Raw genomic sequence first — 71,604 nt, 5'->3', positions numbered from 1 at the left:
AGATACCAGTGTGGGACACCCATCTTTATCACATCAGGAGGTTGGAGGAACCTTGGAAATTTCAGCAGGACAGTCAATTCCAAGGAACGTTTGTTGAAAGGTCTTTTATCTTTGGCTAGGGTAACTTTCCCTCTCTCTCTGGCTCTTAGGACTAATAACAGCAAAGCTAGCTAACGCTTACAAAAATACTTTGTACAGCTTCCAAGCTGGGCACTGCACTCTTTCTAGTGTGTTTACACTCCAGTTGTCCTCCTTCATGCTCTCCATGTCCTACATCATCAGGCAGCAATGTGTCACAAGATTAGACATCACAAATTAAGCCTCATAACAAGCTGTTCTGAGATGGGAATGAACAAGAAATATATTTTGGCAAATTGTATGAGAAGCAGAGGAGAACAGCAGATGTTTCCAATAGGAAAGCATTTCCAGTTTGGCCATGAGTCTGTACCCTGGACCAGTCTCCAGATAACATCCTCCAGCATCATGCCAAGGGGAACAATGGGTCTTTGGATCCCAGTGCTGCCCTGGTAGCTGCAAACTCTGGGAGAACTGACTCAAATTCCTTCCGACCTCATCTTCATCCAAAGATACCCCAGATTTTCTTTATTCTCTGTCCCTGGCTCTCCATGGCTATAATCCAACACCCGCACTTGAGCCATTGGAAGCAAAGGTCCAAAATATTCACAAGGGGAATGGAGTAGTGAGAAGGCGAAAGACAATCTGCCATGATATAAGGTGGGTAATTCCCTATCAACGCCTGAGCAAACACACAGACACCGTGGCAGGGAGCCTGGCAGATGGTTAGAGTGGAGCAATGGGCTTTTATTCACCGAGGCATGGCCGCCTTCTATTTCTGTTTGAAACGAAGATGTAACCTGCATAACGGTTCTCTGCTTGTTCACTTAACTGGGCCCGAGTCGAGGGGACAGATGTTCACACGGGGTGCACTGAAACCAGGCAGGGCCCCCACTGGTTCTTCCTCTACATCCAAAAATGTCGGTCCATGCGTCCATCCCCTGAGTGACTCTCCTTTTCCACCGTCTCTTTTGGCACTGGCACCTTGCGCCTGGGGCTCAGGCCAAGGCCCGCTCAGGTGCCAAGTCCTCAGCTGCTGTGCCTGGGCACGGCACCGCTGCCTGATTGCAGCCTGGCTGTAATGGAGCTTATGTCCCCTTCGGGGATGCCTTTGCTGTCCTTGGATGCTGTCCTGAGAGGGGGTGCCACAGCTCCTTTCCGCGGGGCAGGAGAGCACCCGCCACCAGCGCAGCCTCTGACCAGGGAGACAGCACCGAGGGTGGGGAAGAGGTCTGAATTTCTCCGCTTTTCTGGGTAAATCTCGAAAGGTCCAGCCTCGGGCAGCCCACCAGGGAAGGAGCTTGCCGTGAAGCAGGCAGCCCTGCCCCAGAGACAGGCTGGCCTGCAGCATCGCTCCGAGCTGCGCTCTGCAGCCAGAAAATACTTTAAACGCTTTCCTTTCATTCGTTTGCTCTTTTGTTTCATCAAACTATCAGCGCAGACAGCCTACCTCCGACGTCGCCTTTCAAGTGATTTCCCTCACCGCTTTCGCAAACACAAGTTTATCCCTCCTAGAGAGGTGAGCTGGGGATATGTTTAATATGAAAAGAGAGAGGCGAGGTAATCAAACACCTGCTCCCCCTAAAACAAAGCCTTTCCTCTTCACAGGTTATTGAGCACCGCTGAGGAAAGGCGACGGCGCTCACCAACCCCAACCCGGTGCAAGGTGCAGCCTTTAGAGAGGGCAAATCTGGGTCATAAAAGCAGAAACATGAACTGCACTTTGTACTCGGGTCTCTGCTGCTCTGCCCAGGTTGGAGAACATTTTGCAAACATTTCAAGTTGAAAACTACAGGCACTGTCACTGCTGCCTCTTCTCATCATCAGGCGGGGAAAGCGCAAGGTTAAGTGGATAAATTTAAGAAAAATTGCCTTTGTTGTTCTTGCTGGAGCCCCTGGGGCTGGTCTACGCAGGCGTTGTTGCCTCCATAGATCCCACCGACTTTGGCCAGACTTGGCTTTGCTTCGCCTGTTTCACTCAGGGCTTCGTGCTGTTGCTGGTCCTGGGGTCACTGGGCTGTGGCGGCCACAGGTCTGTGCTGGGAGCCAGCCTCAGCACCTCCAGCTGGGCAACACCAGGTTCTGGCATGCGAAAGCTGGATGTGACCAAAAAATGGTTGCCTCCTGGTTGCAACGCAGTGACAGATGAGCGTGATCCTCCTTGTAACGCCATCGCTCTTAGACCTCCCAGGACTACGTCTGGTTGCACAGCAGATGTACCACAACCTACAAGGGCATCTGTAGGGATGGACAGAGGGACACTGACCATATTGCCACTCTTCTCCTCCCAGAGCATTCTCTTTTTCTCTTGTTGCCCCTGTAGCATGTACCCATGGCTCCCCGGCACCGCCCCTGTCGCAGTGAGGAGACCCCAACTTCCAAACAAGTTCATGGGATGGGCATTTCTTGCTTCCCTGAAGGACTTGTCTCATGCAGGCTCTCAGACCTTCACATGCAGCCACTCTGAGGCTTCATGTGACTTGGATGCATTGGAGAATGATGTTTTACAGCACTGAGGGCAGAAAAGGACAGGGCTAAAGGATAAAAACAAGCCCAAAAGCCAGAAGGATTTCTATACCCCAACATTACCACCTTTCATGAGACAGTGACACTACGAAAGCAGCCAAATAGTGCTGGCTGATCCTTATACTTCATCAGGTGCCCTTTGCCCACCTGCTGAAAGGCAGCAGTGCCTTCACAAATGTCAGCCTGAATACCCTCAGTCAGATCGCTGGTTGCCCACGGATTTGAGATGGCTTCTCATTGCCTCTAATGGCTGATGTGCAATAACTTCAGCGAGAGCTTCACATGATGCCCATCACCAGGCAATCAGGCATCTCGTATTTCTCTTCCAATTCTCCATGCAGGAGGGTCATTTTCTCTGCCTGCGGCCGGGAGCCCCCTGGTCCTTTGGCTGTTGCCTTAGTCCACAGCTTGAAAGAAGAACTTTCTCCGCATCAAACACCGGCTAGGACAGTCTGCCAGGGAAATAAGCATATCTATCATGTGGAGCACAGTGACACCAGCCCCGGAGAGCTCTTTCCCAGATCAGATGCTGAAAAAAATCCCATCTGATGTTGACTGCTCTGAAAGGCTGGGGATGCAGAGGTATGAATTTCAGAGAAGCAGCCCCCAAAGCAAATCTGTACAAGTCTCTACAGACTGCACTAGTGCTTGAATTGTAACCAGAAGGAAATAGGCTGCCAAAATAGAGCAGGGCTCTGGGATGTTATACACATAGCGGTTTTATATACTCATCTGCGCGGTGAGCACGGTGCACCACCTATTGTACTGCTCTCCTCCTCGCCCCTATTTCATTAAAGGTTTGCCATTTCTCAGTGTGTAAAAATAGGATGTGCTGGCATGGTTTAAATGGTGCTAAGAGCGCCGTGGAGAGGCACAGCGATAGCTGCGAGGGGAAGGAGGAAACAGGGGAGTTCTCCCGAGCAAAGAGCAACATCAAGCAAACGCTGAACTGACAACCTCTGCTGCTGAAACCAAAATGCTCTGGCAAAAAGCCACCACCACATACACGTATACAGCAACCAGCGGCACCGGAGAGGAGAGCGTGTCAGAAATGCACTCGGCAAGTAAATCCTCAGCTGTGTAAGACACTGCAGACAGGATAATCCTGCTGTTTTACCCACCTGAGGAAAGTTAGGTTTGGATTCAGAGGGCAATTTTCCATGGCTTTCCACTTTGTAAATTCAGAGGCAAGCGGCAACACACCGCTGCAGGTTTCACACCACCCTAGGGTCCAGGATGGTTCAAGAGAGCTGAGAGGGAGGTCTCCAGGGCTGGTTTTCTGAATGAGCGGTGGTTTTGCTCCGCCGCAGCCTGGTGCAGTATTCAGTGCTACCCAAGACACACAATTTTCAGCATCCCTGTGTTGCGCACAAGGTGTCCTCCTGGTGGGCTCTTGTTTGACGGTGGGGCTGGTCTATCCAACCTCGTGGTGGTGGTGTTCAGGGAACCGAGACCTTCAGCTCTCTGTGGATGCCCTGATGGAATAAAGATTGTGTGTGGCCAGGGGAAAAGAAAATAAGGAGAAAATTGGTTGGAGGTGATTTTAGAGACTTGTTTGCCAGGATTTAATACGTTTTGGATAACTGACAGCTGGCGTTCCATAGTCACATTTTTCTCTCAAATCTTTTTATTTCCTCAGGCAACATTTACCTCTGCTTTTTAAACAAAACGCAGTCAGAGCCAGACTATCACAGCGCAGACTGATTGACTGCTTTCAGACAGCTCTCCAAGCCTCCTAAACGCGTTAAACCACCCTCTTCCTGGTGAGTAGCTCCCAGTGATTTCAGCATGAATAAGGATGTGGCTCTGCCAGAAAGCATTAGTGAAAACATGATCATTCACAAGAGCCACTCAGTATTTCTGGGCTGAAATTATCCACAACAATATTTTTATAATTCTGTTTTTAATTTGTAGTAGTGGGCACAAGAGTCACAGTTCCAGCTGCATAGATAGCTTTTCTCATTATCCAACATGGTAATAGGTTTTTTCCTAATATTGAGAACCAGTTAATGATTGGGATTTTTTTTTTCTCCTGAGATAAAATTCAACTTTGTATGAAAAAGCTCATATTTATGTTTCATAATAAAAAGTTGTGGGGCGTTTTGCATATAAAGCTGAATCTCATTTACAAATAGTAAGGAATAAAAAGGCAGTGTTTAGCCAAGATGTTTATACTAATGTTTGGGAGTGATGGAGTGGAGAAGTTTTTTGGGAAGTGGGGGAGGGATATGTAAAATCCCCTAAATCTAGTGAGTTGGAAATAATTTTCCTCTTGGGTAGACCCCATTCTTTGGTCCAGGGAATTCAAATCACTGCATCTGCATGGGAAAGAGCACTTTGTGAGGTCAGTTAGCAACAAAGCCAAAAATCTCTGGACCTGCTATAAATGTGATGAACTCGTAAATGAGAGATCCAGACACGCAGCCCTTTCCTGCCAGTCTGGGGAATTCAGTACGACACAGTCCAGCAAGCTCCCCCGTGGTTCCTCCGCACTCCCCAGCTCTACTCGCATCCCTTACCCAAAACACGGGAGACTGAGGCTGTAACTAAATCTCAGCATCACAAAAGCAAGTTGCCAGGGTTGGGATTCGTACGTGGTCAGTGAGTCCCTGGTATATAGAACTTTTTCTACTGCCAAAACGCCTCAGCAGCTGCACATGCTGGATTTATCAGGCTTTATGAGATATGGCACCACAGAAATTGGTCTGAGACCGCCGGACTATTTACTACCACTATACCAGAATAATTCATATGTTTATTCCCCATCCTGAATACATCCCAAACTAACCCTCCCAGGTGAAGTTGCACTGATTTAAAGCTAACCATAAATCTGTTGGCCCTTGGTAAACCATGTTTGTTTGTTTTTTGTTTTTAGGTTTTTGGTTTTTTTTGGAAAGGGGAAAACATGGATGTGTTCAGTGTTGAGAAAAAGAAAGCAATTTCCCAACTATGTGCATCAAGTAAATCTCCAGATTCTCTATACTATGGTGTCCCCTCCTTTCACTGTTTCCCATTTGTTTTTATCTCTCAAGGCTCTCTACAGTCTCTCCTGCCCTCCCCTAAATTTTCACCCTAGCCTCTTGCACAAGAAAAGGCACGGATGGAAATGCGTGCTTGGTTTACTTGTCCTTCTCTAAGCAGGGAGAGCAAACAAAATAAAGCCAAGTCCCTGCGCGTGCCGTGTATCAGAGTGTTTCATCAATGTATGTTGATTCCCTGCCTGTACCACGCACTGCCCTTGGTCTGGAGCTCTGTAGGGAGGAGGTGACCCTGCACTGGTAGCAGATAGCTGATCTTTTTATTACTGGGCTGATATTTTTCCCCTTTGGCAAATAGTGTTGATTTTAAGGGGGGGAAGAATTTTTTCCCTAACCTGCTGATGGCTGGATTTTGGAAAGACTCCCTATTTGGGACAGCCTGAGTCCGCTCCCACTGTTTTCCCATTAAGCTTTTTTGTAGTTCACGTCCATGAATAGGAGCCTGTGTCACCCAGTGCCTCACTGTTCCTTCATCAATTCCGAAGTTTCAGCCGCTTTCTGCACTTTGGACAGGAAAAAAAATCAGTCTTTGGTAATCAGAGGATGTAGAAATCTCGAAGTTCATTTTACTGGCTTGCTGCAATAGAAAAGATATTTTCATACTCTGAATGCATTAATATATTGTGATTAGCCTCGAACACTGGTAGGAGGAGATAAGATAAGCTCTCAACATCTTTCAGAAGTAAACAGGAACGTGTTAAAATGGTTTAACAGCTTTTGGATGACTTTAAACAAGGTGATGTTTTGGGTTTTTTTTTTAAATGACATATTTAGAAAAACTTAGCCCCTTGGTTCTGTAATGGCACACTTGCTTATATCACTTAATGTTGCATGCTACTTCTTTTACAGGCATCGCTGTGCAAAGTGCCAGCATTGTTGCAATCTAAAAGAAGTAACTACTTCCTTAGCCATTTTGATGATTAGCTCATTTTAAAAGCGAAGATTTTTCTTCGTGAAATTTTTGGCTGGACATGGTATCGACAGTAGTCCTTTTGTGCAGCTCCAAGCACAGTGGCCCATGACCGCAACCTCCAAGGTTAGTGATAATAATGAATTCAGATGGCCTGGACCAGAGTAGTTTCTCTCAAACTAGACCATTTTTGTACAGAAAATGGATCTGATGAAAACACTTCATCCCACCCACTGTGCGTTTCCTCCATGGCTTTGGACGTTCTCTGTGGACGGCAGATGAAAGGATGTTGTCTGTTTTGTCAACATCATCCAGTTATCAGTCTCCATTCTGCCTAAATATCCCATATATACTGAGGCTAGGCAACCAGTTCTGCACTGCGGGCGAATGGACGGAGACACCTGACAGTGCCAAAAGAGCAGGCTGGAGGCAGGACTCGGGTTTCTCTATGGCCTTTCCCTTGCAAGGGTCCCAGACCTGGTGAGAAGAAGCTGTTGGGTGGCAGCTCCAGCACTGCTGGGGCTCCACGCACGGCTGTGAGCACAGGAGCAGGCACGGGGAAGCGTCGCCCACGGGCTCCGGGTCCTGCAGTGTGCAATAAACAAAAGAACCCCCCCCCAAAACCCACAGACTAATCAGGTTAGAGATGTTGTCCCCAGTGTGAGGGAGTATTTGTTGAGTTCTGAGAACTGCCAAGGTTATGAAATCCAGATCTCCCACAGGGAGTTACATAGTCTGAACAAATTTCTCCTCCATCAGAGTTTTACCAAGAAAGTATCAGCTGATATTTTTAAGGAATAGTGAGGACAGGAGAAACTAATCCCTTTTTATTTTTTTTTTTAATTTATTTTTAGGTTATAGATTGATAAAAAAGCAATTGGATGAATTGGATGAATAACTCTACCGTCTGTATTTTTCCCTGTCTTCTTTAAAATGTTCATAAGAAGATGGGAGTGTTTTCCATGCCTTTTAGGAGACTATTTCACAGAGATTTTGTCCTGTTTCTTAGCTCAGACTTGCCCTTCTATCATTTTTATCGTGCTCCCCTTACCATCACGTTTTTCTACACACAAAATAATTCTTTTCTGTCTGCCTGAACATAGCAACTATAACCCTAGTCATTACTCAGTGAAGCTATATATATTTAGTTCATCATCTTTTCTCATAAATCAATCTTTTCAACCCCAAAATAATTTTAGCTGCTCTTAGTTGTCTCCAGTTTGTCTTTTTTTTTTTTTCCCTGGTAATGAGGTGGCCCAGAACTGAAAGTTGTATTCAAGACAGGGTGCCACAAAAGTGATGGGAACCAGGATGATTTCCATTTTCTGCTGTTTGACACAAAACTTCATGTGAATACATTGCAAGAAAAGGTCTGCTCCGGCAAATGTAATAGCACTGAGAACATACACAATCTTTATGCTCTGCATTTAACAATGGGGATCCCATCCTGGATCCAACATGGATTTCCTGGATCACCCTATTTTTCAATGCTGAAACTTTGCCCATGAAAAAACATGGAATTTGGCCTTTTGGCCCCGATTCCAGATGCCAGTGACCAGGTAGCTGAGGACTGAAATATGGGAGCTCTCAGCAAAGCTGTGTACTTCTGGCGTAGTTACAGCTGTAATTATTTTAGCAGCTTGATCCACTGTCCCCTCATTTGGAAGTATCAGGTCTACACCCTAGATGAGCCGAGGTGCTTTATTATTCATAGGAATGAATGAATGGAGCAAGTAAGAATAAAATCAGAGCTTGGTTTTCTTCAGTGTTCCCTCCAGCTCTCCTGAGCTGATCACCACCAGGCAGAGGAGACGTGGATTTCTTTTCTTTATGTCTGTGCATGATTTTTGCTACAGGGACCAGAGTAGCCAGGAGGGGTCCTGTGTCCTGCCTCTGCTGTTGCCCAATCTATAGGTCTTCCTCAAAGAAGATCCTGTTTGCACCAGAACAACTCACTGAGAATAACATCCCATCTACTTTCAAACATTTCCACTGGGAGGTCCCGTCCTCCCCCTAGTCCTTGACCAAGCAGTATGCAATTACTGACTAATTAGTTTAAAAATGAGTGTCTTTTGAGCTGGCAGGCTACAGGCACTAATAAGCAGCATCCCACAGAAGCGCATCAGGCCTTTCTTTCAGCTGTGCTTGGCCAGCAGAGAATGCACTGACCACAAATTAGTCTTCTTGGTACAAAAGTCAGCACAGATTTGTCTGTAATTCAGGTTTACATAAAAGACAGGTTCCAAAGGCCAAAATTGGACTTGTAGCAGGGGCGAACCTATCCCATGCTCTTCTCTCTCCCCTCTAACATGGTGTTGTCACTGCTTGCAAAGCAGGGAAAGGCTGGTGGATTGCAGCGAGGGGACAGGACTCGTGGTTGCAACACTTGCCTGGAAAGATCAAGGTCTGTTTTGCATTTCTGGCCTGGCTTCTTTCTAGCTACAGGTGGGACGACACCATGTGGTCCTGGATCCTCCTCCCAGTACCACCTGAAGGTGCAGTTTCACATTACAACTGCTGTGACGGTGGCTCTGGTTATGAGTGCCGGCGTCCCGGAGTTTATACTGTCTTTACTCCTTAAATCCTGCCCCGTGGCAGGTCACTGCCTCCTTGGTTGCACTGGGACAGCCAGACAAGGCAGCGAGCTGGTCCAGAGGAGAAGACAGGCTCCGACCAGCTCTGCTGCTGAAGACCCATATGGGTCTGTGTGCAGACCCCTACCTTAGGGATACTCTTTCAGGGCTAAATCTCTTCCTTGAGGCTGTAAGGCAAAGTCATGTCCTATTTTCTGCAGCGTGTTATCAGTAAGAGTGAGAACAGCAGAGGACTGAGGTTGCAACATGCAAATGAAAAGCAAGCGCAAAACCACTGCGACATTTCAAACGTACCTCGGGCCCCTTCATGGAGCAAAGCTTGGACTGAGCCTTGTTCCTGACACCTTGCGGGTCTCAGGCTTTCTTTTGCATTATCCAGAAGTCCCGTTCCTCCTTGCCCTCCTGGAAATGCATTGTTCAGCTTCTGAAATCCTTCCTCAGCTCCAGCTCGTGTCAGGTCATGGGACTCGGCTCAAGCCAAGCTCTCCGCTTGAAGCATTTACTGATCCATTTTTACGGTGCAGCCGTCACATAAATACAGCACCAAGTTCTCCTTATGGCCATCTGGGGACTTGGTAGCCAGTCTAACAGCCCTGTTATTTTGATGTTAAATAGAGCAGTAAGAGTAGAGCAAAACCAAAAATCAAACCCCAGACAAAACGAGGTCCCCCCACCGTTAACAAGATTTCTGAAAATGATTTCCTTCCATCCACGTGCCGGCGCGACAACAGTCGCTCCCCGCTCCTCACATCACTAATGGCAAAGACCAAAAATCAATAGCGGGAAAGGAGGATCAATGCAAACAGAAATGTCAAGTTTTGTTTTAAAAGATTTTGGCAGAGGGGTTTTAAAAAATGATGCCATCTGCGGTAGTCCTCTGCATCGACAGCATGCGCTGTGGATAATGCCAGTCCCACATCAATAACATCTGCTAATGTCACTTTCTGAGCAGCGCAATCAATCCCGCCCAGCAGGCCCCGGGGTAGAAAAGTAAGCTCGCAAACTGCCCTCATCCCAAACCTGGCAGCCCTCACCCCAAACGCCTGGCGAGGGTCTTGCTCGAGGTGCGGGGCAGAATGAGTCAGAGGGATCTCATCCCGCAATGGTGCCCAAAAGCACCATTGACTTTCTTTGCAGCTTGTCGGTCTTAAATATAACCAGAAGTTTCCCAGAAGCAGCTTTGGACTCCTGTCCCCAGTTGGGAAGAGGTGGCTCCTGTGCCATGGCAAACCTGCCACATGCCACCATGAGGATGGTCAGCCGGGGACCCTGGCATGTCACGGGGGCAGAGCTGGGCTGTTCCTGTGCTCTGGGAATGCAGATGGGGGTGGGCAAGCGCATTTTGGTTTGGGACATGAAATACTTGAGGATGTTTTCAACACTCCCAGGGATGACAATGAAGGGTTGTGAGAATGTTTTACCACACTGGTGAGGGCACACAGCCCTGTGGTACCTCCTAGCCCTTACCCCAAGGAGAAAGTCTGCTTGAGGTGTCTCTTGCAGAAAACTTTTGCCTGTTCTTTCTGCGTGAATCATAGTATCATAGAATGTGTTGGGTTGGAAGGGACCTTTAAAGGTCATCCAGTCCAACCCCCCCTGCAGTAAGCAGGGACATCTTTAACTAGCTCAGATTGTTTAGAGCCTCATCCAGCCTGGCCTTGAATGTCTCCAGGGATGGGGCCTCCACCACCTCTCTGGGCAACCTGGGCCAGTGTCTCACCACCCTCATTGTAAAGAACTTCTTGGACTGGCATGAAGTCTCTTGAAATCTGCTGTGATTTGAGGTACCATCCAACTGCCAGCCTCACCTACCATAAAATTCCCATTTTCCTGCTAGAACACTGTCTTTGCATGACCTGAGTCTGTGCTGGCCCCGGGCAGCTACAGGAGCGCTGGGAGTGCAGTGCCCATCGTGCCGAGCAGCAGCCCCTACATCCCCAAAGGCAGACTCTCCAAATAAACTTCGCTAACGTTGCAGTTACGGGTGATTCCTTTGCATTTGATAGCGAAGCGCACCGGGCAGTCACAGAACGGAGGTGGGACGGGAGCAGATGCATTTCTTGTGGGGCTGGGTGGGCTAGTAGCCTTCAGCATGCAGCCCCGCGAGCATCCATAAGGGCTTGCCAAAGTATGATGGAGATTAGGGTAAATCAAGGGAAATAAAAGTGGTCAAAACACACATACTTGATAGATAATCGCAATCTATGGAGGAACTGGTCTCCTGCTAGGCTTATCTGACACCCCTTTCTACAGAAACACTAGGCCGGGGGCCTGCGGGAGGGTGAAGCCATAAAGTCCTCGTGTTGAAGGGAACACTTCACCCAGATTGAAAGGAATGGCTTTTCCCCAGAGTCTGAAACGTGTTTGACAAATAGCATAATTTATATTTTTTTAGAGATTTTACTTTTTGTGGACCTGAAAATAGGGATTGCACTTTGACAGCCATTTTTAGCCAGACTGTGAGCATTTATTGCTTTTTCTCCACGTACAGATGAAGCAAATGCTCCCTTCAGAGTTGTTTGCTCTCAGCAGCGCAGAGCCGAGCAGTTGTTTTAATTAGAAGGTTTTCTATAGACAAGGGCATTTCCCTAATACCTTTCCTGCGCCAAGGCTGAACAGAATGGGAAACTGAGTGCAAAAATTGCTGAGAGTTATCCGTGACAACAAATACAGCCCAAAATAAAGGGAAACCTGGCTAGGACCTGACCCAGAGCCCAAGCCCCCGACCACTGCTGCTCACCAGTAGTGTCATAAATGGAAACCTTTGTCCATCCAGCAGGCAACTGGGCGTTCACCATCTCGCTGCGTATCTCTGGTAGCAGCACGGCAGCAGTATAGGCAATGCACGACCTTAACAGTCGTGTTACTGCACAAGGACCATTTTGGCGCTTGCAGGAATTTGGGGAAAAGGGAGCAAAAAAAGGAGAAGGAGACTGACGTGGTGAACTCGGTTAGATAAAGTTTCATTTGTCAAAGAACGGTTGAGGAAAAAAGCTGATGTATTCCAGCCTGTTGTATAGTCTATTACAGAAGCAATCTATTTTTGCTCTGCTATTATGCCGTGGAGAATTCATCTCTCTGCAACAGTAGAAGCGATAAAGGAAAAAATTGGCCCTTTTCCTGTAAATCAACTCCAGTACTTTGGGGTGGGTTGTACTTGCTTTCCTCGCAGCTGAACGCGAGCCTGTGTATTCCCAAAGGAACCCCGCAGTGGAAGCCAAGGTGCTCTTGAAGATCAAGTGCAAAACTCAATGACCCGGGACAAGAGAACAAGTCTCGAAAATAATCAGCCTGAGCTGGCATCTGAACCGCAAAGTAAATCAAACACTTGGAGCTTTGAAAAGTTCAAAAGGCCTTAAAAAAGATAAAATCACTTGCCACTGAGCTTCTATTTAGAGTCTTGATTGTTTTGGGGTTTTTTTTAAAAAAATACAAAGAAATATTTCCAGGGAGCTGCTACAAATTCAGTGTCATTGTTTGGAACAAGAGAAGGCCAAAATTCTCCATCTGAGAGGCGGACTCAACCTCTAGCTGCTGGAGGACACGCAGCCTTTGATGACAGCCAAGATGAGAGCATTCGATGCATCCCGTATCAGAGGCGCTGCCATGCACATGGCGATGTGCTTACGCTTTGGAAGAACCGTCTTGAAACAATTCAAAGCAAAAGCAAGCATTTTGCATTCAGCCCATTTGTGCAGTGATGTCAAAAGCCATCCTAGAGCCAGAAATGGAAAAAAAAAAAAAAAAAAAAAAGAGCTTTGGAAAATGTAGGCTTTTTTTCTTTTTTTTTTTTTCTTTTTCTTTTTGTATCGCTGGTGGGGGCCTCAGGGGTGGGCACGGACCCCAGAGCACCGTGCAGTGACTCAGGGTGGCTGAGATGCTTTACCCTGAAAGATACGTACAGATGCACCTTCTGCTGGCCAGCAGGTGCAAGATGCACACCCTGGACTTCAGGGAGACTTAAGGAACAGCTCGGACTTCAGGGAGACCTAAGGAATAGCTCTTTGCCCAGAAATGCAAGGACGGGGTAGGACTACGGCAGGCTCGCCGATGCTGCTGCCCCTCACCGCTGGGAATGACTCTCCCAGGGGAGGCAACAGGCTCAGACCTCCCAGGACGGCTTCCTCTCCCAATTACTGCCGGGAAACAAAAAAAACCACATCACCTCTGCCCCAGGAGAAGACAAGCGATAGCAGGTCAGCGTGGACAGACAGGCAGGGAAACCGAAAGAAATAATATGGGGCTTTGGTAAGAGTGCAAAACAGCGATATCAACACCCCGGTTCTCCAACCGTGCCAGGCTGCTGTAGGTGTGCAAGGCAGCAGCTAAACAACAGAGCCCCTGCAGCCTCCAGAAGGTCAGCCAGAACCCACACTGCCACTGCCTCCTGGGCTGCCAGCGGCAAGCGCGTGCTCGGGGCCGGCCAAGCAAAGCCCACACATGCCGGCCAGCCCGGGCTCTGGCTACCTGGAAGGCAGAGATGAGCGTTGGTCTCATGATATTTGGATTAATTTACTTCTTTTTTTTTTTTTTTTTTTTGCTAGACGGCTTCTTGGCTCACTGCAGAGCAGGGAAACTTGTTTGAGGAGGGAAAAGTGCCTTCTCCTGCTCAAGGCAGGCACTCGGCTGTTTTGGCACATCTGGCCGAAGGCTGGATGGGGAAGGGTGGAGGAGGCTGCAGGGGGCTGCTCTTGGTGAGATGCTCCGGCAGCTGCAGAGCATGAAGTGGCCCCTGGGAGGCTTTGGGAAACTTTAACAACAAAAAAAAGAAGAAGTAGGGAGAAAAAAAGAAAAGAAAGAAATCTGCAGGGAAAAGATAGAAAATAGAAAGGGCGTAGAGTATGAGACTAAAGCACAGGGTCCCCTTGTCCCTCCTCCCTCTGGGAAGGGCGGGCAGTGGGGCAGCAAGAGAGGGGACAGGGCATGAGTGGCTGGTGGGGAGGGAGCCACCGTCACCCTTCTTGCTGCGGGGACCTCACACATGCGATGGACTCTTCTTGCCACGCATGTCCCCTGGGGGCTGCCGAGCTGGCAGCACTCAGCAGCCTTGTTTCACGGAACAAAGAGGGAAAAGTGGGGAAAGCAGCCAAGGAGGGAGAAGCATGAAGGAGGGAGCGAGGCTCTGAAGCAACGAGTAAGGAGAAGACCCTCCAGTCCCTGTCTGGCCTTGGCTCTTCCCCGAGGCACCCAGAAAAGCCACCAATTCGGTCACACAGGGGTTACAGCGATGTATTGTGCAGGGAGCATCCTCTGTGGAAAAGGATGCTGCTGTTTACGTGATTTATGGCGAGATACGATGATTTATAACAATGAATAATGAATTCCTACACATCTTGACTGGACCGCAGCACAAACCTGACACCCCCAAGGAGCAAAGTGCCTGCTTCCACCCCGTCTCCCCACGTGCACCTTTCCCCAGCGAGACCTTCGTTCACGTTTAACATTTCTGCAGCACGGGGTACCAGGAGCTCGATCCAGGTGGGGTGGCCGGCTGTCCCCGCTGCGCTGCAGCAGCCCACGAGACACCATGAGCTTTCCCTCCTGCCTCAGACATCTCAGTTGTCTTCTGCATTTGTTCTGCAAACACCCCAGCAGCCTCCTTCCATCCTGCAGTTTTAATGTGCTTTTTATTTCCTGCATGTTGGCAATGTGCTCGGCGCTGCAGAGGGATCAAAATGAGTTGGACCCTGCTCCCAAGACACTCGGCTGGACAGGCTGAGGCAAGCGGGAGGTACCTGGGAACACCAAGCAGAGCAAACTGCCTCCAGACAGACCCTTCGATCCTTCCCATGGGACGCTGAGGGCCCTGGAGGTGGCACAAGCCTTGAGTGAGTCCTTGCTGGCCACCCAAGAGCCCCATGATGACGGTGGTGGGCACGGCTCAGATGCAAGTCCCACACCATGAGCCAGATGGACAGGGAGAAACCTCCCCAAGGAGCTGCAAGCCCTTGGTCCCATGTGGGGTGATTATTTATTGACTGCTGATGATTCAATTCTTGCAGGAAAGAAGGAGAAAAGCAACCAAGAAACCAAGGGGTTTTGGAAGAGACCCAGGTTCTCATGTTCCGGCCTTCCTGCAAACAGACCGGGAGATGGTTTTGGTGGCAGCTGCTGCAGGCTGAGGCTATTCCTTAAATCTCAGGAGATATTTTTGAATATTTTTCTGAGTTGACTGGGTTGTAGCATCCCAATTTGCATTGCAGACATTTAACACTTCTGCTCTGTGATTTCCATTTGTTGCTTACAAATATTTTGTGGGATGAAAACAGGCATTTTTGAGCCGCACTAATTTTAATCTAATTTCAGACAGGTTGGTAAGGTAAGGTCAGCATTCTGTCAATGACAAATTTAATGAAAATAAAGGTCCAGACACCAAAATGTTATGGAACTGGATAAGGCTTTTTGACTGCTGTCATTACAATTGATAGTTCTATTCAGTCACTTGAAATTTTATTGATTTTTTTTTTTCCAAGCACTCCACCTTAAACTTATTTTTCATTTCAAGAAATCAATACTATGGATCCTTTGACACAAGGCATGCAGCATTCTGCCACAATATGTATTTCATGATGGAAGGAGCTAGGAATTTTTTCTTTTTTTTTTTTTTTTTTTTTCCTGCTCACTACTTTCATCACGAAAATAAACCGAAAATCTCAGTTACTTATAAAAATACAAATCTGGAGAAAACTTCCTGCCCTTGATTCTCTGCACTAGATCACCTGTGCTGCTGTCTGCCGTGGAGATTTTTTTCCCGAAGCGCTGCTGCTGGGGAAAGGCAGAGCTATGAATGTGCGATGAGGTTCATCTAACGGCGCCGGTAAGTGGAAATTTTTTTCTTTTTCTTCTTCTGTCTGTTTTTCTCTCTTGGTTTTTTTTTTGTTTGTTTTGTTTGTTTTTTTTTCTTTCTCATTTCTGCTTTCCTGGGCACAGGTGGAAAATCTTATCTTGCAGTTTCATCAACAGAATGAAAAAACCACGAATGGGTTTTGCATGGGCAAAGGCTCTGGGCTGGAGCACTGGGTAACGTCGCTGCTGCGAAGGCAGATGCGCTCTGGGTCAGGGTACACGATGGGTAAAAAACCACACGGGGCGTTGAAGCCTTATCAGGGATGGGTCTCCATGGAGCTCCCTGGTGAGACAGAGGGTGGGCGAGGAGCCTGGCCCACCAAGGACACCAGTTTGTTGACTGTGGGGATCTGCACCACCTCCCTCTCCAAAACCACACTTTCAAGCCCACCTACAGCAGCCCTGGGCTGGCCTTTCAACACCCACCCGTCCACGCCGTGCCGACAGCATGGACAGATTGCACAACGTGAGCTCAGGTGACGCAGCACCGGTAAAATCTGTGGGTTTGGGCAAAACGTGAGCAGCAGCAGAAGGCGCTGCCCTTCACCACCAGCCTTGAGTGGCTCTGGCGGTCACCTTCGCTCTTCCCATTTGATGGATGAGGGACAGATATCCAGTTCCTAAGTTTTACATCACGTCTCCATGCTACATTTTTCCTAGTAAATGTATAATTTTCAAAGCCTAATCTGTGCTTGAATAATTCCCACCACTTTCCTCTGTCAGGAGAGCTCTAGGGAACAGAAAGAGCACCATCAAATCCCTTCTCAACCCAAAGGAGAAGACCCTTCTGGTCAGCTGAGGTCCTTAGAAGCACCCTGTGCTGTGGATCCAACCATCTTTCTGACTGATAAATAATTTGGTTCTGGGTGTTATGAATCCCTGGCTTTTTGTGAGTATAGAAATTTATTACAAGTACAGAAAGTCTCACCTTTATAAATAATTAAAGCTGGTTACACACAATGACTTCAGTGAATGATCTGAAATTTAAGTGAAAAAATGGAGTATTTGTCCCTCTTTTTCAGAAAAAAAGTAAAGTGAGGGAGTGATAACAATGTAAGAGCATATAGGAGGGGGGGGTGAGTGGACTACGTCTTTTTTCTAAGTATGTCTCTGACCCAATGGATTTGTGACTACGGCTCTGTAACTTCGGGGTAAATTAATTCAATTCAGAGCGACGCAGAGGAGGAGGAGGGAAGCTTGCAGTCAGCGCTCCTACAGGTGCAACAGGTGGAACAAGACAACATCCAGCATCCATATCATATTACACCCACCGCTAAACCAGAATGCTATTAGCAGTCGGGGCACAACAGAGAACGGGAGGGGAGATAAAGAAAGAAAAGAAATCAGGATTGATGTTTTCTTCCTGTATTTGTTATCTTACAGAAAGCAGCAGCAGAATACAAATCAACCCACCCCACGTACCGGAGGGTGGGATCCTTTGAGGCTCTTGTTTCATGGCTGAAATAAATTTAGTCGTTGGGGGATGAAAGGCTCTATAAATGTAAAGAAAACCTAACTTTTCGCATGCCTTTTTTTCTCCATTCAAGAGCTTTCGGAACAGAGAGTGGTGTGAAGGGAAACGCCAACAGTGGCTCTGCTAAGGACGGTCAGAATTTTCCCCTTATCAGAAGAAAAGCTCAGATAGATTTTTTTCCACTCCTTTCATGGCAACTCCTTCCTGGAGAATACAGCAAAATGGTGCATGAGGAATTGTTACTCATTTGGGGGAAAAAAAGAAAAAAAAAAAGAAGAAAAAAGTTTAAAAAAATATTGTAAAAGGGAAATGAGCTGGCTAGGGAAAGGTATGTGGGCAAAAGTGGAAAAAAATACGTTTTCAAGTTTCAGCAGAGACTGACAGTCTGCTTCTTTCCAGTCTGCAGTTCTCCACCCAAGAACACAAGTTTTTGTGCACTACAGACCAAATCAGCATCTGTTACGCTTCTGAAGGAGTCTGCATCTTCCTGAGGGCACAACAACACAGCAGGCACCAGGCTGGCCAAGCGATCCCACCGCACCACCACCATCTCCCCCTCGGCGCCGGCGGCAGTGCCAAGTGATTGCCCGCGTTACGATACACCTTGAAAAGCCAGAGAGATTTCACAGCTATCTACACACTGGACGCAGTAGCAAGAGCTGAAGCTGAACTGAAAAGCGCCCTAACATACTCCCTTTTTCATATCTCTTGCAGATTAACATACTGCGCGGACAACTTTTCAGGCTCGTGCCCTTTGCTAGAATATATCGATTTGCGAGGTGGAGTCAAGAAATGAGTCGTTATGATGATATCACGCGTAAGCACACAGCCCTTAAATTCCCATCGCAGCAAATACCCCAGAGCAACTGGGATTCTTGGGGTTTCCAATTACATCGTGCCCAGATGGTGATTTCTCTTGAAATCAAACCACGCTCCGAAGCGAAGGGCACTTTTCAGATGGGTGATGAAATTCTTAATTATGCGGCATCTACCGCAGCAGTACCAGGGAGAAGCAAATCCACTTACAAATTATGCACATACATCAAAACCACCCTCTGTTTCAGAGACAAATGCCCAATCAATCCGATCTATTTTGCCATCTACAGCAGACGCCGCATCAGGCTATTTTATAACTATAAATTTTCGTGTGTCTTTCCTCGCTGGAGTCAGTCAACTTGTGATTATCCAGACTCGGGGAGGGAGCTGAACTAACCCAAATAAAGTAAAGCGCAGTCAAACAAAACCAGTGTAAATCAGACTGTGGAAATAAATGTTTTGTTTTCTATATTAATCTTAGTGAAAACTAGAGTGACAATGTAGAAAAAGGTCAACGACGGGAATAAAAGTGTTTTATTTTTGGTGTTAACGCGGTTCGTTCGCAACCGGATAATCTGCCCACACATAATTAAAAGTTGACAGCGTCTGTATTGCGAGCTAGGCGAGAGATTCAGGGAAAAATGAAAGTTGATTTTATTTCAGTCTTTGCCAGGACTCTGCTGCCGGGTCCAGGTGATGGATTAAGACGGAGCTGGGATGCAATTCACAGCTCTGTCCCCCGGGCAGCCTTTCCGGAGAAAGGAGAGCAGCGATGGAACAAGTGTAATCCTGATTGCTTGGCAAAGTGTAACGTGCTTCTAAAACACAAGGGGCAGGGCCGCAGACAAGGGTTTAAATAAAACCAGTTTGTGAGAAAAAGATCTGTTGCTGAGTTGAAGTCGAAGCTGCGGCCAGTGCCCAGCCAGGTGGGGACCAAAGGCGACGGTTTCATCAGGAGAACTGGATCGAAGCGACCATCGCGCATCCCTTCTGGTGCTACGGCGTGCACGTACAGGAGAGGCAGATAATGGTCAGAAGAAATTCTGTACCTTCAATAATCATCCTTTTCTGTACATTCAATAATCATCCTCGCAGAGATTTGATTCCCTGTTACATCGGTCTGAATTATATTAGAGGTAGCACATAGAATAAAGATTGGGCTCCCTCATTCTTTTATGCCTCTAAACCCAGCCGGAATGCTAGAAAACAATAAAGCTCCTTTTTTCTTTTTTTTTTCCCCCCTCCCCTCTTTACTTAAAGGAAAAGGTGCTTAATAGTAGTTTTAAGATTAAGAAGGAAATGGGTATTTAAAAAAGAAACGTATTCTCTTGGGTCACTATGAAAAGCTGTTTCATTATTGCCTAGAACCAATGGAAATAAAGCCAGCATGTCATCAAATCCTTAATACAGCATTAGATCTAATTGAATCTTTTGCATCTATTTTTAATGAGCAGCTCGTTTGTTTAATGTGATGGCTACATAATTATGAGTATGAGTTTGTTCTCTACTTGGGACATATTGGTTCTAATGCGATGATATTTAATTACTAACTCTCAAGGAATTACAAGAAACAAGCTGCCAAGCTTGAAAATACAGTGATTTATTCCTTGCCCACTGGACTGACGAGCCTGTGCCCCATGTCCCTGTATCGTGTCCCTGAGGGACCAAGCCTTTCATCTCGGGTTTCTTCACCAGCATCTAGCACTGCATCCCGGTACGGAAACCAGCCTGATACCCACACATGCAAATGTATTACTGGGTAGGGCTTTCTATAAAAAGAATTAAAAAGCCTCATATTAAATGTGCAAGAGCGAGCAATAGGCAGAAGGACGCAATCCAGCTGTTGAAACAGCAGCACACGTGGGGAATACACATCTGTTTTCATAGAAACAGCATCCCCCGTTTTCCTTGCAGCCCTGCGACCCTATTTCTGTCTACTCCAGCGCCCAGAAACGGCTTTAAGAAGCCGCTGAGATTCCCATTGGGATCTGCCTGTCCCGGCTCCTGTCCCCCGCAGTTCCACAGGCTGTCCCTGCCACGTGTCACCGCTCAGCACCTTCTCCTCTGCTCCGCTCCGGCAGCTCCTCGTTGCGGAGGCAGCTGACAGGCGTGGAGGTGAGGGAATTACTGCTGGCAATAACGCCTGCAGCACACCCAGCCTCCTCGCCACGCTTTGTTTTAACCAAACTCGCTCCGTATGAAGGGATCCATCACCTGCGAATTCTCTCCCCCGCGCTCGGGTTGAAGAGCGGCTCTGAGACCTTGAAACCTGTGGGTTTCGCCTCTTCGCGCTTCAATCACAGGCGCCCACTCCCCAAGAACATTAATAAAACCCCTTAAAGATGCAAACAGCAAACCGCCACCCTCAATCCAACCCCGCCTCACAGGGAACAGCTTATGCCCCTTGATTTGTCCCTTTAAACTAATATCAGTATTTACACTTCTGATAAAAATGGCTTTTCTGGTATTTTTGCGGAAGGGCTGCGTGCTGCGCCTTACCCTCGCACCAGCCCCGAGCACGAAGGGGTTACCCGGCCATAAGCGCTCCGCGCAGCGGGGCTGAACGCAGGTAATTCCTCACCCAGCCAATTTGCCATTCTCGCTCTTTCTGCCATTACTCTTCCCTCCGGTGTAAGCCTCCCTCGCACGCGACCCCATCAATAACGCTGAGCCGAACGCAGAGCTTCGCCTCAAAAAAATAGCCGTGGTGCCTCTCTGCTAATGCTCAGCCAGCTCTTGCCTGAGCTGAACGACTATTTGGGGGCTGGTGGCCATAAGGGAACCCCTTAAAAAATGCATAGTTTTCTTTAACGACGTAGCCTACCTACTCCGTTCCTGGGCTACGGCAGTGGCGCAAGTTAATTGCAGAGTGATCAGGGAATAACATCACTCCGTTGACACGAATAACTGCAGAATTACCACGATTTCCAGCAGAGCTACGGTGCAGTCCTCAAAACTAACTACACAATCGACTTATATAAATCCTATTATTGTCCGTCAAACGTTTTCTAGGTAACAGGAGCCATCGTTACAAGGCATTTCATAGGTATGCATTATCAAAATTAAAGATTTATAGTTCAGCCAAAGCCAGAAATCTCATTGACGTTACCGAACCAGACCTTGCTACTTTATTCGCGCAAGATAACGCAACTCATTCGTAACTCAGGCAACCCTTTGCCCAAAATGAGGTGAGAAAGATTCAGCCAGTGAAACCCCACTGGACGTCCACGGCTCCGGCTTTCTTCCGGACTTGCAGAAATGGCAACCCCAGGGACATCCGGAGCGGTAGCTTCGCGTCTTTGGACAGGAGAACTAGTAGTTAGGAAAAATCTATACGGATTGAGGATGCAAATGTCTACAGGGAAACGGGGAGGACAAAAGCCGTTTTTACCATTCTCACGATTGGCTCCACCTTACAACAACACTGGAAGGGCTTATTTATTTTTAAAAAGTTGCATATTTCGGCCTTCCAGCTGCAAGACAGGCAGAGTGCAGAAGGAGGAGAAGGGACAGCACAGACCAAGCCACCAGCTGGGGCTGGCAGCGAAACGTCACACTCAAATGCCTGAATAACCCACAGCGAAGAGAAGATTAGACAAATGAACAATAAAACTGACTGTTCCATCTTGCCCTCAATGGATGGGAAAGCAATGAAAATCTCATGAAAGATAAATGGTAAAGCTAGTTCAAAATGGGTTTAATGAAAGTAAAAGAGGACGAGTGTTCATTCCGGGCTGCTGATTTATATTTTCTATATTTTAGTCCTCATAACCAAGTTCTGTCTCGTTAGCCATTAGAAGTTTAATACAGGGTTACACGTTCAGTCAAAATCCAAGCAGCTTTTAATACTTTGAAGGAGCACAATGCTGCCTTTTGAAAGATTAGCAAGGGCGTCCTTGCCTGGGTCCTTGCATATTAAAAAGTGATCTTCAAACCCAAGTTTTTCTTGTGGGATGGGGGGATGGGGAATAATTCAAACCATTGCTCCTTTTTTTTTTTCTTCCATTGAACTTGGTATGATGTAAAATTACACCAAACTTGCAACAAAAGGAAGGAAGGTTTGTAAAGAGTTAGCTACAAAATGAGTGGCTCTTGTGAAGAAGAAACAAGCTCCAAAATTAGCTGAGGGTTGTTGTGTTTTTTTTTGTTTTAATTCTATATTCTTTGTCTTTCAGCTGCTCGCAGATTCTAGAAAGAATGAGCTAATTTTTCCCCACTTCTTCCTCTCGATATCTTTCCACAGTATAAATAATACATAACAATAATAATACTGGTTTTATTTGGAAAAAGTGGAATCTGTCTCGGTGTCAGAGCCAGGCTGGAGGCAGCCACGATGCGGATGAGGGTTACGCACCGTGACGAAACCCTCGTGTTACACGGCGAGGACGGCGAACCAGCAAACCCATCCTTGGCTGGATGTGCTGGAGGCACATCAACAAAGGGGTGCCTAGGGATGCGTGACCTTTTCAACAGGCGAAAATAAGCAAAAGCCCTTTAAAAAAAGCAGGAGGTACAATACAAACACAGCCCCGGGCTGCCCACACCGCCTTGGCCAGTGACTCAGCACCGAAACCCAGCCTCTCCTAGACCCCGCCAGATAGCGCAGGCTCCTGTGACTCATCCCCAAAACAACAGTGAGGATGCCAAAAGGCGAGCGGGACGATGTGACAAAGGTACAACACGTTCAGGGTGAGACCAACCCATCCGCTTCCCACAGGAAAGGGCAGCAATTTTAGGTTGCCACTACAGACCTGGGCTGAACGCAGCCTTGGGAGCGAGCAGGTCTTCATCTCGGCATCTCTTGCTGCTGCAATGGCCAGCCAGGTGCTAATTAGCTAATAGGAATAAGCTAATAAGTAACAGCAATTGGCTAATTAGCTAATAAGTAATTTAGAGCACTGGAGCCCCTGTCAGCTCCCTGGCTACAGTGAGAGGGTATGGATCCTGATCCCTGTAGATTGATGGCAATGCCCTTGATCTTTTTAGCTGTATAAATAAGTAAACAAATAAATTACACACACACGTTTTCTTTCAGAAGTGGATGGGAATTTTCCACACCCTCTGCCGAAGGTTTCCTCCCATCCATGTCCCCAGGACTCCTACATAACGTAGGATCCTGCTCCAGCCTCCGCTCGCATCTCTGAATCTCCTCCGCCGGGCTCTGCTGCCATAAAGCAGCTGCTAGTGCTAAGTGACGTTCTGCACCAGCGGTCTTCTCATGAGCAACACTGATTTTTCTTTCCTTAGCAACTGAAGACGCAGGGCCTGACTTCAGTCAATTGATTTTGATGGGGATGGCATCCACTTGCAGAGGGAGGAATTGGATGCGCCGAGGGTGTCTCAGTCCCTGAACGAACAATTGTACGAACAGCAAGGACGCAAAGGCAACAGATTTCGGGCTGTCGCAGGTAGCGGTAACAGTCAATCACCTGCACGAAACGACTGCGTTACAGTAAATCCTCCCGCTCCGTGGAGTGAAAGCATCCTGTTTCCGGCCTCTTCAGAGTCAAAGCAGCAACTCGTTTCTTGATGAAACTCAGCTGGCCTTTAGTTTCCCCTGGGAACGCATTGCACGGTAACTTCGCAATCCGTGACCAAAATGAAGGAACGCAACCTTGGCAAAGCGCGTGCCTTTAGATGTAAATTCCCCCGGTACCCGCTCGCTCTTCTGCACGCTTATTCGGATGCATTACGATTTATAAACCACAAACTGCTTCTGCCGGGTGTATATTTCTGTAGTGGCCTGACCTCTCAGCCAAGACCTTGGTCCCGTGTCCAAGCTGCGGCAGAGGAGCTCCCAGGGAACAGCCCCACCACCGCGTCCCGTGCAGTGCAGGTGCCCCCCGTCCCGGGACAGCCACGCCAGGCCGTGAAGGGCTTGCCTGGGTGCAGCCACATCCCAGCTGATCAACAGATGTGGAGAACTTGGCCATGGGTGTCCTACTGCCCTGCGATGGGTTTTCTGGACACTTTCAACCCTAAAAACACAGTGGGTGCGACCTGCACATCACAAGTAGGGCAGCCAGTTGGGTGCCCTCTTCTCCAGCCCTGGGGGTTTTCCTCCCCGGTGCAGGAGGAGCAAATGTATTACCCACCGCGGCAAATGCCAGCCAAATAAACACAGGCGCTTTTCAGGGCCTGATGAGCAGGGCACATCTCTCCCCAGAGAATCATCTCCCAGAAATCGACACATAACATTGAAAGACAAATGGGAATGAAAAGGCCTCTCAAATTTAATAGCCTCCATGAATTACACTGCCTTTCGTCTACATGGACTGTCACTCTTTCCATTAAAGAGTCACTGTCATCGGTAATCCATTTTAAGATTTATAGACGTGGAGATTTATAGACTTAACTGTTCTTATCTACTCTTTTTTTCCCCATGCATCTCCCTGGGCCCCCAAAAGGTGGGATTCTATCCAAAACCTCCGCCCTGCATCTGAAAATATAAATTCGTGATGGGACGGCAGGTTTTTGAATTGGAAGCCAACAGTGATAGGACGAGGGGAAACGGGTTCAAGTTACGTCAGGGGAGGTTTAGATTAGATATTAGGAGACATTTTTTCACTGAAAGGGTTATTAAACATTGGAATAGGCTGCCCAGGGAGGTGGTGGATTCACCATCTCTGGAGGTGTTTAAAAAAAGGGTAGATGGGGCACTTAGGGACATGGTTTAGAAGTGGCTCTTGTCAGGGTAGGCTAAAGGTTGGACTCGATGATCTTAAAGGTCCCTTCCAACCTCAACAATTCTATGATTCTATGATTCTATGATTCTAAAAGTAATAAAGCTGATAAGGATAGCAAGGATGATAACGTAGTGGGGGGAGAGGGGGGAACGACGACAAGGATAAGAAAGGATAAAAGATGAGCAGCAGAAAATAAGAAAGGGATAATCCAGGTTTTAATTTATTTTTCACAGATTCTCACTCTATAAATTCCATAATTTCCTGAAAGAAAGAAAGAAAATAATTAGGTTACTTTTCCTCTTTGGTCATTTTTTACTTAAGAGAAGAAAAACCCAACCCTGCATGCTTGAAGTGAATATATTCAGACCCAACTTTTGCATCCAGGAAGGCCACTTCACAATGCTCACAATGCAGAATATACTCAGGTGGGAGTATACTGACATTACAAAGCCTCTTCAAACAGCTAGAGGAATTTTAGTATAAATGAGCCTCAAGCTACCTGCTTTGCATATTTTTATCTGATTCTAGTGCAATCGCACAGTTTGTTCTGATAGTAATTGAATACCCAGATGTGGATTAATACCTCCAGCACAAAAGAATTTGAATATGTTCGTGCTGCTTGAAACTAGTCTGTTTGCATGTGCAACTCAATACTGGGTAAAATTGCAAATACTTACGTGACTTAGAACTCAAAGTACTATTCTAAAGCTTCTAACTCATTCCAAGCCTGGTTTTGGGATGCGTGTGCGAGAGGCAGATCTACTTACCCTCACTCCGTTATTCCACATATTGCCCTGACAGCAGGTAGCGTTCCAGGCAACTCTAAAAAAGTAGCATTGGACAAAATTCCTTAGGTAACCTTTAAAATGTCTGTTCCCGCTAAGTATCGCTTGGTATTTTTGTACGTGCTTGTCTGCAAGGAGAACTAGGACAAATCTTTTTCTGAGTTTTGTTGCAGTGTTAAAGAAAGCTGCTATATTTGGTGAGGTACCGAAGAAAATGCTTTGGTACAAATGGCTACGCTGTAAATCAATGGAAGTCTGCCGGCAACACTACCCGTGTATATTAAAAATAAGGCTCTCTTCCCGAGTGCAAATTTGCTTAAAGAACACTGAACTGTGGGGACCGAATGCGTAATGCATTCTAATTAGCTTCCTCTTAATCATAGCTATTACCACGGGCTATCCTCATATTGGAAGCTGTGGCTGCGCTGATCCTTTACAACACGCACATGTGACGGCTGTCAAAGTAATTATCAGCACAAATTTCACCTTCTATTTGTATTTTCTAGTTCGAGACAGAGGGAAACTTTAGCGGTGGATTAATTTTGCCGTGTTCTCGGGGAAAGGCAGAACAGCGCTAGGACTCATTTTAAATCGATCCTACTCAAGCTCTTGAGCAGATAGGGTTATGACCCACGAATTCAAGAGCTGGCATCCTGCGCTCTTATGTATTACAGGGGAAGGAAACCACGAAGCCAAAGCTGTTAGAGACTCCTCCTCGAACAAATAGTTTCCTAAATAAGTGCCCTGGGCTCATTGCCTTTAATAATCCCTTGGTTGAACGTCATTAAGATGCGTGTATTTTTCTCCCAACAGCATTGTTCTCTTGCAAAGCAGTTTCTATACCAGGTCTTTTATGCACACCCCCCCCTCGCACGGCACAACAGCTATTTGGGAAATAAAACTCAACAGGACAGAACTGTAACTGATGGGAGCGTAGCGTGCTTACACCTCTCTTGTCCCACCTTTAAGGTGACACTGAACGGAGGTCGCCTCATGGAGCAACACCATCGTGGAGACCTTGCAAAGAAGCGGGGTGCTCATTTACAGCCAAATTCTTCCTCTCTGGGAAGCATATTACTGTATTTTGAGCACCAAGGGGATGTTTGTGGTGTTCCATGGGGTAAGAAAATGTGGAGTAGTAGTGTAGTAACGTAGCGTAGAGCTCGCTCGCCCTTCCAACACTACTGCGTCAGAAGGGGGGCTGTCTGTGGTGGCCTCCTCCTCCTTCTCTACCTGAAGGCAGCTGTTTGAAAGTGCAGGAACTGCACAGTTGGAGCATCTTCCCAAACCCATGGAGCTCGCAGGTCCAGGAGGGAAAGAGACACAGTACCTGGAAGCACAGAAGTTACCTGCAGTTGCTCCAAAGGCGCTTTCCAGGACAACCAGCTCCTGCATGACCTGCTGGAACACGAGGAGCTCCTCGCTGGCTGCCCCGTTGTGCAGGTGAAGCGGTCAGACACTGTCGGTGTTCTCCCATGTACAGTTCCCACTTGGATCCGCAGCAGCAGCAGAGGCTGGAGCAGTAGTTTGGCAAATGGCCTCTCTCCTTCCCCATCTCCTCACTTCAAATGCCCCGAGTCTCTGGGCAGGGCCAGTCGTGCCGGAGACCCAGGGGAGGCAGCAGCCTCCATGCCCGCCTGAGAGCTCGCAGAAAAGCGCCTGTGATCAGGTATTAAATGCATCCACAACCAAAGCCGATGACTGAAAATGCCATGTCGCAGCCGCCTGGCAGCAGTTGCCACCCTGACAGGGAGCAACGCGGCATCACACAGCGGCAGAGCCCAAACCTCATTTTTCACACACACATCCCCCCTACTTTAGGTAGTGATTTAGAGATCAGAGGAACGACTTGACAGTTTAATATTTAAACAATTTGTTTCCTGTTTAGACCATCACGTTAATGATCTGTGTGTCACAACAATAATCAAGTGGGGTGGAAACTCACTTGCAATTAGCCACTTCTCCTGTCACAGCCTATAGCGTATCCGGCCCATGGCTTCTAATTTTAGCCAAATGCTCTCTTTAAAATCTAATTTACATTCTGTTTTCCCCCCCAAAGCCACAAATACTTGTGTTCCCCATGGCTCTGTACATAAAGCCTCCCGATTGACAGGAGATGAGTCTGTGACAGCCCCTGCTGCAGAGCTGGTCCCGTCTCTCCTCCCCAGCCACCCGCCCTTGCAGCTCCCCGTTCCCCCGCCGCGACTCCCAGACGGCTGCGGTCCTCTCCCTGCTGTCCCGAGAGAAAAACATTTCATTTCTGGGTACCACGCCGAGCAAGACACTTGCCGACCCTTCACGGTTTCTGCTCATGCAGCACAGAGTATCCTAAAAATGTTGAAGGAAGACACAGCTGTTTCAAAATTTTGGGTACCCATCAGGGAAAACAGCCATAAAATTATATATCCAAGCTGCGTTTGAACTATTCAGGTGGTGAGGAAATAGCCTGAGTGGTCCTGCTGCTGCTCCACAGCCCATACTCAAAACCAGATTTAAGCCTCTTGCACTAAAATACCCTCCTCTTGCCTCTTTTATTCTCCCTCTTTAATAATCTGCATTGTGTTGGTATTAATCCCAGCCAGAGGCCTGTTGTGCTGGAGACGGTGCGTACAAAGCCAAGACCAGTGCCCTAAAGAGCTTTAAACCTCACTTTAATTTTGGTGCAAATTATGTAAAACAAAGTGTTCGCAGCCCTGTTCAACGAGCTGGGGAATTTCTTCAGGAATTTGAATTATGTTGAAAAATGGAGCTGGCCTCTTTTCCTTTCTTTAAATAAAAGCAAAACAACAACCTCGCCACCACCAACAGCTTTTACCAAGAGCAACCTGCATCACTTTTACAACAGCGGAGAGCTTTTGACTGATTGTGCTGCGCCTCTCAAATCTCAGCTCTGCTGTGGTGGAGACCCGAGTAACAACATCCCCGGCACCGCGCCGCCTCGCACCTCTTCAACATCTTTATTAACGACCTACAGCCGAGCCCCTGCCGCTCGCTGGCGCTTACCACCCGATTTATGGCTAACTTCCAGGGCCTTTCCTACTACTTTTTATTTATTGTAACAACAGTGTTCATACATGAGCGTTTCGTGTTAGGGAGACAGCACTGCGCCCAGTAGCATTACAGCAGATGAAGTCTATTACAGCTCTACCAGTTTGGGCAGACAAAGTCTGCGGGAGGCGACTCTCTTCCAGTCAACAAGCTGCAAAGTTGCTTTTTGAGCCCTTGTAAAGTGGAAGTTGCTTTTTTTTAGCCTTTGCAAAGTGTTTATCACGGTCATAAGAGAGTAGTTTGCTTCTGGCCACTGGCTCTTGCAAGGCATCCCCGAGGAAGGGTGGCTGCAAAACGCTCTCTTCTGCTGGAGGCTGATCCCTGCCGCCTCCCGCCACATCACCGCAACTCAGCTTGCAGCGGGTAATCTCTTTTTCCAGCATGATTTGATTGAATCTAAACTTCCCCGAATTCCCACCTCAGCTCCTGCTTCCTGTTAAATCTAACTGTTCTCTTGAGATTTTTTTACTCTCACCCCAAACTGTATTAAAGGACTGGCAGGCTCCAAGAGGGATGCTCCCAGGGGACCTCAGACCTTCCCCACACCAGAAATGATGTGAAAAACACAAGACTGAAAAGCAAAGTCTGGCCTCTGTAGCTTTCAAAGCCCACGCACAGCCTGATCCTATTACATACCTTAAAGAGACAAAATGGAGCAGTTTCCTTCTCTCTTGGCATCCCTCCCTAATGCACCACCGTGGACAGGGAGCTCCATGAGCATCAGGGGCCTCCTGGAGAAGAGATTCCCACCACTCTCCGGGAGAGCTGGAGGGAGCGAGGCATTGGGGTTCTCTGGGGCCAGGCATTGGGAAGCAAAGCCCTCGCAGCTGGTAAGGGCTGGCAGCCTTGTTCTTCACCATCGGTGCACCCAAAGCACGGGTTCGCAATCAGGCAGCATCACTTGAAGGTAATTTGCTCTGTCAGAGAAGACTTTTGGACTGATTCCCTCAACCAGCACGGTCAGAGATGGTACCTGCCTCCCCTGCCCATCGTGTCTTACTCCAGCCAAAGTATATCGGTGAGACCATCTCACCCCTGCCTTGTCCCACCTGGGTCGGCCCAAGCTCCGCGCCGAGTCACCCCGGGCACGGAGGACGGCAGCGATAGGAAACCATCCAGGGAAGCTCGCTCACGGGCAAGGCAACAATAGCGAAGGCCCTTCATAGTTTATCTGTAATTGCATTTTCCAGCTGTATCCAGAATGAGAGAGTCATACACATTTTAATGTGGTCTAATAACAATCACCCGATAATCTAAACTATTTAATAGTAATTTATCATTTCCATTATTTTTTTAGCCATTCTAATAGAATTTATTATTATTTTTTTATTAAATTTGACAAGGTGGTAACAAAAGGCTATAGAAAAGTATTCACCTTTATTATAGTCTATAGTACTTTTCCATAAAGGTTAATACGGACTCACCACTCCCAATAATTAAACGGCAACACTTCTGCTGAGACTATTCAAACCTTATTGTTCTGCCCTTTTAAGAACAGTCCTTCCTTTTACATTTATGTTCTACTCCACTCTCCTTCTGCGGTTTTCCCCACCAATAAGGTACATTTGCAGAAATTTAGGGACGTCTTCTCTTTGTCCCCAAGTACTACTGGATACGCTGTAGTAAAATACAAAATGAAATCTACTGATCAAGACAATTCTAAAGCTGTCAACATATTTTGTTCCCTAACTATATATCCAAATCATCTCAAAAGTATTGCAGTCTTCTCTTGGAACTGATAAGCCATTTAATGTATTATTCTGGTGACAGACAAGCTGGGATTTGCTACAAGCATTTTTATGATTCAGTAGTTTTCAGAAAGACTAGAAAACTAAGCAGCAGATTTACACCATAACAAAATAAAAGCAGAGATCTCATCTGCCTGATGAATGACTACAGCAGCTTTCATCTGCGGATTTTCAGCTAGTTCGCCTGAAGGTGGAGAACGTATTGTTTGGGACGAGATAACGGTACCCTCAGGCTATAATCAAATGCCATGTGCTGAAGACTGTACACACGCAGGGGGTAGAGAGACTGTTAACTCTGGGCCAGTTTCCATCTAAGCGAGACATGGAAGTGCAATAAATTCGGAAGAGAAAGGAGACTCGAGGAAAAGAGAAATGCTATGTGCATGTATATGGGCTAATAAGCACGTCTGCACCAGCGGCCGTGCCTGGCTGGCTGCTTTGCTCAGCCAGTTGGCTCTTTGGTGAGGGTGCCACAGCAGATGTGGGTTTTTTTCAGGAAGAAATAAATGCAAGGACAACGGCAGCTGAAAGGCCATTACATACATAAAATTTGGCACCAACAGGCAGGCAGATATAGTATTACTGGCTGCCTTATTCCTTAGCAAACAGATATTAGATAATGCCTCCCTCCCTGCCAAGCAATGAGTCAGTTGCTGAGATGAGGGGACTGCTCTGGCCTCTTGACTTCCATTCTCCACATCTGAGCAGGGATCAGGCCAGGTGTCTTCCAGCAAAGGCCAACTCCAGGGGCCAACTTCGCTAACAAATGCTTAAGCCGTGTTTGACATGGGAAGGCAAGCAAGTCAGGTTTCACCCATGCATTTGAGAAGGACGCAACCGCTAACAGCATGGGTGTCCGTCTCTGCAGGGCAAGGGCCACATTCAGCCCACCTGCCATTGAGGGTCAGCCAGGCTGCTTTGAGCTAAAATGCCATAGGTGGTGTAAGAGTGATGGAAAATTCACACCGTCCCAAAATCTTCTTATTCTGCCTCTCCATCACCTCCAGTCTCTCATCCCCCTCTGCTAGGACTTCATCTCTACCCTACCAAAAAGCCCACAAAAGTCAGTTCCTCTCCCCGCAGAGCAAAGGGCAGTGAGGACATGAGGCACTGTCAGATCTGAGCCCACGGACTACGCGCAAGGTCTTCTGAGGCCAGTGGGAATACTGGAGAAAACCGGTGACTGCATTTTCTACGCACAGATATTTTGGTGCTTTCCATATGATTCTTAAACCATGAGTAATGCCAGCTTCCAACGATTTGTCCCGTATCTGAACCTTGCTCACAGTCTTCCACTTGCTTAGCCACGAACGTGATTTTAACAAAGCCATTTCAACCCCTTAGTTAATTTGTTTCTGAGGCCTTTCTCTTTCAGAGTGTGTAATTAAACTACAAGAGCCTGGAAAAGCCCCTTACAGTAAATAATTTACAAGTTCCTCCCCGGGGACATTTTTTAATTATAACTCCACTGGTCAGATCTTACTGAATACTCCGAGATAGCATTCCCTGCTGAGATCCTGAAATATAATTAACTTATTCCTTTGGTAATGGTATTTTTCCTCAGACTATCCATTTCTTATGCAGGGCAGGCAGATTTGTTTATAAACAAAGTAGAGATTGATAGACGCTTTGTCATGAGAATAGCAATAATGGCATTCACTGCAACAGACGGGGGCACGTCCAGCTGAGGAAAGATGATAGTGTTTTGAAGCAATTTTTATAAATCCTACCCTGACAATCCAGTGTGGAGAGATGCAAGAGAGCAACCAGACAGCCCCGATTCCTCTCCTTCTTGGCAGCCTGCCTTGCTCCCCAAGTGCCATTTTATGCATAGCAAACGTAAATAATTCTGACGCACCTACCAACCCCCTAACCTCTGTGCTTCAGAAACGCTGCTATATACTATCAAACTGACAGTGATTTCATGTTATGTGGCAAAAAGAAAAACCCTGAGCGACAGCAGCAAGGCTGGGGATGTCAAATGAAAGCTGTCACGTTTATTTAGCTCCGTGATTCTCAAGACAATATACATAAATATCGTTTTACTATCCCCACCAGCCAAAATGTGAAGAGCTCTCTGCATCAGCCAGGGTCCTGCGGCTCCCCCCGCCCGGCCGAGGAGCCCGTGCTGATCTCCTCCCGACCCAGGAGAGGCCGGCAAGGAACAAAGCGCCGGCTCCTCTTGTTCCCAATGACACACTGCGTTAAATACTCTCCTCATCCTTTCCCGCTCCAGCTGTAGCCAAAAGGGCGGTTTGGAGTGGAAGCGGGAGAGAATGGCTCCACGATGTATTGAAATGCCATTTGCGAGATACGAAGTTCAGGGACAGGCATCGCCTCAAGCCCCCAAAGCCTTCAAAGCTCGCTTGCTTTTCCTATAGCAATTAGTTCCAGCAACTCCAGCGAGCCCACAAGGACAAAGCTTGGCACCTATCTGCGGCTGGGCTGGATGGGGGCCTGTATTTTGCATCCAAACTCTTGCTTTTTACTTTTCCCTCTCCGTTTTGAACTCCCACACAACAAAACGTATGACCAAGTCCTCGTCTCTCTCTAAGCACTTTGTTTCTGTACAGTCGTGCCCTGAAATCTCTTCATCATATGCCGGCCTTTTTACAGACAGTTGTTCACCTGGTATCACCCGTAGTGAAATACGTACGAGTCAGGCTAGCCCTTATTCTAGTGAATAAATCGCAGCTCAGACGGCAAGATCAACAGCTAATCCAAAAGGGCCATGAAGTTTTGTGAATAAACCCATATCTAACAGTGCAAAGAATAAAAACAACAATAAAAAAAACCCCTCATATATAAAGAAGGTCTCAGACAAGCAAAGCCACAGGGTGCAGAGGTTTTGGACAAAAAGTTTGCTTTCACGGTAGCCATTTAATTTATGTGGCGCAAGGTCTCCTAATAAAGCACAGCACAAAAAAATAGTATTCAGCTTTAAAACCAAACATCATGGCTTCCCCTCAGCTTGAACGTGGCACGAAGAGGTCATTAGCCTCCAATTATATTCTGTTATGCTGACATGGCCTCTTAATTTTTTGCCTAAAGTAGAACTGGAGCAACACTCATGCAGTCACGCCTAGTGTCACCCTAACCAAAACCATGTAAAAGTGTTCGCAGGATGCCAGGTGAAGCACCGTGGTGAAACCTCGCGGCAGGACACCGCTAAAAGCTCCCACTGGTGCTGGTGGGGTGGAAGCAGACAGCTTGTTGAATGGGGTTGGACTTAATATATGCATTTAAAACATCTATCAGATTTGGGATCCAGGTTTCCACGATGAAAAACACTGGTTTCAGTGCAGCATCCTTGATGTCCCTGGCGGGCTGTTCCATACGGCAGAGTGCCGAGCCCAACGCGATGGGTGAACTCAAACAGCCCTGCGGACAAACCTAGAAACAGGGCTGCCACACGCAAAGCCTGCCCCCTCTTTTTTGTGTTGCTCTCCATATGTCACCAGAAGTTCAGAAACGAAGAAGGGATTAAAATACTGCCAGGAGAGGTCCGATTTTCTCATCTTGTTTATTCCCCAAAGGTCTCGAATGGCACAAGTCTGTCTCCCTCCATCCAGCTGGCAGCACAGTGGAGCTGAGAGGAGCTGGAGGACGCTCCGCCGTGCGCACCAGCACCAGCACCGGTACCATCATCTCAACTTCTGCTTGCACAACCTGCGAGAGACATGAACGCATCTTACTCTGCACCTTTCATGCAGTGCCACGAGAGAGTTTGATGAAGAACCGACGGAAGGCCGAGTCCGATCACCATCATTTCACTCAACAGCCCATACTGCAAACTGCTACCAGCTGTCTCCGTCAGGTTGCAGGTTGTCTGTACAGACTGGCGGGAAGCCCAGCAGGCCAGTACCAAAGGTACCTTCACCCCAGCCAGATGGACCTTTGTTAACACCGGATGGAGAAGCATCTCGGAGCACAGGCCAGAGAGACCGGAGTTGCTAAGCATATGTTCACCCCAGAGCAAGAGTGTTTAATTAGTTACAGCATTGGCAAAATGGAAATAAAACTGAATACAAGCATTCTGAGACGAAAAGGTTCACATGCACTGTAGGCATGGGTTTGTTCACAACACAGTTATCATTGAGGAAGTCTTAAGGTCATTCTGTTCTACAGCCGGTCCTTAGGAATTCATGGATTGTTTTAATGATGACACAGAGTAGTTTGGGGAAAATAAATGCACTGATTTATTGATTGAGGGAGAAGTTAAACATGTATAGAAAAAGCGAAGTTGCACTGAAGGAGGAACACAGAATTTTGACAGTTTTATTGATCCTGATTGGAAATATTGTGTCCTATTACTATGAGGACAGCACGAAGAGGAAAATTCACCATCTTCTTTGTGATATCCAGGATGGTCTGGAGAACTGGAGAACAAAAAACCTTCCACCCAAAAACTTGCTCAATCCATAAAACTTGCTCTCTGTAATTCTTAGCATCTCTTTATCCTTTAACATAGTATCCATACTTCACACAATATTTTGGGACATTATGAATGGCCCCTGTACAAAATTATTGAACTTAAAGTAATTTTGAATATTATTTTACAAAAAAAGAGCTGTTTTTCTCCAGCTGGTGAACTCACTGACCTCATTTTAGACTACATTACAATCTTGTATTCAGATAAAGGAAAGAACCATATATCAAAGCTATGGACGTGAACTGTTTTTTATTAACAGATACTCCTTTTATTTTAAGACAACTTCAAGGAGACAAGTAAACAGTAAAATTCTTGTATACACTAAAATCAATTACGGCTTTTCCAATCACTGTTTTTTGCCCAGCTTACTATAGGACTTATCTGGCATCTACTTGTTTTGCTCATGGATGCACATAACATTTAAGTACTAAGAACTTTTATCATAACAAGTATCTCATTCCAGAATGGATCAAGAACCGCATTAGTAGCCAGTTCACTGGAATAATAAGACTATTAAGCGTCAAGTAGCTTGTTCCTCAAAAGTATGATGATAAGAAATGGTCCTTATTGTAATAAACAGTCACACATTCTTGTTTCTATTGATTCTAGAATAAGAATTCACACCAGATATTTGCTAATTAGAAGCAAATCAATGCAATCCTCACTACTATTACCACATTTACACTGTTGGGTTTTTTTTGTTCAAACACAAATACTGTATTTTATTACTCCCAAAGTCATATATGACTATTAAAAAGTCAAGACTGATGGATCTGATGTCTTTGGTTGGTCACTCTGAGGGTGGGTTGGTATCAAGATACTTTCAGGAGCCTTCATAAAGGATTTCATCTACTTGGACATCATTTTCTGTCACCGGCACCGATTCACAAATCTGTTCCCTAAAAGCCAAGGCAATTGTGTAAGGCTTTCCAGTGGGATGTTTCATACATCTTTCAAGATAGGTGTCATAATATCCTTTCCCTCTTCCCAGTCTGTTGCCTTTTTTGTCAAACCCAAGGCCTGGCATGAAGATAAGGTCAAGACCCCCTGTAGAAAAATGAAATAAACATTAGTGGATGCACTATGGATTTCCTGATGGCTTGACTACATCCACATAACTTCAGACATTTGCAAAAATGCAAGCTTTGTGTTTTGCAAAATGCTTCCCTCTCTTTGATCAGATGAAAAATACTTTGAATACTAAACCTGTAAATTTACATTTTCATCTTATCAATTGCATACTAGATCAGCCGCAAAATAATTAGACCTTGAAAAGCTAGAAGGAAAAAAACTTACCTTATAACAAATTTATTTTATCATTTTAACCCCACGCTTCCAAATACTAATGATTATGACTCTAAATCCAGGCAGAGATTGAACTCGGGGAAATTAAATGCTGGAGGAATCAGAAAATCAAATGAACTTAAACATCACACACAAAAATAGAAAAGGAAAAAAGAATGAAAAGATGTGTAAGAGAGCATCTTCTCGACACAACTGTACGATGTCATGAACCCTCATTCAACCTCCCAAAATCGAAGAGCCTTGAACACAATATATTCTGGAAGCGGGTATTTGCTCTCTTCTATGAAGATCGAGATTTGAAGGCTTGTCTCTTTGTGATGTCAGGTTCCTCTTCTCCCAAAGGACTTTCTTCCTGAGCCTCCAACCATTTTCACTATTGCTCCAGCAGCACACACAGGCATTCTGTTTGCCTGCCCTGAATATCCCTCCTTCTGGAGGGACGTACGGGCTCCCCAAGACTCTTCTGAGATTGCACCTGATTTCAACTCAAAATCAGTTAAAAAAACTGAAACAAGCTGCATAAGCTGCCAATCATCCGGACAAAACAGACCCGACCGGCTGGTGAAGCCCTGACAAAAGACCCCACCAACCAGGTCCTGATAAGAAGGCAAGGTCAGCTAAGCCCTTTTTCTTGCTTTGTTCATACTCTGTGAACGGATGTGGAAAGGCATCGTGCCAGGTAGCCAGCAACAATTTACACTCGGCTGCCCGCTTGTTTCAGGAGTTGATTCACATCGCTGCCAGGAAGGCAAAGGAAAGCGGCTGCCACGCTGAGCGACCGCCAGGCACGGAGGCAGCCAGTGTGCAGATTCCCATTACTTATGCAAGGCTTGTTTGTTAAGTGTGAGAAGTCTTGCAAGGACATCCTCTACACAAATGAGCTTGGCTGGCCTGGAATTGACGGCCGAACCCAGGAACATCCCACTCGCTAGTTTCACAACACAAAGAAAGTCTTTCATTCCTTGCTGCTGTAGCAGACAGACACTTAAGGAGAGAAGGGCAGGAAGGGTAGTGGAAAGCCAGCACAGACTAAAACACAGCCCATACGAGTCTGGAAAGAAGACAAATACTGCGTCTCAGTCCACTGCTTCTTCCTTCTTACAGGAACGGTACTTAGCCTTGAGCAGCATCTCTATGACTTCTGCTCCTTCACCAGGGCTCACTACACCTAGCTGAGGAATGATGCCCAACATTCAAGGAGATGTGTGGGAGCGTTTACCGGAAGAGCCAGAGCTAAGCAGGGGTTTTCAGTTTCTAGGGAATCCCATGTGAGATCATGTATCAATTCCGAACTCAGCCTGGAAGAGCATGTTAAAAGTTCACATAAGACCAACTCATTTGCACACGCTTCCCAGGCTCCTGGAGATTTCCTTCCACTGTTCACCGTTCAGAGAAGAGTCACTGATTTGAACATCCATCCATCGTGACATGATGACTTAATTAGAACGTACACATAAAATATACAAGACAAAGCAATGTGAGATGCTTAGAGAAGATCAGTCTTGCAAATCTGGCATCACAGAGTTAAGAAGCGTGTTTTTTTTAAAGAGATCAGAGGAGTAAGAGGAGGGAATTAGCCAAAGGGCAGACCACAGAACATCACTGTTGAAATGAAAGCGAGTCCGAGTGTTTTACCACACTGCAGTCAGTTTTGACTCATAGGACAGACAAATGGCAAACAAAGAGGAAAAGAGGCACGAGGGCAAAGTATGGTCTCACCTGAAAAGAGATGCCATTTTTATGGTATCGCCATGTACATCATGTTGGCTGTACCATGCCACATCTCCTCAGTTTGTAAGTAAAAATACCTATTTGCCAGTTGTCCGGCCTATGGACTAGGACCCAGAAACAGGCTGATCTTCTCCCTGTTAGCATGGTCAGTAAAGGATTCCGCAGATGAAATCCTCCCCAGTTTACTCTGGTGCTCACTACTTCTCCTCGCCATGATTTGACTCACATCGGCTTTGCACAGGTATTCAGAAAGCAATATGTACCAAACACTATCGATGCGCAGGAAGAAACACACTCCGCCTTACACTTTTTTTTTAGCTGTTTTCATTTTGTGGGACTCTCATGGCAAAAAGCAGGAAACATTTGCGGTCGCTACTGTTGGCAGGTAAGAATGCACACAAGGGGCAAATCCACACAGTAAAAAAGTGCCATTTCTCCTTACAGCTGTATTACAGAGAGGAAGAAGACAAGTCAGGGGAAGCGCTAAGGAAAGAGGGAATTGGCAGGAGCACTGCAGGGAAGAAAGATATTTTCTGTGTAGTTTAACTGATAGCACAGGGCACACTCGAGTGAATTGAGATGCATTAAAGCACTGTGTTTTATTCTGGGTACTCTAGAGAAACAGAGTCTGTTTTAATGAGTCAGCTCCTCTATAATCATGGATTTTTTTATGCTGAATAACTCAAACAAGACTGTGCAAATCTCAATATGAAAAATGATGCTGTAAATACTGTAATAGTTACCCTTATATTTTTCTTCCACTGGAGCACTGTGATACCGAATACCTTTGCTCTGACTCACAACACGCTGTCTGATATCCACGCAGCTCACACCGCACAACCTTTAAGTAAAATGCCAAGCAAGACTTTCGGTAGAGAAATGACACAGCTACCCTGCAAGGCAGTTCAAGCAGCATTAGCCCCAAATCCTGCCCCGGGAGCTAGAATGAATGGCAGAGAGCTGCATGGAGAAAACGTTTCCCCACCACATAACTTGGGGAGCAACAAAACCTCTTGTGGTGCCTGCGGCAGCGCGGGGGAAGAGCCGTCACAGGATGAGAGGTGACACACAGATGAGACCAAGATTGCAGACACAGATGAGACCAAGATTGCAGACACATAAGATTACTATCAGCAGTGAGCGTACATCAACAGGATGGCAGCTGAGTGTAAGAACATCTTACCCCTCTTGGCACGAGGCCCTCATGCTCCCAGGCCCTTCCAGCCCTGCAGGACCACTGGTTGCCACTCAGGATGCCCTGCAGGCTTGCTCCTTTCTCACATCCTACTCCACTTGCTCCCACAGACCGCTGTGTGAAATGGCATCCTTGTCCCTGAGAAGGCAGAGCAAGTACTTGGACGTAGACAGTAAATTATCCATGAGCCAACAATGTGCCCTTGTTGCCAAAAAGGCCAATGGAATCCTGGGCTGCATACGGAAGACTGTGGCCAGTAGGTCAAAGGAGGTCATTCTCCCCCTCTACTCTGCACTGGTGAGGCCACAACTGGAATACTGCGTCCAGTTTTGGGCTCCCCAGTTCAAGAGGCACAGGGAACTACTGGAGCGGGTCCAGCGTAGGGCAACCAAGATGATTGAGGGACTGGAGCATCTCCCTTATGAGGAAAGGCTGAGAGAGCTGGGATTCTTTAGCCTGGAGAAGAGAAGGCTGAGGGGAGACCTTATTATGGCATACAAGTATCTAAAGGGTGGGTTGAAGGAGGATGGTGCCAGACTCTTTTCATTGGTTCCCAGTGACAGGACGAGGGGTAACGGGCACAAGTTAGAACATAGGAAGTTCCGTTCAAATACACGGAAAAATTTCTTTACGGTGAGGGTGACAGAGCACTGGAACAGGCTGCCCAGGGAGATTGTGGAGTCCCCTTCTCTGGAGACTTTCAAGACTCGCCTGGACGCAGTCCTGAGTAATGTGCTCTGGGCAATCCTGCTTTAGCAGGGGAGTTGGACTAGATGATCTCTAGAGGTCCCTTCCAACTCTGAAGTTTCTGTGATTCTGTGACCCACAAACACCACATCAATTTTTAGTGCCTCGTAAAACACACTGAGAGAGGTCTCACATTCGCCACCTACTTCTGTCCCTCTCCTTGTAATGTCCACTGTCCCCCACGTGTCCATAGTCGTCAACTGGTGGTTCCTGGATGCCCAAGGGTCCTGTGACTACATGCCAGAAGCCCAGGAAAGCACACCCACAGTCAAGAGGCTTATGTTATAGGTAATCGGTGCTTCTCCTGGAATACTCGCATGTGGTGGTCTGCAATTTGCTAAAGGCTGAAAGCACTGGCTCAAGCAATGATGTGTTGCTCCAGCTTCTACGCAGAGAACATCAATGATTCTTACACACTTTAAACAAGCTACTGGGTATCCCAGTAAGGTTGGCAATTACGATGACAGTCACCTAATACTCGCTGTACCTATAACATGAGCTCTTGTGGCCACAGCTCCTTCAACTGTGTAGCACCGTGCGTGAAATAATATGTCCTGACCTCTCTATCAATGTGGGCACACAGCCATGCTGACACGGCCACACAGGTTTCATTTGTACTGCTAAATACAGCTGGGCCAGAAAACAAATTGATTTACAGGATCACAGGTGTTCAATACTGTTTAATTGTCAGCACACTGCCTGGCACTGCCGGTCCGAGTGACACTCACGCCTGCTCCGGGGGACAGGATTCCCACGGGCAGGAAAGACAGAAGAGCACAGGTCTGGCTCCTTCCGCCCTGTGCAGTCCTCCTACACCAAGAAAACCGGTTTTGCTCCTCCAGACAGACACAGGTACTTTCCCGCCACATGCCAGAATATGCAACACAAATCCTCAGACTGATCCTACAAAAATACTGCTGCGGTGGTCTGCCATAAAGCCTCGTATTACTAAAGATACTACGAACTGGGGAAAAAAATAAAAAAAACACTATTGCCTTAGGGCCACAGAGGCACCACATGAGACCAAAAAAGAATAGACAGGCCAAGTTCTGTGTAGTGTGGAAAGCACTAGTCTGTGCCACTTAGCCCTGTGTTATTTAGCAGTGTAGATACAGTCATAGCTTCAAAACCTGCCACGTGGGTGTATAGGCACACTCTACTTGCACTGACTTGTGTACATCTATGTAGACATACCTTATGTCGCAGAGAAGTGAAATGACTTGCCCAAGGACTCAGGAAACGTGTGGCAAAACTACATGCAAAAGGCAGGTGTGCAAGCTGCACGTCCCCTGACTTAACCAGCAGACCAAAACATGAGCATCCCCTCTCTGGTGTTTTAAATAGGAATACAGAGTTTCGCTTCCTCTAGGCAGCTGCGGTGAATCTCCTCAGTTCGGCAGTGCATTTCTCATTACCCTTCATGATGATATCAGGTTTGATTTGTTCCCCAGGGAAGGATTTTCTCCTTGCACCTCATTACCTCTCTTCTCCTTAATCTGATGTTCCTATTTGAAATGCCAGACGGCATTTTCAGAGGTGTTCTTGACAATGGTTAATTATAGAAGAGTCCATCAAACTGCACAGATACAGGTCATGTAAAGACTGCTGGGGACTTGTCCTGCCCTCAGAAGGAGCAGCCAGCATGGTTCCTCTCCTCCCAGGCTTGAAGAGGCTCCACAACCCCCTGCCACTCGCCATGTGGGGTCATTCATCCCCCCCTGCGCAGCCAGATGGTCCTAATGGAAGATGAAACCAAAATACTCTGTCATCCCACCTTCTCATCCCTCACTGACGCTTTGTGGACACAGCAAAGCACCTGAGACCCATCAAAGAGGGAGCCAGGACTCTTTTGATCCTTGCCTCCAAAGCACTTACAAGAGGATGAGGCAGAAACCAAGCTGCAGCAGCTCCCGTGTCCCTCTAAGAGGTCGAGGGCAATCAGCTCCTCACAGCAGCAGCTGTGCAGTTTGAGCTTCTCCCTCAAGCACACAAGTTCATGCATCATTTACGCCGTCCCCACGAGGATGGCTTGATCCTCACAGCCTGGTACCTTGGGCAGGAATGGGCTCTTCAGCGGTTGGGTTTTCTCCCCGCACAGCTCACTCTGCGGCGGTGGTCAGGGACTCCCCCTGCTCTCCTCGGGTGTAAAGGTTTACATAAGGTCCTGGGCCAGAAGAACCAGGACGAGAACAGCTTTCTGTTTAAGGGAAAGGAGTGTTTATGGTGTTATGCACGCCATAAACAGTGTCAGAGCAGTCTACGCACCACCTCTGTGGAGCTGACAAACATTTGAAAGCTGTTCATTCACAAGGAATGAAAGTTTGCCTTGGTCTTTTTCTGATCTAGCAAGGCCCACAATGGAGAAAAAACCAAACCCTTTGTGAGGAAAACCTCACTTTTCAGAGTGAAAAGGGTGCAGTAACCATCTGCTGCCTCTCTATCTGCTACCTTGGCACAGAAGAAAAAATTAACTTAAATCACTTGACCCCAACATTGAAAGTATCAGCCTTGGTGACATGTAGGGTATGGGCCAATGAGTTGGAATAACTCAAAATTTTCTAATTAATGACAGAGTTGTTACTGTAACTTTAATTACTGTCAGCATCAGCATAGTTAGGCCTCTTGGGTAGGTGTTAGCTTCTCAACAGATACTCTACAGGGCACAGATCATCAACTGTATTTACACAGCACCTAACACTGTGGTCTGGCTTAATCACCAGACCTCAGGGAAAACAACTCCACAGAAGTAAATACTTCAATTATGCTGCAGCAAAACAAATCCCTTCCCCTTTATAACTAGTATTAAGCCCTAGAATGTCCCAGGTGCTCCTGGGACATTCAGCTTGGTATTTCCTTCCAGATAAAAGTTTTCTGCCCTTTGGAAAAAACCTGCCCTTGGTTTCAAGTGCAGCATCTCTGCTATTAAACACTGGCCTTGGTATAAGGTCAAAAAGGGAAATGCCAGATCTGTTCACTAAAGGCTGAATCCAGACCCTACCGAGCTGTGAGGATCCTGGAAGGGCTGGGATTTCTTCCAGAGGAAACCAGCTCGTTATCCCAACTGAGCTCCAGAGAAGCCAAACACCGTTATCTCCCCAATGAAATGTGCGAAGAGACAAAAACATTACCCTTTGCTGCAATTGATAAGCATTTGAAACAAAGTCATTAATCCAAAACAATGATGCTGACTTCTTCCAGTAACACAGGGCATTGCAGACATAAATAGTTATGTCGCTTAACTTTACTGCAGCCAATCTCCTAAAATGTAAATACAATCCCTTAAACAGAAAGAAAACTCTGATCTGATAATTCCTATTTGCTCACACGATCCAACCTTTGAAAATCAATATCAGAAGCTCAGCATGAATCCTCATCTCCTTGGAAACCTAAGTTACAACACAAAGGATCAGATCCTCAGTTACTGTAAATCAGCATTGCCCCACCAATCCCCTCTGCACCAGCCTTGGGAACTACGTGAAAAATACTCTGAGTTACTGACATAAGTTTGAGAAAAATCAATTATTTTCTCTTGTAGATATCTGTTGTTGTTTGTTCATAAACAGCTCTCCTCTAGCGCTCATTCTGTAGTCTCCTTATGATCCCAAACGGCTACCTAACAGGACTAAAAGTTGTGTTTCATCTTAGACTGAAAAACCAGCCCATTTTATACCGCAGTCAGTAGCTCTTCCTCCAGGTGTTTCCCCTGTGTGACCACCTTTAATTGTGCAGTACCGCAGCCCTTCAGCAGGACTCACTGTTTTCTAACTATTCATAGGCATCTGTTGCTTCAGAAGGAAAGCCAGGGAGATGCTCGCTTTTTACCCAGCACGCACTAGCCCGGCACAGGCATCGAAAATCGAAGTGTCACATGCCAATCCCACAGGTTCCATCCATGGTCTCCTACACTGGGGGAAAAATGCTTTTAGCACCAGGGGCAATCACTTGCTTTATTTTCATTCCTATTTGTGTATGGGAATTGCAGGTACCAGGAAGGTTTTGTGTCCTTTTGTCTTCTAAAAAACTTTTTGCCCACATCCATGCACACCCATAACCCATCAATCTACCTTTTACATACACAGAGATTCCAAGGAGACTATCCTCTCTACAATCCGCGCGCCCCAGGTAATCGGTCCACTAGCATGACTGAGACAGCTTCTGTTATTACTTCAATAAAATATTTTGCAGAAAATAGAACCATCAGCAGAATCTACAAACAAGCACGGAGCAACTCAGCGTTTATCTGTCTACTCATCCATGTCAGTGCTTTGTGTCAGCATGAAACATTGGTCTCCACAGTTCACACTTGCCCTTCTGAACTACAGCATAATAAAATATTTATACTTCTCCCTGAGAAGCTACATGATAGCCATCAGTCATACAGGTTTAAAACAATGGAGTGGCAGCCGCTCCGTCGTTATTAAACCTGCAAAACACACTAACAAAGCCATTTGATCAGCTCCTGTGCCACAAAGCTGCTATCGAGCAAACACCCTCCCATTTTGAATTCATTTAAAACAAAATCTTATCAATTTAGTGCCAACGCATTTGAAAGGTAAAGTGCACCGCGCAGCATCAGCTGTAGCATACCGGCCCTGCACAAACAAACCTATCCTGCTCCGCAAATAAATATCCTTTCATGTGTCATCAGGGAAGCTACTGAGTTCAAATTCTGGCTGGTTTCACAACGTGGGAAGACTGTGCGAGGCTATAACCATCACACTCACTTCCCCTGAGGTTTAACTTACAGTCAGCTGAGGTCTAGTGTCTCATTTTCAGAATTTGCCAAATGTCTACCTAGAAGAAAATATGAACAAGAGCTTTTCTATTTCACTATTATTCATCAAGTCTGCGTAAGCCCCGTAAATAAACCATAATCACTTAATGCCACCTACAAAAATGTCTGGTTTTGCAAGTTCAGAGTAAAGGAAATAATTGCTTAGAAATGCTTTAGTTATCAGTCTGCGAAAAATTACTTATCTAGTCCTGATAAGATGTGAGCAGAGTTAGAACAGCTTGATTGGGAAAATACGGGCAATGAAAAATGTTTGGTTCAAAGGCACATGGGTTCTCCTGTGATTTTAAACCCCCAAAATACCCTGAAACAAGATGTACCAAGGAGCAATTCCAAAGAAAGGACAAACGGCATTAGAGCCACTTTACAGCACATCAACACATCCGGCTAAATCAGCAAATGCTGCCTGCAAAGCTGCTCCTGTAGGAAAACTCCCAAGGCATTGGTGCTTGAACTGTTTCTATTGAGATTGTTGTAACAGGGACTAACTAAAATACAGGCATCTTTGTGTATCTTCAGGTGTTTTTATGTGATATTCTTTAAGATCTTATCAGTTATGCTTCCCATAGTGTTTATCTGAGCGCTTATTTAAATACTTCCACTTGATACATCTGCATGTGCACTACTTCATTTCTTCAGTCTTGGTCCTCTTTTGCATGCTGCCGTCCGGATATTTTTAAATCAAAATATGACAGAAGTGAATCATTTGGGGATTTTTTCAATACATCATGCATCGCTATCAATATTTCCAATGCCCTTTGACGCACTCAGCAGATAGCCTATCGTAAAATACACAGAATTGCTTGTGAAATATAAACAGTTGAGACATCAACTTCTTTGCCAGTGCATAAACCTGACTCCTGTGAGGAGTTACACCACTTGATGGGAACATCAGGCATGCTGACAGGCAGGGTATATTGAACATGTAGAGTCAGCTGGTTTGGAGGTGATGGCACCTTCATTGTTAGTGTCGAACGTGTTAACATCACAACTGAGAATCCTGCTTCTTCCATCACAAGATTTTCTTCTATCTTTTTAAGCTTGCACAGCTTAAAAAAGCCAACTGTCCCTGGAATCCTCCACCTCCCTCACTCCAACCCCTGATTTTTGGAGATGCTACTCTGGAGCACTTGTTCTCCTGTGTGTCTGACTACAATTCCTGGATGAGATTTTAATCACAGGAAAACAGCCTAAATGACACCAATGCTCCATAGTAAATCTATGGAATACTGACACCTGCCGGCAAAGGGCTTCATGTCACTCCTGGACAGGAAATTGCCCTCTGTCTACAACCCAAACACTTATTCCCATTTCAGGTGCACCAACAGCCAGCAAAAGCAGGAAGTGAATCCAGGTATGATGCCAAACATGAAGACCAAGAGCTATCCTTACACTGCGAACAGCAGCATGAGTCTCCTGCTCCCTGAGAGCCAGCGGCTCTCGGCCAGGTCTAAGGAATTTCCCACTGTACGAGGGAGATGACGGTGTATTTTGAATCTCAGCAAAGACAATGGGGATTAACTGTGCCAGGAAGACAAATCTTTTGTAACTGGAAAAGTGCTGACCTGATTTAATAGCCCGCTAAGCTGGCAGAAAACCAATTCTAGGGAAGAAAAAAAAAAAAAAGCAGTAATTTTACGCCAGATTCATGAGCTGAATCTGCTCAGCAGTGAGTACCAGAGATGGCACCGAGGTTGGGAGGACAAGGGGAGCACAGAGCTGGAAGCAAGAAAAATGCAGCAGGACTGTCCCTTCTGTCAGCAGGGCAGGGCAGGCAGGGCTCGGCTGTCTCACCAAACCGCATCTTCAGTCCACGCTACCGTACACAGGTGAGCAGCAGCAAAAAGCTTCCTCTCCACTTCTCCAGATTGTCCTGATTATGTGCACAAAGGCACTGAGATGAGCTTGGTGCTGGCTCTTCCTTTACAAAAATGAAAATAAAGGGAAACAAAAACGTTTTTTTGTATTAATGACCGCAGCCAGAGATACCTGCACGTTTGCATTTCTCCTGTATGAGCCTGTTGTACAGACTCAGGCCACACTCCAGAGATGAACCCAACCTCTTATTTGCTTCTGAGAGATTCCTGTCTCTAGGAAACAGTATGAAGAAAATGACAATGCTACTATTCACGCTCACTGTAGCAAAATTAGCCCTCTTTGAAACAAAACACTTGAGAGTCACTTGTAGTGAATTTAAAGCCCTTGCCTATGTCGCTTTCACTTCTCTTTAAACTTTAATTGATTACAGCAGAAGTAATCTTTTTAGTTGTTTTGCTGAGTGTAAGCAGAATGTTCTCTGCAAGAAGGCAAACATGGATGTGACACTTAAGATGATTACACGGAAAAGCACTCTTTTAAAGCCTTAATGAACTTTATGAAAGCAAAAAGCTGTAGTGTTCCAGAGCGCTCAGCCCTCCAGGTTCACTGCAGGATACCCTGGCACAGGCGGTATTAAAATTAAACCCCACAGTGTTCACAGTTTAGTCTGCACCAAGGAAATTCAGGACATAAGGACACCAAAGGGCATTACAAAGTGATGCCAAATGAACACATCAACTTTTGCATTTCAGAGCATTTTTTTCAAAAGCCTTTGAAAGAAAGAGACTCTTTGTAATCATGCCATACCTGTTTCTGAACAGAAGCAGGGGGAGAAGCTCAGCTAAAAGTGTCTGCCTTCACCAAGCAAATTGGGTGCCGATTGTTATTAAGCTGTTTCAGGGAGCTGTGGAAGGTGGTGCTGACATCAAGGGCGAAGGGCAGACACCAGCTGCAGGGAGAGCAATCCCAGCGCCGGGGATGGAGTTCCACATCTTTCAACGGAAGGCTGGGATGCAGAAAAACCCTGAGGGAAACAGTTGCTATCACAGCTGGGTCCAACACCTGAAATATTTTATTTCCAAGCAAGTGTGTTCCTGGCTCTACCGGTTACAGAACACGCTACATAGAATAATGTAAAATTATTTTATGGATCTTTAATACCAGGACAGGTATTTTTGTAATGACACATTGTTGTGGGATACCTATGTGGAAACCAGTAAAAAAGATTTGCTCAGTGAGCTGATTTGAATAGCAGTTTTATGGCACATACAGAAAAAATTAACCTCTACAGTGCCATTACATATATTCCATAGTATGTCTTTACCTGGGCATAAAAAGTTCTCTTGGGTATCTTTTCTCCAAAATAACATCAGAGAGACTGCAAAGGTTGAAAGAGCAATGGCTGTAACTCTTACAGGTCTAGAAAAGCTTCTATATGAAAATAAGAAAATGGATGAAGTCTGATAGAAAAAAAATACAATTGATATAATACGGGTTTAACTAAACAATGAATAATGAAACTAAATCAAACACCCTCATTTACTTCTCATCATAGAAGAATGAGGTATTACTTGAACTGAAAGCAGCAAATTCAATATGAACACAAGGAACATAATATGTCACGTTGCGTAGGAACATAATATAATATTAACATAATAAGGAACATAATATTTCACATTACAACTAACTAACCAGTACAACTCACAGCTGTCAGAAGGCAGCGGAGCCAAGGGCTTAACACAAATAAAATGAGATGCTTAGAGGAACGCTCCGAATGCCCACAGGTATAGAAAAACCAGATCCTGCTCGTAAGGGAATAAGCCAGTGACTGCAGCTGCAGAGACAGGAAGACATTTCAGCTATTGCTACATGGGTGCAAGTTGTGAGATTTCCTGACTCTTGTAAAACACATGATGCTGGACTGTACGGCCGGTTCTCTCACCGTATGTCTCACTGCACTGCGGGAGGGGAAGCATCCTCCCTCCACGAGAAGACTCATCACCAGAATGTTAATGCCTCACTTGCACTGAATTTGTCCTCCTTAATGCAGATCGAAATACTATGGCTCATTGTCTCCAAGCAGAAGTTCATTCCAAACTTTAAATCATTTCATTAAAAAATAAATTACATTAAGAGCTAAGCCTCGATTTTCATTTTTTTTTTCGTGCCATGCTCTCAGGTTTTCTTTTTTATGACCAGTGTAAAAAGATTTTAAATTATAATCTATCCCTTGACATATATTGTACTGTAAGTTTTAATCAAGTCTCCCAGAGGAAAAGAAAACCTAATAGTACCCTCAATCACTTTACAATCTTGTTTGGGGTATTTTTTGGGTTTTTTTTCCTAAGCAGTAGTATTTAACATCTCTGCTTTTCACATACCCATATTTCATTTATTCTAGATATATTCCAATCTGCATATATCTCATTCAAATATTCATAGTTACCCCTGAGCATTATTTAGTACATGTCTTTTTTCAGAATGATTAGCATCATTTTGTATGGTCCCATTATGCCTCCTGTACAGCTATACAACATCTAATGGAGCTCAAGTAGCGTATTAGACCTTCCCTGTGCTTCAAGACAGCATTTTCTCCTCACACCGCTTTTTATTTCTAAACTCTAATGTGCCTCATATTTCAAAATCCTCCCATTTCTTTTTTTTTTTTTGGGTGGGGGGTGCGGGTGGGGCGGTGTCCAACCCGTTATCTTTTTTTACATCCCACTTTATTTTGCAGCTGTTAAGTTGAACCTATTCCTCTTAAGACGGTATTGCCACCACTTCAGTCGCACTTCTAAAGAACTGTGCTAAAATTTGGAATAAGTAAGAATACCGATGGCATCACAAGGCCATCGGTCCTGGCAGCAAACGCAGCCTCTTTGAATGTATGAATAAGTAGCAGGAGTTCAAAGCCAGGTGAAAAAGCGGCTTCTGCGGACTAAAATAATTCTGCGATGCAGATCCCCGTGGCAAAGTTTAAAATAGGGCTAATAGCCACTCAGGAATAATTTCAAACTACTTGAGGTTGTGAGGAACTGTAGCCTAGAGGTAGCCAGCGCTTTCCTTGCAAGAGGGTCACACCTCCCGGAATAAATAACCCTCATAAACCAAGGACAATCCAGGCAGGTAAGCTGTCCCTGCCTGTTTCTACTACCAGCACGTTATTGTAATTTATGCAACAGCAAGTCTCAAAATGGTCTGGAAGTTATTAAGGGCAGAAAGATCTAACTACCCAAACCTCACAAGCCAACATCCAAAGCGTTACGTGAAAATGAAGCAGCGAGAGGTTGCTGCTAGACATACGTTAGTATTTCCTCACTTTGTTTGAAAGTTGGATCTTTATTATTAATAATAAATATACTGTCATTTAAATCACAGATTATCTAGTTAACATTTCACTAATTATCTTGAAGGGTACAACACGAGTATTGTGATCAGTAGGCCACCAAAGTTTCCAGTACTGAAAATGCCGTAAGTCTCCAAACTAAATTGCAAAATGCAAGTCCAGTTCTTAATACCTTCACTTCTGGGAGCAAAAATACATTCCACTTTAGTAGAGTAGTAACAGATTATTTAGCATTCCCCATTACATATAAGATGTTATATTTTCAAGTGCTGCCATTTTTCAGCCTGGGTATTTATGCCAAACTGAGGTGGGGGGTTATGTTTCTTTTATTTCAGGCAAAATGGTTCACTGGTTTCTAAGAAGAAAGTTACGAAAAAATGACGGGGAAAGCTTTGTTGCTCCATGCTTTGAGGCAAGAACTTGCAATCTTGCCCGTAGTATCCTCTGTGTCAATGATGTGGCTTTAGCCCCGTTCAAACCCAATTGAGCTGGGCTTATACAACGTTGGAAATGTTTGAAATCCTGCCGTTTGCAGAGGCTTAGGGAAGATGTGTCAGGGCAAACGCTGGGCCTCTCTGAAGACGCCACCCTCTCCGTACCACTGCTGGAGTCACAGCAGCATGGGTGGCCCCACGACTCTCCCCAGGAGCCAGTGCCAGTTTCCAGGGGACGGTCCCTCCATCCTGGCTATTCCTTCCCACCCCACACACGTTTCACTGATACAGTCGCACGGTAAACTGGTTCTGCTCATCTGGGTTAAAAAAATCCCAGCCAAAACAGGGTGCAGGAGAGGAGGAAAATACCCGTCATCCAGAGCAGCGAGCTGATGCAGTTTACCATGGAGAGGCAGGAATATGCTGAAAACATGAGGAGGGAAAACTCGTTAAGCCAGTATTGTTGCAAAGACAGCGCCCAGGGAGCTGCAGGCTCAGCTCATCCCAGCTCCCAACTGCAAGGACTCTGAAGGACTGTCATTTCCGTGGCTAATCCTAGTCCCGCTGACTGGGGCAAGACTGGGAACTGAAACATGGAAGGAAATGAGGACTGAAGTTTCACTAAGACTTTTTTTTGGCATGCCACGTGTTTATGCAATCCCTCATCACCAGCTTCCTACCAGTTGCATCAGTCCAAACCCGTGTGGTGGCCCTGTCTGAGCGAAGAAGAGCCTTTTATTGGTGCCGAGTTACTTCTAACCAAGACTGGTTTCCCAGTATAGCTCCCAACGTGGCTGCAGGGGCATCTGTGCTGGCACAGGAGAGGAGAGGTGGGGACCAAGAGGAGGAGAGAGGGCAGAGGCTTATTTAATCAGGCATTGCCCAAAAGAAACAATCACAAAACTATGTTTTTTGTACTGCTTAGTACAAAAAGTACTACTTAACAGAGAAACAGTTTTTCTAAGCCAATAAAAAAGAGAAAGAAGCCAGAATAGTGGGGAAGGAAATGAGTAAACTGGGACGGGGATCTTGTATGTCTGGAAGAGGACAAGTAAAAGAAGACAAAGCACATGATCTTCTCCTCCCTTTTGGCAGGGGCGAGCTATTTATGTTGGCCCAGCTGCCCCTGAAATGACAGGCTAGGACTGAGAGCAGGAGGAAAGGGGGAAGGCCAGAGAAGGACATGTGGAGAGGGAGATTAGATAGGTTGGGCAAAGAGCAGATGGAAAGGGGCATTATGGTGGCAGACAAATTAAAGCTTGGAAAGGGGGTCTAGCCCAAGGACGAGACAAGTCTGAGAAATTATCATTTTGGAGGGAACAGAGAAGAAACCATAATGTTTGGAAAAACAAGCAAAAGAGTTGGTGTTCACTGGGGGCAGCTCCTCTGCACAACCCAGGCTGGAACCAGGATCCTGAGCCTCTGCTGCTTCTCCATCAGCAGACACCAGTTAATATCTTCAAGTCACTGAACGCTGTAGTGATGAAGAGCCCATACAGAAATGAAGACCTCTGTCTCCACATCAAAGTTTGAATAATGCAGAGTGAAAAAGGCCTGCAGCTCTAACCTGAACAACAGGGAGAAAACAAATGACTGAGCACGTACTCGTTAGCAGCATTCATTAACAGCAAGCAGTGTTCATCTTTTGCCTCTTTCATAGAGCCCAGATCATTGCATCTGGGTTCATCTTTGAACAAGCCCAGATCTGACGGGCAAGGACTATGTAATAACGTACTTAAAGATCAGGGCAGAATTTACACAGGCAGAGAGTGTAAAACAAAGAGGCTGAATTCAGTTTGTACACATAATCCCGTTTCTTGCATTTCTTAGGAGAGTTCCTCACAACCTATTAGAATAAGCAGACTCAGAGCCATAATTTCTAGTAACTCATCATTTTTTGGCCAAAGAAAAACATTCTGGCCAATACCCCTCTCCCCATCAGCCAGGTGAATGTTTTAAAAGTTGTCTATAATTTATTGTACACCTCCCACTACTTGTCAGTAGTTCAGTTCAGTGATGAACATCTAAGCATAACGTTTGCTCAGGTCCAAGACTTCCAGCTGAGATCCCTCAGTCCAAAGTTGGCCACCTGCCTCCCTTCAAAGAAGCCACCTCCAAGAATTTTACCATATGGAGATACTCAACCCAGTCAATTTTTTTCAGTCCCAGTAAGAATACTCTCTTTTTTGGTGGAATAACTTAGCTTTTCACCCATAATTCTCAGAGCAGGTTTAAGTAATAATAAATAACATTACAAATGAGGAAACCCATGTCCAGCCCGCTGAATCACCCCGCCTCCCTAAACCACATTGAAATGAGAGATGCTGGGGAAGTGTCCTTTAAATTTCTGTAGGAGTCATGATAAAAAGCAAACAGGGAGCATGGTTTTATCTGATTTACCCCTTCCAAAGTTGTGAAGGTATCTACACTCCTGTAAACAATTACTGCAACCTGCCTCAACTTTCACCAAAAATATTACTTCGGGCAAAACCCGATACCAGTGCACTTTTATACTTCTGATGGGCAAGGATACAAATGGGATTTGGTACCTATTAAGAAAATGTACCACTGGCTTGCTCCAAAAGTTGTCTAAATCTTTCAGCAGGTATAGCTGGAAATGAACCAAGCCACGCACCTGTGTACAGCCCTACTCCAGACAAAATATCTGAACATTCTTCCACCTTTGCTCTTGCTGTTATTCTGTCCATTTAGCCTAAAGAAATCAACTTTTCCTATGACAATTACTGCCACCCATGCATGGTAAAGAAGAGGACAGACTTTCTACTACTAAAACTGCAGTTACCTTTGTTTATGCCAACAAGGGGCAATGTGGTGTACTGCCGAGATGAAAATGGGTAAACCCTGATCCAACAGAAGAAGGACTTTCCAAAAGGAAGGGTTTATGTCTATTCAACACAGCTTGTGCATACCACCAAAGACTGCGAAACTCTATGCAAAAATTACACCTAGTCTTATATTTGAGCTATTCTTCACAATAACCATGCCTGAAGTTTTAAGGACAGTGTGAATTTAATCTTTTTGTCATGCAAAATGAATACACGCAGAAGTGACATGACTTATTTATGTACCTGCAGGGTATTTCTTGGAAATTACATTGCAACTTATGCCAGCAATGGGAACATTACTAATATAACACCATGTTATCTCCTTATAACAATGTAAATGCCTCAGATCACCACAGTATTTGATAACATCACAGAGATAAATGTTTCATCCATGCATAATTCCAACAATGGAGGCTGGATGTAGTAGTGAGGCAATTTGCATTCCTGCAAATGTACCAAAGTTCAAAAAATATAATAACTGACATAAAAAATACAGCAAAAGGAATTTAAAGACACACTGAGATGCAGCGTGTGCTTCTGTGGGGACAAATCGGTTATGCAATAGTGAAAAAAACCTAAACTTATTCTCTAATCCACAAAAACTGTCCAAGGATAAAGGACCACGGTCTCACCAAGATCTCACCAAGGTAGCTCTCTTGGCGTCTCTCTCTAGACTGCTGCAGCTCTCTGGGCATTGCTCACTGCCCATAACCATACCCTGGTGCAGAGAACGAAACAGCAGCTCCAGAACTAAAGGTACCAAAGGTTGCTCCTACCTTCCCCCATCTTCACTGCCCGCCACCTGGGCCATCCCCAACTGACACATCCCAGTGCACTCTACACCAGGTAGCCCTTGCTTCCCTCATACCTAATATTGTGTGTTTACTCTGAGATCTATTCAACAGACCTGTTAAATTCAATTAACGGCAGCTCATCGGTAGTACAAAAGCTTGTCCCAAGTGCGTGAACTAAGCTCAGTCAACAGAACCCTGGACTTATTAAGGGTTACCTTCAAAAGACCCTAAATCCCACCAATTTAAACATATTTTTGACAAAAAATTAGGAAAACAAGTAACAGTGCTAAATATTAAATGTAAAGAAGATGGTTGTATGAAGCAGTGAAATCTCTTCCTCGCTAAAATTTGGACACAGAAAGGATTCTGAATTAGGAAAGAGGTAAAGATTGAAAATAAAAGAGAAACAAACACAGTGAAGTGTTCTGGGAAAGTACATTGGCATCCCAAAGCAAACAGAAACTCAAGTTCAACCAAACAGAGTCATATAAATGTTATGTTTCTTTATCAAGCATTAAAAAGCGGGTAAGTCTGTGAGGCGTGGAAGCTGTCTGCATGGTAAATTTCCACCTAGAGAAAATTTTCCCAGACTGAGGTTTCAAGCATGTGTTCAACATGAGTTTTCCATTAATAACATTAAACATTTCTGCAGATGTTTCAGGAAGATATTAGTATGTTTACAACGAGAATGCAAATAATGAATGCAGACACAGAAAAAGTAAGTTTGTTTACAAGTCTGTACAAGTTGGGGAATTTTAGGTGAAGAAAGAGAGAGGTTATTTTTGGACCAAAACGCACTTGCTATATATAAATGAACTTTTAACTTTTCAGCCCTGTGAAGAATCCAGTGTCTGAGACAGCATTATAAGATCAAAATTAAAATGTGAGAGAATACTGATGGAAAACACTTTGCAATATTCATCCAGGCCTACAAGAAAGTCCTTTTATTTTCAGTCTAAGGTCTCAGTCCGGAGAGCTGTTCTGCATGGGCGGGCTCAGTATCAGCACTGTGATTCATCCATGCAATACGATTTGCAGGATCAAAGATTTCAGAAAATACTCATGTCAGCCTACAGGCATCACCTGAAAAGTTCCCTATCTTCCAGGCAGCGCAAACTGAAGTTCTCAGAGTGCGTCCTAAAACTGTGAATCCTCCCTGACTTTCAATGTCAGCCTAAGCCAGTCCCGGCAAGTCCCTGTCTCCTCCACGAGCCTCTGTGTTATGCTTGCCGAGACTGCACTGAGGATGTCCACGAATCGGACCACGAAGCTGATTTATCTGGAGCGCTGTGTTTCCTTCAGCTGGATCAACTGTGCAGTCCTCTTCCTGCCCTGATGGCATATCACAGGGGTGCCACAGGGTAGACAAAAACAGGCAAGAGAAAGGAGCATCTGCTTACATCGACTTAAGCACCTCTACAACATATAAAACCAAAGTGTAACGTTCCATTTCACTCATGCTATCAGATTATTTCTTGCTGGCCTCCAGGCTACTCCAGCTCAACAACCCCACAACGCAGGAAGAAAATACTCACCACCAGCCAGAGCCTCCTCTCTTGCACTGTCATCATCACTAGGCTGGAGAATATTCCAGGATGTCAAAGTAAGTGAAGAAATGTCTTCAGCTGATGACAACTTCAGCATGTCCATGTGATTGCTCTGAGGCTTGTAACGTGGGATGAAACACTCTTTGCCTTGCTTAAAAATGTCCTTAATGATTTCTTCTGTCTGGATTTCATCTGGCATGCTCAGAAAGATTGCAATTCTTTTGGAGTCTTGGTACTTGGGATGGCCAATCACCTACATGGGAAATTGATGTAATCAGTTGATGAAGTTCATGAAAAGATCGACTTATTTTATTTTAATTAAACACACCACTGGAACAAAATATCAATTGAAAAGGGCAGAGATACCAACTGCCATGCATCATAAAGAGAATATGCTTCCTACTGCTTCCTACTCCAACATTTCTACCATCAGTAAAATCAAAGCAGGGAAATTTTTGTACCCAGTGAACAAAACATTGTAACATAGATTTGGGCCAGCAAAAAACAATTTTGGAAACAACCCCCTGATCCTTTAAATATCTGTGCCATATAGTGCAGACATCCTCAAATGCCGAACATCTCTGGAGAAAGATGCTGCAGGTCAGAACTGCCAGCTTATGCAAGGCATGAGGTTTTTGCATTCCTTTTCTTCCACCCTTTTTACATGCTGCATCTCTCATCCGGGCCTAGGTAGAATGAGAAGCGCATCGATGATAATAACTCAAGAAAAAATTAGCATCAGAGCAGCCGACTGCAGAGCACAAAGTCTTCCAAGACCAGGCCCCCCTCTTTTTTTCACCTGAAACGCCTTCCCTACAGCGAGTTTAGATATATGACTTCAAACATCACCTGCTTCTAATAGGTGATCTTATTACCGCACATTTTTCAGAGCTTGAAGGAAAGATGGCCTTGGCATGTTTTGGTTTTCATGAGGTTCTCTGTGCTGGGCTCATAAAAGACTGAATATAGGAAGGAAAATAAAAAACGCTTATATGGTGAAAAAGTGTTAGCAGAGTCATACCTCACTGTGTCTCTGCCCCATTCCAGAGTGAATTAGACATTAAAAATGGAGAGGAGGTTTTTAAAAGCTTGTCTTCTTGTTCTCTCATACCTTACATATTTTGTTACTTACATCTGGACAAAACAAATACAAATGTGTTCCTTCTCATATAAATGTGATTTATTCTTATTCTGCACACTTACAAAGATCTGTCAAAAATATCAGACAATTGAGAAACTGTGCTTATCTACGGAACAGAGAGTAACAAATCCTTTGCTCTGTGTTTGCTTAACTGCAGGGTAACTCGTTCTGAGCTTTAGCCTTTGCCCTGGCCCTGTTTTGAGAGATAAACGTCCCTATCCGAGTTGAAATGCTTCTCACTCTGTTTTTGAAATTTCTTTCCAGCACAGCAATTAAAAGCCCAGGTGAAATATTCAGACGATGGATTTTTTTTGTAAGGAAAAAAAAACCACAAAATACCACACACTCTGGACCAAATTATGGTAATGTGTTGCATAGCCATAGAAACCTCTTAACAATTCAAAACCCTGTTTTACTTCCTTTTGTAATTTGCCCAACCTTACACATGGATTTTTCCAACTAAGTGATTAAGCTCTCAAACAACAGAATTTCCATGGCAGCTTTTGTTTGAAAGAACAGACTACTTAGTCAAATTGCAGACTCCAGACAATGCCTGTGATTCATGTTGTTGAAGGCCTCCAGAGCTGAACCTTCTCCTGGGTTTAGAGAACAGAGAAACTGAGACACAAAACTCTCCTCTTTCAAAGTGCTGCTGTGGGCACCACCCAGGTCCAGTCTGCTCCAGTGTGTCCAGTAACACATTGATTATGCTGTATATCGAAAGAAATGAGGTTGAAGATGTAAAACCACAGGCAAGCAGGAAGACAGAATTTCGGATGTTTTCAGAACCGTGAAGATGAAGCTGCTATGACTCGGAGCAGTTTCTGAGAAGAGTGAAAAAATTTCCACACTTAAAAAATATTATCTGCCCTTTGTTCACCAGCTGATAGCTATTTTTGCAGAATCAGAGCATGCAAACAGCATGACTTTAATCATGAACATAAACATTAAAAAAGAATAATCATCTAGAAGCTAATTAAATACTGGTGGCTAGGTCAGCCTGTGAAGCTATTTCACTTTGAATTTAAAGATCCTTTTGAGATGAGATTTTATGACTAAAAATATTGTTCAGGTGTTATAAAAAAACCTGCTCACTTTTATCAGCTGCAAGTGCTGATATATGTTATAAAGCTACGTTTCAGCCTCATATTATTACAAATAGATTCTCAGCATTTTCAAAAACTTTATTCACGTCTGCTCTATTACCCTTCTGTAAGGAAGCTGACTACCTTCTCCACTTGTGCAATGCCACTCTGCCTCAAGAAAGCTTCAGGATTTTCAATTCGTGTCAGATTAGTAAAAATGGCAGGATAACATCAATTTATATGTCATATTTCCTGATGCCTTCTTTTAAGCAAAACAAAAGCTATGTCTTTTAGTGTGCTCTCACGAGCAGACACAAGTGCTCTGTTGCTGAGCTTACCAGCAGCAGTTAGAGAAAGGCTCCTAAAAATTGGGTACTACATGGGCTAGGTGCTTATGAAGTTGACATTTTTTTGAGAGGATGCATGCCAATATCTTCTAAAAATTGAGAGATTTAAGTCTTGGATGTGTGATTACTAAAATGCATTATCATGATAGTAGGACTCTACGTGTATTTTTTTAAAAAAAACGTCGCCAGCAAAAAAAAGGTTATGTGAGTTCCAGTTAAACTTCCTATGACCTGAAGTTTCTGTGCTGCCACGTCCCACTCATGAAGTGGCGACGCATTAGTGTTAAGTGGAGTCTGTAACATGATTTGAGATCCTCTGGCAGGACAATAACAATATAAATGCAGATCAACTAGAATTACCCACTGGTGCTGAAAAAAAAAAACCAAAAAAACAAACCAAAAAAACCCAAACAGGAATACTGTGCTGTACTACATGCAGCGACTGCAAAATCAAATTTTATTGTGTTTATTAAAATGATAAAATACACCTATATAAAAACTTTGTAATCCAAACCGAACAGGACATTTCAAAAGTACATGCCGCTGTTACGCTGCGCTAGGATACCGGCGAGGTAAATGCTGCTTGGTACCTTTTAAAGCACAAAATTACATTAAAGTACAAAAATTACATTAGAAACAAATGGTGGAAGGTGGAAGGAATACCACTGAAAAGGCACAGAAGGGAAACGGCGGCCAGTTAAACGAGGCCAAATCGAGACAGTAGTGAAACTTTTCTGTCCATGAAGCCAGCGCAGGAGAAACCCGGCCGCTGGGGGCCGGTGACAGAGCTCGCCTCCGCTGTCACCAACACCCCCTGTGCAACTCGATGGCGGCCGGCACCGCTCACCGCAGCACACACCAGGGCCCCCCGACATTAATTAGGAGCGATGAGGGGGGGAGGCAGGGGCCGAGGCGGAGCTCACCCCCCGCAGGGAAGGCCCTGTCCCCCTGAGTCACGGCTTCGATCCCCAGCGCGGCCTGGAAAACCCCCGCCGGGCTTCCCCGCGCAGGCCCGACTGCTCGGCCCTCCTCCCGCCCCCGGACCGGCTCTTCCTGGAACCCGCACCCACCTTGCGACTCAGCAGGCGGGACTGCCGCTGCCGCTCCGCCTCGCCCAGCGCCCGCAGCCGCCGCCGCAGCTCCCCTCGCAGCGCCCGCTTGGCCTCCCGCAGCGTCGCCGCCGCCATCTCGCCGCCCTCCCCCGGCCGCTCCATGCGCCAAGTGAGCCGGGCCGCGGAGTCGGCCTCGCCCCGGGGGCGGCGGCGGCGGCGGTGGTGGTGCAGCCGGGCAGGGCTCCCGGGGACGGCCGGGGGTCAGCAGGCCGCAGGGTCGCTGCTCTGAGGGCTGGGCGGCCGCCGTCTCCGCCCGGCTGCTCCCCCCCGCCCCGAGGGGGCCGGAGGGCCAGCCTGGGCACTGCCAACCCCATCTTTATTTTTCATGTCCGGCGTGCATTACAGAGGATTTCCCCTTTCCTGATTTTGTTGTAGAAAGGGAAATTACATTTCGGCGGGGTATTTTATCACCGTCCACGGAATGGTTTCATATCCCTAAGGCACCCGCCGGTGGGCCTGGGCGGTGAGGGCCCGTGGTGGAAGAAGCCCATGGGCCCTGTGGCACAGGCCTGGGGTTCGGGACGCCGTCGGCCTGCCAGCCCGCGGGGAAGGTGTGCTGGCCTGCCAAGCCGTGTCCCAAGGGAGCCGCTGGAGGCTTCGTATTGGCACATTTAATGATCTAACATTCCTCTAAGCGCAGAAAGGGAGGTTTCCATAGGAGGATAGTTGTTTTCATAAATCTGTTGTACGTGACACTTGGTGACGTCTCAATTTAGCTACTGTGCGCGTTGGTGAAGTCATCAGCTGTCCCACTTTGCAGCTCTTTGACCTCATCTTTTGCTCTAGGAACAGCGTTGTGTTCTCCTGACAGCTGTAAGGGTCCCTTGAAGAGTGGTGCCCCGGGACTTGGGACACCGCTCGGTGTCATGTATAGATAACTCCATTACAACTAACAAAGCATATCTGTACTATTTTATAAGACTTAGCTAATAGCACTGTTTTTTTCAGGCATTTTATTATGCTTAGAATCCACATGGTATATCTCACCACTGCTATTCTTGCTCTTAAATGCAGAGCAAAAGGAGATTTCGTCCTGGTGAAGATAATCTGGAGCCCACTGGACCATTAATGATCCAGGCTTCTTTTGTTTAAACCCAGGCCTTTGCATGAAGGCAGGTTCTAAAACTACTGCATCACCTAGATTTTGAAAAGGCTAGGTTAGCCTTTTGTATTTAGTTAAAAATTTGTACTCCCCAGTATGAAACAGGTTGCTAGATTAGTGTAAAAGGAAGTGAATGTGGTATTAATAGTGGTGTTAGTCACTACACGATGCGCTTAGAATAGTGCACAAAAAGGAACTGAGTAAGAATTGCTGTTCTTATGAAGACTTAGACTGCAAATAAATAAATACATGTCAAAATGTGTTTTAAAATGTCATTTCTGACAGGAACTTCTATAGGTGTTCTGGAGTTGGGCATTTTCCCTTAGTTGCCCCTTGCCCTCAGGATGCTGCCATCTCTTCAACAGCAACAAAGTTTATCTCGAAAGTCCTGCTATATATGCTAGATAATCTTTCTTGTTTTCATTGGGGAAGGGGAGAGGGAGAAATACAGGTTTTAGTAAATGTTAACATCTGTTTGAGTTCTGTAGTTTAACCCACCAAGTTATACCCTAGAATCACAGAACAGCCCAGGTTGGAAGGGACCTCGAAAGATCTTCTGATCCCTTGGGAAAGGGGGCCTAGACAAAACTATCTAGCACCGTGCCCAATCGCTTCTTGAAAACCTCCAGTGGTGAGGAGGTTGTTCCAGTAAATGATTGTTCTTGCTGTAAAAAAAATCTTACATTGAGATGAAAGATGGAGAACTCATTACCAGAAGGATGAAAGATGGAGATCCCATTACCAGGAGGAGGCTGCTTTCTTCTCCCGGTATCGTGAAGCCTTGATTGCCTAGAGGATTTGTCTTGGAGAACAATGCTGTTGTGTGCCACGGGCAACCGCTGCCTCAGCGTGGTTCACATCCCAACACGTCTACAAAAGAAGAAGAGTGTTTAGACCCAGCCTTAATTCCCTAATGTAGGAGAGTCACTACAGCTAAAGAAAACCCTTCTAGAATGAATTCTTGAAGAATTACTGTTTAACCTTTGAAAGCTAATGGAATGTGGGGCAAAAAATAGTTGCCCCAGACTAAAAGCCTGGAAGCCTGTTAGGTCCTACTTGTGAATTTGCTGAGTTTTGTGGTGTATCCCAAAAAACTAGTTACTGTGTTCAGAGCAGATCCAGTTCATTTATTTTGCTACAATCTGTCTGTTTCTTATACAAGCTACCAGATAATGCTTAAGAAGTACTATAGGCAATTAAAGTCTTGACATCCATGGACTTCAGGTCAAACCCATGTACCACGTGGATTCTCCAGTAGCACTGTGGTAGCTTTTCTAGGAGTTATCTTATTCAGGTAGACCTTTTCCCATCGTCCTCTTTTTTTTTTCCTAAATAAATGAGACCAATCATAGGACTTTAAAATACATATTTTAATGTGTTTTTGAAAAATATTAGTGTATTTACACAAATTTCTCGTTTTAAAAATATTTTGTACTTGCCAATTTTAAACCATCTAGTTTAAAAAAAAGTTCAGCCAGATGACTACATTACACAAACTCGAAAGAACATTCAGTGTAGATATAAGCAATTAAAAAAATACAACAAAGAAACACATACCATTGCATTAACAGTAAGTGAGTGCACATTTTTAAGTTGCTAGCTTCCACAAATTGTTCTTCCCATAACAATTGCTTAGTCTGTGTCCGTAACTTGTACCCACTTTTACACTGGAATTTGCATTTCCTTTTTCTTCATAGAGCTTCCCCCTCCCCAGCTTTGCTTATAAAAAGGTTGCAATAAAATGCATTACAGTAGTATTTCATTTACAAAACAAATGACATTTAAACTTGTTTCTTAACCCATTGGATTGTATTTCAGTACAACAACGTCCTTTCATGGAGGTGCAACAGAGACTCCAAGAGCTGCCTGGATAAGGAGAACGGTCTCTCTCTGGAAGCAGTCCCACCTGGAAAGGGTGACTTGAATTGCTGCTATGTCGATTCCTCTTTGGAGGGATCTCATCTTCAGGTTTGGCAATTAGGACAGCATGTTAAACATTGTATTTAGTCAAAATAAATACAAATAAATTAAAAACTAATGATGGAAGAAAATGACTTTCCCATTGATATTGCTTGGAGGAAAGCTTAGCAATGAAGCTTGTGGCAATATCTAGATTATACACGAATGGCAGGTCCATTTATTTCAGTAGTACTCTCTGAACAAGGAAAAAACAGCCATGAACATGGCCGTAATTTTGGAGAAAGATAGTAGTGATCTTCTTTCAAACTTTGTGAGGAAGCCATTTTCCTACGGAAAAGAACAGGCACAGTTAGGAACAGCTGAAAAATAACGGGTAGGAAAAAAACACCACTCTCTGCTGGTGTCAGATTAACAGAGCGCTACACCATTGTGCACAGAGGGGCAGGTGTTCAGAGCTCTACCTCCAAAAGATGAATAGGGCTTTAAAAACAGTAGCTGAAAATAGCTGCACCTCCCTGAATGTTTGTTTTATCTCCAAGTCAAGACTCTGCTCTCCTTGTGTAAATAGAAAATGAACTTGAACTGTATCATCTGAGCCCACATCTTCAAGGAAGATACAAGTACTATGTTTCTGATGTAGTAATATACTTATAAATAGCTGCCTTTAAGCCTCCCTATTCTACTGTGATGAGCCACGCGTTATGACAGAATGTTGCCAGGAGTTGATACTTCTCTTAAATAAAATTGACTCTCTTTGAAGGAGATGGAAAGAGAGGCCTTTACAATAAATCCAATGCATCAAGGGTCCCTGACTCACTATCACCTTTTTTATTGCTACCAGACAGAGAAGGAGCAAAACAAGCAAAAAGAAAAAAGGAAAAGTAAGACACTAGAAAACAAGTGAGGAGAAAAAGTAATAGCAAATATGGAATATAAGAGAAGTGGGACGAGAGAGGGGTGGAAAGAGAAAGTAACATTTACATATAGGTAAAGGAAAAAAGTACCAAGGAAATAACTGGCTCTGATGTCATTGATTCTCAGCTTCCCCTAATGGCAAAAGACAAAAGTATCGACGTGATGAAACTCTGCAAAGCAAAAGGGGCGTCCCCTCCACTGGCAGAAGGGAATTTCAGCAGCTTGGCAAAATAATCCACATACCGACAAATGCTTTTCTGAGCATTGACCATTGATATATGGAAGTTCTAGGATTATCTCAGTCCAAATAAACAGAAAAGATTTAACCCCAGTTGCATTTACCTGCAAATTTGTTGAAGTAAAACTGATTTGGGAGATTAAATAATGACTTTGTTGGAATCCACAGCAAAAGTACTGACTTCAGCTGTGAGGATCACACCTGGGTATTTTTCTCTTACCTTGAACTTTAGTATTTTGGACCAACTGTCCTATGCACTAGCTTTAGGATTTTAGATTTAATAATGGGAAATTGGATGGCATGCATAGTTTAACCTGCTTTGAGCAGGAGGCTGGACCAGATGATTTCCTAAGGTCCCTCTCAATCTGAATTATTGTATGATGCTATGATTCAAGACTAACTCCAGGGTTGTGGCTGTTACAGGTACAGCTGGTGGCTTTTTGAAAGGAGAGCTTTTATCATTGTTCTATTTAAAGCAGAAGCAAAGCTTTCACTGTTAATCTCAAGGAGACATTCCAGACTTCAAATATTAAACCACCAAATAAAACCCTGAACAAAATGTTTTTAACAGTGTCTGTAACAATAGTTTCCCTTAATTAAACAAAATCTCCTAATCTGGACTTTGGTGGAAAATGAGAAACTTACCCAGCCACCGTTAGCATCTATCCATTCGGCTTTGTTGTTTATTATGTACTCCGTGATGAAATAAGAAATCTGCTCCTTCTCCTCTACAGTCAGCTGAACTCCATGCTCTTGCAGCTTCTTAGTGAGAAGACCTCCAAATGTAAATATGGTCATAATTCGTCCCCAGTTAGTATTTCCGTCAGCAAATTTTTCTTCCATGACACCATTGAAAATTCTCTTGGCAACAGCTACAGAGGTAATATCAATTTTGTCCAAGAATGGTCTGAGAGCCTCCTCGGTTTGATCTTGCAGCGAAGATGCAATGTTTCGCAAGACGTGAGCAACCCTGGTTTGGGCTGGTCCAAGATGTGTCTCCTGTAGCACATACTGCAGATAATCTTGGGCTAAGTAATAAACGTAATAGAACTCAGCAGTTTCCATTTAGAACGAACCGTAGAGAGCAGTGCACCGCTCTTAATCAAGGTCAGTAATGAGCAGCCACAGGACGTGCTCACAGCTTTGTGTCGTCTGGTTTTGATGGAATTTCTTTGCTTTTAACACAGAAGTTCCTGTAAAGACCTAGTGACTTAATGGTTGTGTGGGTTGTGGAATATGTCACAGCGGAAACGAAAGAAAAAGTGGCTGCTCAAGGGGAGAAAACATGTCGTCTTGAGTGATTTATTATTTCTCTAAATAGTATGATTCCACAACTGAAATCTACCAGCTTTTACCACATTCTTCAGCAGTATCAATTGGCATTTCCTAGGGACTTTTGCTATGTAACACTAGCAGAGGTTTGGCATTTGGCTTACAAACTGCTGAGAATGGTGTGGGCTAGCAAAGGTTAGGCATTCGGCTTGAAAAAACATGCCTAAAAAGTGTATGCTAGAGGAGCATGCAGCCCCCCATCCACCCCAGTCTCCTCATTGCCAGGGGTTAAGGCTGGAATCTGTGTTGCGGGTTTAAGGGTTATTTCTGGTTCACAACTTTTTGAAGAAACTGGTAGGCATCTCCAACAGGATGGGAGGATGGATAAACTTCCTTCAGCACTCGGGGAGCTTTACATAACTGCAAAAAGTGGGAACACAACAGTGGTGCGAGTCCGGATGGGAAAAGGGGAAAGCCAGCTTTATAGCATCTTTATAGCGTTATCCCCTGATCCAAACTTTCCCACACTCTCTCTGTGAGTGTTCTTCAAGGTCCTTCTTTGAAGATCTGAATGGGTAGCTTCAAAGATTTCTTTCCCCCCACGGGGAGTTCTGCTGTAAAAGACATTATTAGTGTAACAGACAATGCTAATGCAGTCAGCATGTCAGAACATGGGATGGAAACTACGGGGCCAAGCTTGTGATGTGTGATACCATCTGAATCTTTCATGACAGGTAACAAAAGAAGTATCGTGATCGACCCGTCCCTCATCCAGGGCTCTTCCTTCTTGGAAAGCAAAAGGAATTCCCAACCCCACACACCAACAGCTCTCTGCTCCACGGAGGGCAATGAGCCACATGCCAGTCCCGGCTGCTCCCTGATGGCCAGACCTGTGAAGGTGGGCAAGGCTGCATGTCTGGTGGCCAGCACCGGGCTCGAGTCTCAGATGTCAGGGTAGCACTGGCACCTAATCGTACTGGAGCAAAGCATACCTGGGTTGTGATACAGCTCTGCTGGCAGTATGTTGCTAAGCCTCACTAGCCCCCCCCAAAATGTGTATGCTACTACTCTGACATCGCAGTTTTGCAGAAACCCGTTAGATAGACCAGGGTAGTTTCCAGTACCTTCGCAGGTTTTTTTCTTCTGTATGTGGTGAGCCTGTCTCAGAATGACACAGTAGTCTTCAATGCACAGCGGGGTTTGAAAGCTCAAGCTATCACCAGTGTAGCACGCACATCAGTCCCTTCGGCGATTCAGGAAAATATTTCCCTCACTTTCTCTTGGAGGCAAAGAAAGAGGTGGTTTGGTGCTGCGTTCACCTTTGGGAGAGAGTGGGTTTAGGAGGACAGCATGAGCTGGAAAGACTCTTATGTTAGATGTTACCCCCAGGGAAGGATGCGATGGTAGGACTGGGAATGGGCTGGGGGTGGGAAGCTGGCTCTTCCCGCCTCCATCCACCGTACACACGCACATTCTCACCAAAGCTCATTTTGGAAGTTCAGAGGTGTCCTCTATCCAATACCTGCAGCTGCTGCTTTGGCAGAGAGAGCCGTTGCTCTGGCTTTGCCTTTGTTATGTTCAACGATTTCAGCAAACTGCCAACATTTTATGAGGAATGCAAATGGAGAAAGAAAAAAAAAAAAAAAAAAAGGATGTGACAGTCCTTAACTCTTCCCAACTCAGGTAAATCTGGGCAGAAGCTTCTGAGGCAGAGGGAAAGCATTGCTCTACCCAGACAGCTTCCCTCCTGTTGGATACTTGCTGCAAACAGAGCTGAGAGAGGCGGTGGAGGAAAAATCACAGGAATCCTCTTTCTACATAGCACAGTGGGAAGTTACAGATCACTCCTTATTTTCTTGATAACTGATTAATGAAAAGCTTTTTGTTTTCTTCGTGAATATAAGTAATAGTTGAATATGAGAATAGTGAACGATACCTAAGGAGACAAGTTTTGTTTTCTTCACCATTGACAGCGGCAGAGGCACGGGCAGAAGCAGATATTTCTTCATTAGTGGCGCATTTAGGATTCGGAGGAGGGTAATGAAATAAGGCTATGATTATGTCACCATTATTGAAAGAAATCAATGTTAATACCTTGGCAATTTTGGTGCAAGTGCTGCCACTTACAGTCTCTTGATCTCTTGAAGGGCTGTAAGGCGAGGCGCAGCGCTCAGCTCCTGGGAGCGGGTGGCAGCTCCCAGCAGACATCTCTAACGGCAAGCTGGGACGCTGGTGACCGGAGCCCAGGATGTGGCTGTTGAAGCTGCCCCACCTCTATCGAATTCCATGTTAGGCTGTTAGGCTGCCCCTAAACAGCCAGCTCTTGGTGGCAATGACAGTTTATGTATCTACATAGCCCAGTTTAATGGTTGTACTCGGAGCACTGTCAGAAATCAGCTCGGGGGTCTCTTGCCTGTATCGTGCCACTCTAACGCTCTGATTCTCATTTTCTACATTAGGAAGGGGCTTCCTTTCTCCTACCAGACTTCATTCACATTTTGTAGTTGTCAGTGAATGCCTTTAACTTAATGAACCTCCACTTTTCTTCCTACCGGCTCTACCTCCCCAGCGCTGCACAGACTGCATTCTCATACAGTGTATTGCTTCTTTCTTTTTTTCCTCTTTTCTGTATATACTTTGTCTTTTATGAATGATTAGTGTTAATGAAAGGTTTGAAACAGAAACCATCTTGACATGGAAGCTCAAATGCAAACCCTCCCCTTGCTACCTGGCATAGCAAGGGGCTTCAAATACTTTAATTTAAACCCATTCTCTGTGGATCCTACATCCTACCCTAACCTGAAAAGGCTTATTTTCCAGAACAGATGGGAACTGAGTTGACAGATCCTCATAAAATTGACTTGTGAGAGACGATGTTATCTCATTGTGTTTGAGACAAACCTAAGCCAAAATGACACAAGCTTCGTTGAGCTATTCGTGCTGCATCTGCCTTGCCAGAGTTGTTCCAGTTCCAGGTGAATGTGGGAACTGTGAGCTCCTCTAAGGCAGCTGAGCTTTGCCTGGAGGAACAGTCTGAGGCCTGGAGAAAATTCTTATGGATTTTTTTTCTGGTTTTCTTCCCTTTTTGATGTCCAAACCAGGACGATTTTTTGTGCAGTATTTGGATTTCATTGCAAAAGAACGGCTCAGTTCCCTTGGAGCTTTCCAGCTGTCCTGCACAACCCTGATATAAGACTTCAGGAGGCTTTGGTGACTTTTATTTACCCTCTATTTTCCTAAAATTGGAATATGCGAGCTGCCTTTTCTGTGAGCTGAAACGGAGAGCTGGTATTGAAGGCAGAGGCGGGTTTGCCCAGTGGAGTGCTGCCACCTAGTCGCAGCCAGCCTGGCTGCAGGCAGAGGAAGGAGAAACCCCCTTTATTTCCATGGATCTTCTGTGCTTTGATATTCTATATGCAGGAAAAAAAACCCTCAAATACAATAGCATTGTGACTCTCCCGCGGTAATGATCTAAATTAATAAATGACATCGCGTTTCCCGAAGAACTCTGTCAGCTGGGAAGCACCAAATTGTCCAAGTCCAAAGCTTGGACAGGTCATCTCCATAAGAAGTTTTGGGAGCAGTTAATTCTAAAGCACTTCATCCCATCTCCTAATCTTTCTAGGATGGAGACAGAATAGGAAATGCCTGTAGCAAGATCCTGGATCTCAAAAGTTTGTGGCAATGGAAGGAGAGACTTAGAGCCAGCTTAAATTCTCCGTGTCTCCAGAAATGCAGCTGTAGCACAGAAGACAAGCTCTGGGAAGGATAGGAGGATGTAGCTGGTTTTTGCATCTTCTGGGCCATCTGAGAGATTCTGGGCCAAGTGGAAAGCCAAAGTGGTCCCCAACATAAACTAAAGCAAGAAGCTACTCCGACTTACTGTTGAGCTGTGGTGCAGCCCAGAATGACTGAGGGCTGACCAATATGGCATAAGGTCTCTCCTGCTCCCAAAATAGCACGCAGCAAAGGCTGGGAGGATGGAACACATGAAGATGCACACTGTGTCTCTCCATTGCTCAAGCATGAGAAGAATTCTCTGAGAGGCCATTCCGCTCCCCTTATGACTCCTCCACAGCACTCCAGCGACATAAAGGAACTATAGGGAGGGCAAGGTTTGGCTGTGTCACTCAGGGTTCAGCTGCTGCCTCGTCACTTCCTCTGGTAACTCAGCTCAGAACTCACCTTCTGCCTGGCTGCATCCCAACTTCTCTCATCATCATGAGTCAAGGAGGCAGCCAAACACACCGCTCCACCATGCATGTACCATGTGTCATCATGTGCATGTGTGTAGACACATGTTCTCTACATTCTCATAAGCCTTTCCAAATGTTTATCCAGGATTAGGAGAATTTGAACCAATAGTCATCGTTGTCAGCAGTGAGCCACAGAAATGTAAAGCTCCCTAGGCTTCCCAGACAATGGAGCATGAGCAAGTAAAATCTTGGTAGAAGCTTAGCAAGATCTTGTGGATGCCAGCAGAAACACTGTCTGATGAAGCCAGCTTCATTGGTGAAAATACTTGCTCCCAGAAGAAAAAACAAAAACAAGTCTGCTTGTGAGTATATATGAAATAAGAAGTCAAGAGCTCATGCCTCAATATGATAACCAAAAGTTTGTGTGTCCCTTGCACCCATAAGTCAAGGGTGGTTTTGACTTTTGGCTCATTCTGCTGTGGCAGGTGCAACGTGACCATGTGCAAAGTCCATTTGTATATTGATCTGCAGCTTTGGTTCAGGACTGTGGGTTCCAAAGACATGATGCCATTATGAGAGGCAGGCATTCAACATTGGCTGCACCAGTGCTTTAAGTGGTGGTGACATTCAAAATGTGGTGAGACAGCATGTCAGCAACACATCTGAGCCTTACTCAGCATACAGAGAGTCCCACTGGATGAGATTTTCAAAATACGAACAAGATTTAGGTAAAGAGTTTCCACTGAGAGTGAATAGGATAAAGGTGCCAAGTGCCTTTATGTGCCTTTGAAAAAAATCACAGCTATTCAGTAAGGCCACTAACCATTTGAAGTTAGGCATGCTTTTACATTCTTTGCTATTTGATTTTCCAAGGGAAGCTTATGTATCTCACATTTTTAAATAAATTGCTTTAAAATCCAAGCTCACTTCACCAGGTAGAATTTACCTGCATGCCTCGGAGGTCTGCAGTCCTCTACACGCGCCCTCCCAGGAGCGTCCTTGCTTCCGCGCTTCTCCCTCCTTTCAATCAGGCCTGCATCTGCTCCTGGACTTTTTCTCCCTTATTTAAATCAAAGCTGCATCTGCTCCTGCACTGGGTCAAGTGTTAGTGATTCATAGATTAAATATCTTTCCTTTAGAAGATAACGTATTCTTTTAATAAATCATTTTACCCCCCGTTTATGATATCCCCTCTGCTGATGACCCTGTAAAAGAAGGTTGTAGCAACACTAGTATTTCTTCTATAAATCACTCTTCATGGAGGTTCATAACTCATCTTTAGTTTGTTTTATATACAGGGTTCCAATCTGGGGCCACATTTGTTTTTATTCCCCTTTCAAATCGTTTTGAATTATTTTAAGTTACGAAAATGGACAAAAATAAAAATTTACAGTGTACAGATATTTTCCTCTTTTATAATCAATCCAGATCTTTGGCTGGAAATTATGTTTATGGAAATTAATGTGTAATGTGATTTCAGTAATTTTCATATGTTAGAAATAAATATTTATATTAAAACACATTTCTGTATGCTAATTCAGTAATTTTGCTACGGTTTTATTACCTCCTCAAATGTATATTTGCATGAAAACGTTGTGGTGCTAGTGCCTACTCTTTGCGGCCCTTTTTTTTTTAAAAAAAAAAAAAAAAGGCGGTTCATCTAACAGACAAGGAAGACACAGACTACATTGCTGTTTGGTAGCACGTCTCTGAAGTCTAAAAGCAGTTGGTATGAAATTCATTCCATCCACCTGTAGCCTAAGAAACCGGACTGCATATGGGAGACTGAAATTTCCTGCATAAGCCAACTGCAAGGAAGAACTTGAGAACCTAATATCCCAACCAAGCCTTTTGGAGGGTTTTTTAATCCAAACTGCATTTCTCATTCTTCTGATTTGCACCATTCCAGCAGACACTCTGCTGTTGGCGCTGTGCAGTATTTTCAAACCCACAATGATTATGTGTAAATTGCTGCAAATTATAGCAAGAAATTAGCTGTAACTCCCATGGTATATTTTTATCCTTATGTTTATTATGATTTTCTGATCCTCCAAAAAAAGCATGTTGAAGTGGCATTTCTGTGCTCCTAGGAGAAGGCTGGGGGCAGAAATAGCTAACTAATCTGTCTCCCCAGGTATTTATACCACAGTCATCGCTGTGCTGTCTGAGCGTGTAATACGTGTAATACCCTCAATCTTTTTAGGTGAAATGACATTCCATTAAGTAAGTGTGGAGGAAGCTGATGCTACCATGACTAGTTATCCAAACCTGATGCCATTCTTTAACCAAAGCAGAAAGAAATTTGCTTTTGAGCTCATTTTTTAATCATGTAACTTTACAGTGCTCTCTGCTTTGAATTACATTTGCCCGTCACTTCATTGCCATGGCTGTGGGTAGAGCCCCCGGTTCATCTAGCATGGGCACTATAAGCATGTTGGCAATGATGCTAATAGCGGTGCCTGCTAAAATGCTCTGTCTTTCAGAAAGCAGAGTTCTTGTAGACTCTATGAAATAATCACAGAATAGTTTGGGTTGGAAGGGACCTCAATGCAGAACTTACTTATTTGTGCTGGCAGTTATAGGCAATAAAGCAACACCTAAATCACAGAATCACAGAAGAGTGGTCAGGCTTGGAAGGGACCTCTGGAGATCCCAGAGGATCCCATCTAGTCAACCCCGCTGCCAAAGGAGGTTCATCCAGAGCAGGCTGCACAGGAACGCATCCAGGCAGGTTTTGAATGTC

General features: G+C 45.2%; 2 protein-coding genes across 3 annotated transcripts; both read right to left on the bottom strand.

The window, feature by feature from the left end:
• Positions 1-34,681: 34,681 nt before the first annotated feature.
• On the bottom strand, positions 34,682-59,574 carry MTHFS (methenyltetrahydrofolate synthetase). The gene is made up of 3 exons (XM_063347323.1): positions 59,177-59,574; positions 55,522-55,786; positions 34,682-36,025 (listed from the first exon to the last, which is right to left on the bottom strand). Exons 1-3 carry the CDS (start codon positions 59,318-59,320, stop codon positions 35,802-35,804), a joined length of 633 nt encoding a protein of 210 aa, XP_063203393.1. The 5' UTR covers positions 59,321-59,574; the 3' UTR covers positions 34,682-35,801.
• A 1,509-nt stretch (positions 59,575-61,083) lies between these two features.
• BCL2A1 (BCL2 related protein A1) lies at positions 61,084-64,608 on the bottom strand. Of its 2 annotated transcripts, XR_010072517.1 has the most exons (3): positions 64,039-64,608; positions 61,878-62,567; positions 61,084-61,190 (listed from the first exon to the last, which is right to left on the bottom strand). XR_010072517.1 is itself a non-coding variant. In XM_063346392.1 (2 exons), exons 1-2 carry the CDS (start codon positions 64,456-64,458, stop codon positions 62,463-62,465), a joined length of 525 nt encoding a protein of 174 aa, XP_063202462.1. In that variant the 5' UTR covers positions 64,459-64,608; the 3' UTR covers positions 61,702-62,462. The 2 variants fall into 2 exon arrangements, 1 of the variants encoding a protein (XP_063202462.1); XM_063346392.1 differs by lacking the exon at positions 61,084-61,190 and having other exon boundaries at positions 61,702-62,567.
• Positions 64,609-71,604: the final 6,996 nt, after the last annotated feature.

The sequence above is a fragment of the Chroicocephalus ridibundus genome, chromosome 9 (genome assembly GCF_963924245.1).
Source record: "Chroicocephalus ridibundus chromosome 9, bChrRid1.1, whole genome shotgun sequence".
NCBI lineage: Eukaryota > Metazoa > Chordata > Aves > Charadriiformes > Laridae > Chroicocephalus > Chroicocephalus ridibundus.
The sequence above is the reverse complement of the archived record's forward strand: the minus strand, read 5'-3'. Positions and strand labels throughout refer to the sequence as shown.

Bases quoted from the DNA above. Each gene is read 5' to 3' on its own strand.
- BCL2A1 (XM_063346392.1), bottom strand. From the start codon at position 64,458: ATGGAAACTGCTGAGTTCTATTACGTTTATTACTTAGCCCAAGATTAT. The intron at 62,568-64,038 runs GTAAGTTTCTCA...TCTTTTCCGTAG, and splicing joins TAGATGCTAACGGTGGCTGG to GAAAATGGCTTCCTCACAAA.
- MTHFS (XM_063347323.1), bottom strand. From the start codon at position 59,320: ATGGAGCGGCCGGGGGAGGGCGGCGAGATGGCGGCGGCGACGCTGCGG. The intron at 55,787-59,176 runs GTGGGTGCGGGT...TTTCCCATGTAG, and splicing joins CCCGCCTGCTGAGTCGCAAG to GTGATTGGCCATCCCAAGTA. The intron at 36,026-55,521 runs GTGAGTATTTTC...ATTTTTCTACAG, and splicing joins AGAGGAGGCTCTGGCTGGTG to GGGGTCTTGACCTTATCTTC.